This window comes from Lynx rufus, unplaced genomic scaffold (assembly GCF_022079265.1).
Source record: "Lynx rufus isolate CCGP_SWC_20201006 ecotype Redwood Valley unplaced genomic scaffold, mLynRuf1.p SCAF_2, whole genome shotgun sequence".
NCBI classification, from domain to species: Eukaryota; Metazoa; Chordata; class Mammalia; order Carnivora; family Felidae; genus Lynx; species Lynx rufus.
The window spans coordinates 125,057,079-125,118,026 of NW_025814834.1; the positions used below are offsets into that span (position 1 = coordinate 125,057,079).

The 60,948-nt window shown below is 41.9% G+C and overlaps 2 protein-coding genes across 9 annotated transcripts; both read right to left on the minus strand.

Annotated features, from left to right (window-relative positions):
- Positions 1 to 5,333: 5,333 nt before the first annotated feature.
- Positions 5,334 to 8,554, minus strand: OLFML3 (olfactomedin like 3). Of its 2 annotated transcripts, none has more exons than XM_047084852.1 (3): positions 7,668 to 8,554; positions 6,796 to 7,081; positions 5,334 to 6,471 (listed from the first exon to the last, which is right to left on the minus strand). In XM_047084852.1, exons 1-3 carry the CDS (start codon positions 7,779 to 7,781, stop codon positions 5,651 to 5,653), a joined length of 1,221 nt encoding a protein of 406 aa, XP_046940808.1. In that variant the 5' UTR covers positions 7,782 to 8,554; the 3' UTR covers positions 5,334 to 5,650. The 2 variants fall into 2 exon arrangements, with proteins under 2 accessions (XP_046940808.1, XP_046940809.1); XM_047084853.1 differs by having other exon boundaries at positions 7,281 to 7,761.
- A 3,734-nt stretch (positions 8,555 to 12,288) lies between these two features.
- HIPK1 (homeodomain interacting protein kinase 1) lies at positions 12,289 to 60,646 on the minus strand. Of its 7 annotated transcripts, none has more exons than XM_047084357.1 (16): positions 60,517 to 60,646; positions 49,440 to 50,517; positions 40,872 to 40,995; positions 32,345 to 32,464; positions 31,449 to 31,535; positions 30,574 to 30,758; positions 30,093 to 30,255; positions 28,945 to 29,170; positions 24,486 to 24,607; positions 23,436 to 23,570; positions 20,572 to 20,714; positions 19,991 to 20,173; positions 19,303 to 19,509; positions 17,515 to 17,756; positions 15,762 to 15,892; positions 12,289 to 14,667 (listed from the first exon to the last, which is right to left on the minus strand). In XM_047084357.1, exons 2-16 carry the CDS (start codon positions 50,513 to 50,515, stop codon positions 14,179 to 14,181), a joined length of 3,633 nt encoding a protein of 1,210 aa, XP_046940313.1. In that variant the 5' UTR covers positions 50,516 to 50,517; positions 60,517 to 60,646; the 3' UTR covers positions 12,289 to 14,178. The 7 variants fall into 7 exon arrangements, 6 of the variants coding, with proteins under 6 accessions (XP_046940313.1, XP_046940314.1, XP_046940312.1 ...); XM_047084358.1 differs by lacking the exon at positions 60,517 to 60,646 and adding an exon at positions 59,828 to 59,985; XR_006962818.1 differs by lacking the exon at positions 60,517 to 60,646 and adding an exon at positions 14,754 to 14,875 and having other exon boundaries at positions 14,577 to 14,667.
- Positions 60,647 to 60,948: the final 302 nt, after the last annotated feature.

Genomic DNA, 60,948 nt, shown 5'->3' on the forward strand with positions numbered 1-60,948 from the left:
CACGAGCACATTGCTCTCTGCAAAGACTCTCCTGCAATCATGACGACATTGCTAACAATAACAACACTTACCAAGCACCTACTATGTGCCAGGCATGGGGCGCACTGCTTTGCAAGACTCGTTTCATTTACTTCTCACAATAATCTGTGAAGTGGTACTATGACGCACATTCTAGGAGTGAAGAAACGGAGGCTCGCAGGGGTGAAGTAAGGGGCAAGCAGCAGGGGCCAGGCTGGGTAGTGGGGGGGGGGGGAGGGGGGAGGGGTGAGCAGCATAACCTACTCCAGAGCCCTCACCAGGAACCAGATGCTGAACAAGAAAGGTCTTCCCACTACCTTCTGTGGTTTTATTGCCTTCCTCCCCTGTGGCCACAGGGCTTAGATGCACTGGCCTAGTTTGAGACTTTCCCCTTAGATGCTGGAGCGAGAAATTGTCACTGTTGGAAGTCCTGTGTGATCTGCAGTTGAAGGAGACTGCCTTCAGTTTTTATCTGTAGCTTGTCTTTGTCCAACTGAATTGAAAGATGCTGCCGAGGACATTTACCGCTTGCTGGGGCTGTGCCCCTCCTGCGTGAGGTCCCGAGTTGGGAGACAAATAGGCCCAGAGCTCCGAGGGTTCACAGTCGGGTGGGGGAACCTGTACTAGTATTTTTCTGAGCCCCATCTATGAGCCGGGCTCTGTGTTACGTCCCGGGGACACAAAGACGAGCAAGATACAATACATCGTGATGCGGGCCGCAATGAGGATGTGCCCAGGTGAATCGGGGCCCAAAGGAGAGGCACCTGACCCTTTCGGGTGGGCGTGGAACAGGTTCCAAGAGCCTCCCCAAGGAAGTGGGGTTTCAGAGCTCTGTACTGACTGTCCACACTGCTAAAGAGTTTCCATGTATATAACCTCTCATCCTCGCAGCAACAATCCTATTGGGCAGATAATTTTATTTTATAGATGAGGTATTAAGTAACTTGCTGGAGGTATCACAGCAGTAAGTGGCAGAGCCTGATGCTGATCCCAGGAGCTCGGACTCCAAGCTCACCAGACTCTAAAGTTTGTGCTCTTTCTAACATGCAGTGTTGCCGCAGAGAACACTGGGCCAGCAGTGCTCCGCTGGAGACAGAAACAGCCCACCATGGACGAACACAGCAGGAAAGGGGCACTGCCCCGCCATCTGGAAGGTGATGTGGAGAAGGCATCACAGGCCCGCACAGGTTCTTTCATTGTTTTGGTGCGTCCTCTGGGTCATGGACGGGGAGGAACACCCTGGAGGGTCAAGGCCACCTGCCCAGCAGTCTAGACCAGATGAGTGTTTTCGGTGGTGAGGTAAGGTGAGGATGAGGCATCATCTTTGGGTTGTAAGAAATTGAAACCCACTCATACTAACTTGAGAAAAAGAAAGAAAAGAAAAACAAACACGTGGGGCACCTGGGCGGCTCAGTAGATTAAGCGTCCGACCTCGGCTCAGGTCATGATCTCACGGTTTGTGGGTTCGAGCCCCGCGTCAGGCTCTGTGCTGACAGCTCGGAGCCTGGAGCCTGCTTTGGATTCTGTGTCTCTAGCTCTCTCTGCCCCTCCCCTGCTCGTGCTCGGTCTGTCTCTCTGTCTCAAAAATAAATAAACATTAAAAAAAATTTTTTAGAAGAAAAACAAACAAGAAAGGGAGTGTTTCTTTAAAGAAGTCAGGCATTTCACAGAACCCAGGCTAGAAGTGCATTGTGAGCACAGGGGGGATGGAGTGGGGGCGGACATCACTCAGTGGCCGTCTCGCCCAGTCTCCACCCTGTTCATCTTTCCTCTCTGTAGTCTGGCTTTCGCTGCCTCTGGTAGGTAGCAGGGCCGAAGATGCTTCCAAACACCTGCTCAGATCTAACATCTCTGAGCTGCCATTCTAAGTCCCCAGGAGACAATGTGATTTGTTCCCCTGGGGCCACAAGGCTAAGGCCAGGGAGTGTGGGTGTCCATTCTCAGAGAAGGCAGAGTTTGGGTGGCTGGGCAGACCCCCAAAGGTCATGCTGGAGTGCTCTGGAGAGGTGTCCAGCTCTAGATATTGTCAGCACCCATGTTCTGGAGAGACGGTGCTGAGAGGTCTGCCCTTTAAAGTAATACATTGGCTTCGTATTTATAAGTCTTCTGTGGCGTTATTAAATCCATAAATAAAGATTTAATCTTTTAAGCTCTGCATCGTGAGGGCAGAAGTTAAAGGGCAGGCAGAGGAGAGCTCATCAGCGTTGGTTTGGTGGGGGTTAGGGGGGTAGCAAGGGAAGAGCGTCCAGGCTGCTGGGGCGGAGGAGGAGGGAGGAGAGGCGGCAGATGCTGATAGGGGCTAAGGGTGGAGGGACCCCCTGGCCTGCCCTCCGACAGAAAAGCTCTTGCACTGGAGACCACTGCCTGCAGAGGCAGCCAGAGACAGGCCGGACGGCGGGTCCTCAAGAGAGCCATCCTGAAAGCTGGGAGAACTATCAGGAGTGTCAGCAGCTCTCAAAATGAGCGGGTTTTGACCTGAGCCGGTAAAGAATGGGAGCACTGTTGGGGGAGGATCCCAGGAGCCTGAGGGAAGGAAGGGGCGTGTGCACAAGGAGCGGGACTGAGCCTGGGGAGGACGAGCCAAAGGGCTCTGCTTCCTGCTTAGCCCACAGCCCTGTCCCAGAGGAAGCCCCGACAGCTGAATCAACTGCTTCATCCTCACATCTCTGCGCTTCCCTCCCCGCCATCCAGGGCTCACGCAACGTTGGCTCATCCTTGATGAAAATGGCAAGACGATCACTTTGGTTTCTCCGGCAGGCAGACATGAAGACCAGCACCAGGGAGGAGAAGATACTGAGCACAGAGCGGAGAGCTTGGGAGTTAGGGCAGGAGACTGGGGGCCAGAGTAGGGGAAGGGGAGCCCTCTCCACCTGGCCTTGTGATGGGGGCAACGTCTAGACCACCCATCTGGGCTGACAGCTGTACCCGGAGGCCTGGGCCGCTAACCGTTGTAGGGCCAGGTGTAGGAGGCAAATGTGGAGCTACTCTCTGAGCTTTTAGTCCCTTCTCCCCCATTAGGACCTCTGCTTTCCACTGTCTTTGGTTCAACCCAAACCAGAGGTCACACCTGTCTCTGCCACGTGACGGGTTATGGAGGGTCCGACAAGGGGCGGTGAGGCTGGTGTCTGATGATAGGATTCAGCTACCGAGCCTCTCTCCTTGAGCAGCAGATAATTTAGTTTAATGAATCTGGACAGTTCACTGGATCTGCCCACACAGTTCCACTCACCTTCCAAAACGCTTCCAAAATAGCACTAGCTATTGTACAAGAGCCAAAAAAAAAAAAAAAGAAGGCAAAAAGTAATAAATGACAAGGCCCCGGAGATTTCTGCCCTTTCAGAAAAGTCTGAGTGAACTTTTCTAAAGAAAATTTAAGCCAAAAGAAAAAAAAAAAAAAAAAAAAAAAGAAAAGGCTGTTTTTGTCTTTCTCATTGAGGATTCAGGCCAAGAAAGATGCCCCCAAAGACAGGTGCCCACACGCGGGAGGCAGAAGGACCGGGATTTTAAACTCTGCTCCTCAGGCTGATGTCATTTACACGCCGTTCTCTCCTCAGGGTCCTCCAAAAGCCATTCCTGATGTCTGCTACTCCAGCAAGGTAACTCCACAGACTCGGCCCCAGCCCCTGGCAGCTTCCGATCACACTGATGCACGGTGTCACGCGGGCAAGGAGGCCACCCTCCCCAGGTGCGCCCGCACGCGCACACACACAGCGACAGTGCCACGCTGCCCCTCCGCTGGGCGGGGACCCCCCATCCCCAGGCCTCCAGTGAGAACTCCCCGTCTCCTCCACAGCCCCCCTGTGCACCGCATGCAGGAGCCAGATGTTCCGTGGGCAGCCCCCTCCGTGTGTGACAGGCGGTGATTACCGTTGCCAGCCCCACATTAGGAGAGAATTGAATGGGAGAGAGCCCCCCTCCCGCCCCGGGCTCCCCACAATAGCGCCTTTGTGAGGTGCTTCACTGCCTTTCTTTTCCTTCCTCACCAACCTACGTCAGGGGGCAGCTCTGCCCCAGGAGAGAAGAAAAGAAGACAAAAGGAGGATCACAGGGCCCTGGCTGATCCACCCTATCCTGGGCGTGGGGTGGGGGAGCGGGTGCACTTCAGGGGAAAGATGTGCTCCTTTCTCCTCCCCACAGCGAGGACTCCCAGAGCTTCCTGAGGCCTGCTCCCCCCCATAAAGGCAACAAGGTCTTGTCCATCACACGTACATGGCCTTGAGCGCTGAATGGGGGCATGAGGCTGGGTGGGGCCTGGCCCCGAGCTCAGCACATTCCTGGAGGCAGGAGTCCAAAACCCAGGGTTCTCCTCCTCTGCTCCCTCTCCCTTCCCCAGATGGCCTTCTATAATTCCAAGCCAGTGGCCAGGGCAGGAAAGGGTTAGGTGTCCAGGACTTCCTGGACAGACTCCAGCCAGGTTCCAGGACTGCAGCGGGTAGGTGGGGGTGACCAGAGGGCTGTGTTGGGAAACTGGGAAAACTAACATCTGGGGCATGGTCATCGCCCCTCCTCCTTGCCCAAACCGCAGACGCCGTGGCAGCAGGGAAATCAGAGCGGTTGGGAGCAAGCTGGGTTGTGTAACCGAGCCCTGGGGACGGCCCCAAGCTGGAGAGGGGAGTGGGGTCTGGGGCCAGGACAGAGTCCACCTCCAAAGTGAGACTAAAAGTTCCTTCTGGAAACACATTTCAGGGCTCTGGTCTTCGCCCTACACTCCAAGGCGACTAGAATCCATTTTCTAGTCCCAAACCTCTGAGAACTAGAAGAATTAGAAGCTCTGCCCGCCGGGCCTCAGTCTCTCGGCCAGGGGTGGGGCACCAAGAGTGGCTCTGGGCTCTGGGAGGGGCCACCGTGGATCAGAGGTGGGTGTGGAGAGAAGCCTCTCGCCCAGCCTCCTGAAGTGGCGGGATTCTGTGCTTCCCCAGGGGCCTCACAGTAAAATCTGTAACTGGAGAAGTCCCCTCTCCCTCAGCAAGGAAGCCCAGCCAAGTCCCTACTGTGGCTTAAGGAGTGGCAATGGGGTGGAGGAGGAAAATGGAGGGTCATGGGGAGAAACCTGATCTGAGGGCTACCCCCAAACAAACGCAGGCAGGGAGCAGTGGATGTGCCTTTTAATGCAAAATGTTGCAATACAAAACGACGTGGAGAAAGTCGTGTTCTCCAGGGCGCTAAGGGGAGAAGGGAGGCAGGGCAGAGTTGAAAAATCTCCTCCCAGAACTCTGCCCACTCCCCCAACCACCTTCCCCCCACCCCACCCCACCCCACCCCACCCCACCCCACCCCACCCCATGTGCCCGGACTCACACTGAGGCAAGAAATACTTTTTGGCTCATTTGCTGGGGTGGCCCCCATACAAGGGTCAGAGCTCTGGGTCTTTGTGGTCTCTGGTCCGAAATTCATTGACGTAAGGCAGGAGAGGAGCGAACGCTTAGGGTCTTCTCGCTTTTAGCTCTGAAAGGATTTCTCAAGATCTAAAGTCCCACAGGAAACGAAGGGGCTGTGAGAATCTGGCTTCCATTGGCTGCCAATATGGGCTCGGAACCACAACTTGCCCACATCTGGAGAATGAGAAGCAGGAAATGGTGTGGGGATATAAATGTGTGGAGGTGAGAGAGATTCAAACCCCAAAGCTAGGTCCTCAGACTTCTTCCTCTTTCTTTCTCATCTCCAGCTTATAGACAATCTGGTAGCCGTCGTCCCAGGCGTAGAGCTGGCGCTCCCGGGGGTTATAGCGGAGACTGGCGTGGGCACCGTATCGGCGGGGGAAATAAGGGAGTGCCGCCCTTTCAGGGGTCAGCGTGCCACTGGCATCAAAGGAGCACTGGATGCGGGCCCGGCTGGCAGGGCGGGTGTTATAGACAACGTATAGGGTCCCACAGATGACGAAGGCGGCCTCAGCATTCTCCCTGGGGCACGGGGTGTCCCACTGCTGCTCTGTGTCCAGTGTCTGTGGGTCCAACTTGGCCAGACACAAGTGCCTGTCATCTTCCCGAGTGGCATAGACAGCCCAGAGGCCCTCCTCGTCGGCTGCCAGGTCAATGTACGTGTCCGCTGTCAGCCCGTACGGGGGGATCAAACCCTCCGCCGGGAATACTGAGCTGTCCACCACCGTTCGGTTTGCCAGATGGAATTTGATGAGCTGCAAAGTGTTCTCCAACTCCCCTCCCCCTCCGGGTCCTCCGGGAGGCCTCCGGGCATAATAAAGAAAGCCACCATAGACCAGCTGCCCCGTGCCTACCCAGGGGAAGGGCACCCGGACCCGGGAAGCTTTCCGGGCGGCCATGGCAAGGGTGAAGTCCCGCAGCCTCGGGAAGACGAAGGCCGTGTCGTTCTGTGTCCCATCTAACACGTAGATCCTCTCTGTTGGCCCCATTGGATCCTTGGTCCACAGACCAGCAGGGCCACCGAACCGCTTCAGGATCTTCATTGATCTCACCTGAGAGATTGTGTAGCCACAGTCTGGAAGGAGAAAAGCACAGGGCAAGGAAATACAGGCAAGAGTTAGAGGCCCATTGTAGGAACACCCCGGGGTGGGGCCATCTGGAGGACAGTGGGCATTTGCCAGTGGATGCCTCCACTCTTACGGAGGACAGGAAAAAGGGAGCCACCGAGGCCTGGGTCCCCAGAAACTCTTGCAATGGACCTGTCATTGTAGAGATTTCCCTAAAGCAGATTCCAGAAGATAGAGCCGAAGCAGACTGGGGGACAAGGAGAGAAAAGGGGAAGCAGCAAGGAAACATACAGGTTCTGAGAGTGTTAGGGGCCTGCTTTTGGACCACTTACCTGTCAGCATATCGTACTTCTCGTTTCTTCTGCCCTTGCCTTTGATCCCAGGGCCTCCGGTCACTTTCTCATCAACCTCCACACAGGGTAGTGCTGGGTTCTGGGTCTCCAGATAGTCAACCTCCCGCTCTAGCCGGTCCACTCTCCCCGAGATGGTGTCAGCCTCAGTTCTGAGCGCCTCTCGCTCCTTCTCGGCCACCTCCAGCAGCGGCAGCATTTTGTTCTTGAAGTCCCTCAGCTCAGCAGCATGCCGGCTACTTTGGTCCTGGCACTGGGCCAGCCGTTCCTGCAGGGATGGAGGCCAGACGAGAGGCTGAGGGGTTACAACTCCCAGGCAGGGAGAGGCCCGACCAGGGAGAGAGGAACAGGAAAAGGCACAAACTCAGCCAGGCATAAACTCCCTTGCAACCCCCACAGAAAGGAAACCAGATGTTCAGAGATGCTAAATGTGCAAAACGCCCGGCTCAGATCACCTAGGCCCCTACCCCCGCTTCGTGTCCTCCAGCCCATGTTCTCTGTGAGCAGCGCCACTGAGTCATCTGAGCCTCTGGGGCGGCCTAAGTGCGTGAGGGCGGGAAGGGGTCTCTGCTCCACTGTGCAGTTCTCCCTCGGGAATCAACAGACTTCAACTTGGGAACACCAGAGACTTCAAACTATTTAAAAGACAGGGAGCTTGTCCACAGGGAATTGCTCTGTGGACATGGGGAAGGAGGAGGGCTTGCAATTGCAAGGATATTCTTATTAAAAGATAAGAGTTTTCTGTAGCTTCTTCCAGAGCCCCATCTTGTCATCCCCAGATCCGTAACACACGGGGTGACTCAACAGATGTGGCGTCCTTCCCGCCCGGCCCAGGAGAGAAAGGAGTCACTCACCTCTAAGGCGGCTAGTCGGCGTTCCATGTACTCCACAAGGTGGTGCTGCTGTCCTTGAAGGGGTCGCAGCCGTGACAAAAGGAACAAGATGAGGAGAGGCGTGCAGGGCCCCATGGCAGCCGGAGAAGGAGCGTGCAGTCCTGTGCCTGTTCCACTCAAGCCCGCCGGTCAGCTTCGGAGGCGGGGTGGGGGCGGTGCCTTCTCCCTTTCTGGATCTCGGATCTCTCTCACTACTCTGGAATGCTTTCACAGTCTCTTTACCTCCCCCACCCCCTCCTCTCAGCCTGGATTGATCAAACACAGATGGCCCTATGGTAAAGCAGCCAGAAGCCTTAACCACCTCCCGCCTAGGCTGTAGGCTCCCCAGGAGAGGGGAAGGAGATGAAACCCCAGGGCAGAGGCCTTGTGAGCAGTCACCCAGTAAAAGGAGCCAGCAGCGGGAGGCAGGGGTCCCAGAGTACACTCGGCAAACTCTGTTTCTGCTCCAGAATGCCTGCTTCCTTCCAGTGCTGGCTTCTTAAGAAACATCCTTCATTAATCTTTTCCTTGCCCAGCGATAATAGCATGGATTGTTTTCTGCCTTTTCAGTGGAAGCTGGGAGCAGGGGAGATGAGGTTGGGGGGAAGAGGTGGGGGGAAAAAGATCACAGTGGTCAAGTCTTGTCCACCTTCTTCTATAGCTCATTGGCGCCATCTTGTGATAAGCACCTGGTGTCATCACGGGATTCCTAGGGAAACCATGGCTTAGACCTCACCTCCTGTGGAAATTTTTCCACAAAGCAAGCCAAGCGGATTCAATTTACAGGGGTGTTCATAATTAAAACACAGATTAAGGGGTGCCTGGGTGGCTCAGTCAGTTAAACATCTGACTTTGGCTCAGGTCATGATCTCACAGTTCATGAGTTCAAGCCCCGCTGACAGCTGAGAGCCTGGAGTCTGCTTCAGATTCTCCCCAAATCCTCTGCTCCTCTCTCCCTCTCTCACTGCCCTTCCCCTGCTCGCGCTCTGTCTTTCAAAAATAAACATTAAAAAAAAATTTTTTTAACACAGATTAACCCACAGACTACCCACTTACTCAAGGGGTTATCCCAACTCTCTCATTTAGCTTAAGTAAAAGAATATCACTGAGACTTAAACAACAACAAAAAAACCCCAGATCATTGAGAAGTCAGCAAATTAATCCTTGATTATCTGGAAGTGAGATCGACAGCAGGGCCTTTCTTTTCTACCTGAATGTTTCCAGGTATATTCTCTTACCAAAACTGGGGAATGTTCAGTGAGTTCACACTCATTTTATGCTCATTTATTTAGGAAAAAAAATTTTTTTGAAAAATCTAGATGTTGCAGTCTAAATCAAAATAAATGTATTCTGACTTCCCTGCTAATGGGAGAGAACAGCCTATTGATCATTTCTCTTGGTTATGGTCCAAAACCCTAAATGTGTCTCATTTCTATCTCCCAACCATGACTACAGAACCCCACAATTAATTAATGGCCACTCTACGGTCGATGTGGCCTGAAACGCATGTGTCAAAACAAATCAAACGAGTACAGCATATATTCAGAGACCTGCAGTGATCAATCTAGACAAATCTAGACAAATCTTATTCACTTTGGCATCAAGGCAGATCTAATCAGAAGGGCTCCTCCTCCAAAAGGACTATGCTTCTAATAGTGCAGCTTGAAAGGAGGGAAAAATAGCATCTTCTTGTGGTGTTCTGACCTCCAGCAATGATACTTCAGATGTTTGGTGGAACGCGCTAGGAAACAAAGTTTAATTATCCCGTGTCAGAAGTTTCTGCCTCTTTCAAAGGGCCAGAACCAGAGGAGCTTAAGTTAGGGCCCTGGACACTCCATTTGTGAAAAGTGTTTCCTGCCAAGCCCTGATTCACCTCCGTCGTGGAGGTTTGTACGAAAGATGGATTTGCCTCTAACATGCCACTCATGTTCGGATGCAACGCATTTAGCCACTCCAAAGATGCCGTCTGTTCATCCCCTTTGCACCCCTCTAAACAGAAGTCAAAAACAGCCACATGAATCAGAAAATTTACCCATTTTATTGATGCATTGCAATTGCTCTACGTTTTACCATATTATGTAGAAAATACTGAAAATACAAGCTACTTTGTAAAACCAAAGACAAACATTGAATCCAAAGATAAACTATGTTTTACACAATGGACCCTTTTCCCGTAGTTAGTATTAAATTTTAAATATCTATTTCTTTTGTTAAAATGATTATTTTACATACTCCCTAAGTACATCTGCATTACAAACATAGCTCGATAATTCTCAGAAACTGTTTCTAGAGGCTTGTTGTAAAAGGAAGCGCACAACCAGAAAAGGGAGAAAGCAAAAAAAGTTTAAATCGCACACAATAACTAGCATATCAAATACATTTAATAAAGTTGGAATTCCATTGCAATATCAAGGATTCAAAGCAGAAATACTAACATTACATATAATGTACATATAATGTACTGCTACATGTAGTGAGATTATTTTTCAAGCTGAATCAAAACCACACATTATATAAAGTTTAGCAACAAACGACCATGTAGACATGCTGCACCATCCATCAGTTAAAACAAAAAACAAAAAACAAAAAAAACCCAAAAACCAAAAACCAAAATAAGGAAGCAGGCTTGGGCCATTCCTGTCACCGAGAGGCAATTTCATTTCCTATCCTAAAACAAACCAACCTAACCAGTGGGTTTTTGCATAATAATGCTGAATAAAACACACATTACTGTGCTTGCCTGGCTAAGGGCAGTCGAGCTGAGCCCCTCTAGTGGAGGACGATGGATGGCCAGAACTGTTTGAAATGGAGTTTTTATTCCTGGGGCTGGTATCTGAGCTGAGCACTGACAGCAGTATCCCCTCCTGGAAGCTATTAAAGCTCTGGAGTGATCAAGTGTCCCGATGAGCCCAGAGTGGCTGTACTTAGACCGTCCCCGCTTTCCCTCTCACCCTGAAGGGGAGAAGCTGGAAATACAAAGTTCAGAAAGGACTTAGAGCCTTATGCTGGTCTGAAGTTAGGCTGCTATAACCCAGGCGGGCTGCTCACCGAATTCACAGGGCTTCCCCCCGCCCTGTCAGGGCTGGCAATGTTAGTAAGCCCCAGGGACAGAATCTAAAGCCACATTGAGCACATATACATTCAGCAGACACAGATGGATATTTATCTTGGTAAATCTGAAATGCCAATTTGCAGACTAAGGCTGAAAATTTCTAAAATTATTAAAGCCACACACACAGCTAGTAAGGTGATTAAGATAACCCTACAAGTTCTTGGTATTTATTGTCTTTTCCCCATGAAGTTAATGAGACTCGTATCTTAACTGGTATCTACTTACTGGACAGGGGGGCAGGAGTGGAGTGTTTTGTGGTTTTTTTTTTTTTCCTGCATCTCATTTGTTACAAAAACAACAAATCTTATCCCTTGTAGAGGAAAGCTAAGGGACAAAACATGTTTCTACTAGAAACCAGATCTGCCTTTGAGCAAGAAAATCAATGTGTGCTTGGCAAAAAAGGAAACAGAGATCACACACGTTGACCAGAAAACCGTATAACGCTAAGTGACGGAAACTATACAAACTGCTTGGGTATCTTCACCAATACGGTGGCACAAACACAGCTCAACAGAATGACCAAAAGGAAAAAAGAAAAAAGAGAAAGTAGAAAACACCAACATGTTCCTGGTAGGCTGTACTGACTATGCCCCATCGTGGAAGCCCTTACTCTTCACAATGAAGAAACTCCAAATACCTTGGCAGCTCCTCGGTGCTCAGCCTGGTACAGAGCTTGCTGACCAGGCTCCATGAAATCTCCCATCTCCATCCTGCACCTCCTGACACCATCTCTACAAGGAACCAGTCCTAGACTTAGCCCTCCAGTACAAAATTTTCAATTCAGATGGAACACTTCTACATCTCAGAGTTAACCTTCTTCCCCCAAATCTTTTATGGGCAGGAAACATCCCCATCCCCAGGACCCTCCACTTGATCCAGATCCATGCAGGAGCTGAGAGTACAAGGACAATTTCACAGCCCCAAGAATGTACAAGTTGTTAAAAAGAAACCTCAACAGCCTGATGACTGAACAGGCTTTGGTTCCTTCTTAATATTCTTCACCGGCTCAGAAACCTTTCTGTGAGTTCCCGGTCACCAGCGGCATCACAAAACTCCTCCTCGTAGTATGGGGACATGGTAAGCAATACAACAGGCTCTTTGGTATAAACAGATCTGTTATAGGTTTTTTTCAACAAGCAAATATTTTACTAGGAATGTCAACTATTTGCAGGAAGGACTGCCACATGGGAAAAGGAAAAAAAAAATCTCATTCTAAAAGTGATTGCACATACTCTGAAAGAAAAGAAAAGAAAAGAAAAGAAAAGAAAAGAAAAGAAAAGGAAAAGAAAAGAAAAGAAAAGAAAAGAAAAGAAAAGAAAAGAAAAAGAAAAAAACCACGTATTTTTATATTGGCTTGACTCCTCTCACCTGCTTCCCAAATTCCCCCAGAAGCAAGGTGGCAATGCTCCGTGAGAGAGAGAACCACATGGGGAAAATGCTTCTGTGAGAACCCAGCTGAGATTCCAAACTGGAAAGGGGCAGAGGTGGTGGTAAAGGAGAAAAGCTGCTGTTTTTATTTTTCAATGTCGGCAGGAAAACGGACAACAATGCATTTACACGACACAGCTACTAATCCTGTTCTGATAAATCCCAGTGAACAGCTTAGGGTCCACAAGGGCTTGCTGGTCCATCCTAAGGCAAGCTCACTGTAAACTCTATGAACCACTACATTATCATATAAGGCACTACAATAAGGGAAGGAGGAGAAAGGGAAGAAGAGACACACACTGAACAACTCCTCACCAGACACACCTGTGCAAAACAATTCCAAGGGTCTCCTCTCCTTGCAGGCAATGCCCCTGCTCATTCAACACTACAGTAATATGCTCTAATATAATTGCAATTAGTTCACATACATTCCAACAAGTATCAGTTCATTTTGGTTTAAATACAATGGAGACATCAATTCCATCTCCGGGGTAACACTGGAGGATCAGATACACACTAAATACACAATTCAAGTGTAATCACTACACATTTGATTACAAATGACATTTTGGGTTAGCAGGAAAAATTGCTTGTTATATTTTTCTAATCAATATGTACATATTTAATTATGCAAAATATTAAAACACCACCATTACAAAACTTCTAAAATATTTTTAAATTCAGTAATAAATTTTTAAAATATTTTTTGCAATTCCTACATGCACTTATTGTATAAGTCTTAATAAGAGAGCATTCAATTTGCTGCTGGCATACAAAGGAAGCTACTTTAAAGTATAAAAGCTATACACAACGTTCTTATCTGGTTTCATATTCTTTAGCTTTCTCCCCAAATAAATCACATAGAACAGAAGGGAGAGATGAGGCAAAGAGAGAGAGGTGTATTATTGAAAATTCATGTTAATCTTGAGGCAAAGCTCACCGATGCCAACAACCTTTAGGCAAAGCTCATCAATACCAGTCTCGCATAATACAAAGAGATTTTGCATATAATAAGACAATCACCACCATACAATAATAACCACCGTAATGGCTTTTCCAATAATAACATTTAAGCTGAATCAGAGAGAGAAGGACTTTTAAAAAATAACTTAAGAAGAATGCATGGTACTTCATTTAAAAAGAACACCTAGTGCTTTCACGGTAGGTATGGATTCTCTCACACTAAAGTTACCAGCAAATGGTGAGCTGCCTTTTTAACACACTTTAAAATAAACACAGGAGCAACTGAGAGAATCCCAACAGTAACACAGAGAGCCGTATATAACCAGTTTTGCAAAAATAACAATTGCCCAGTACGTTTAATGTGACATGAAAACAAAACTGAAACGCCGTTAAGTCTAATGTCCCATAAAGAAAGGTAAAATTTTGAGGAGAAATGCCTGATAGTTAAATGCAGACTTGGGTGCACTGCTCTTAAAACAGGCAAGTGAGTCTTGGTTTTCAAACAAGTACAAAGTATCGATTTCTCTTTTCTCACTTGTTACCAGATTTCAAGTCCTTCTATCAGCATTTTTCCTCTGACCAGCAATTACAATAAAACAAAGTTAAATAAAGAGGGGCTTCACTCATTTTAAAAACATTTATAGAAATCAAGTCAGAGAGAAAATATTTTTCAAAGGGTAACTTCAGAATGATCTCTCTTCCTTGGTAACTGCAGAAGATGGGCATCTGAACTCTTCCAAATACCAAAAATGCTGTCACAAAAATAAAGAATTTAAAAATAGGGCAGACTTTGGGAGACTACAACAATGCAGTCAACACGAAGACAGGTTTCCCCAGAGAAAACCCTTCTGCTTCAGTGGGCCCCTGCAGAACAAGTTGCTGGCTAAGGAGTTTCAAGAGGGGGTAAGGGAGGAGCTCATCATAGCCTGTTACTAAACATTCTGGGCCAGGAACAGGCAGCCATGACACCTCCCTCCCTCTGCTCACCAACTACAAATAGGAATACTGGCTGATCTTGGTAGGACTCAGTGGGTATCCAGTGTAAATGGCTGAGCCTCGGGAAGACCCAATGTAGGACTGGGTGGCAAACTGGTGTTGGTACTGAGCAGGGGCCACACTGGCAGAAGTGAGAAGGCTGGGCCCAACACTGACGGGGACCTGATGCACCAGAGTGCTCGGGTGGGCGGTATAGGCTGCGGCATGCCTTGAGGAGCCCTGGGGGGAGAAGAGATGAGCAATGGAGCTGGTGGAGCCTAATGCAGCAGCAGAGGTGGGGGCAGCATACGTATACAGGTGAGGCTGGCTCGGCAGGTGAGCAGGGGCGGGGGCCAGGTGTGGATGCCCCGTCGAGTGTAGCGGGCTGCCGTGCTGGAAGGCGTAGGGGGCTTGGGAGAGCGGGGCCACAAACGCCTGCTGCCTGCGGGGCGCAGGGTTGCTGCTTCTCTCCTGCGAGGTTGGAGCTGACGATGACTGCTGGTTCTGGAAGGAGGAAGAAGGGAGTGAGGAACCTTGAGGTCATTCTGGTTCAGAGCACCAAAGGCCAAGTTGAGAGCTGAGGTTCTAACCTGTACTGCTCCTGGGCTGCCACAGCACAGAATCTCCCAGCCTGGCAATGCCGTCAGAAGTCAGCCTTCATCCCTCCACCTCTCAGCAGAACAGATCCTAACCCAGCCCAGATAGCAGCAGTCTGCTCTTAAGTGTGACAGAGGCAAGGGGTTGGGGGGGGGGGGGGAGGGATCGAGAGGTCACAGGGTTACCCACTCCTGCAAGTCAGTACCTGTTGACTCAACTCACCCTATTCTGGCGCCAGTGAATTTGAATTTTTCCTAACCTTTCTTTCTTGCCATTGTTTTCTTTTGTTCTCCTCTAAGTTCTTCATATCCCTCTTGGCTTGTGGAGCCTAAAACACATGCACTAACTCGAACTTACATTTGCACTTGCATGTGCTTTTCTCTCTCACACACACAACACATACTCACTCACAGTTACCCCCTCATATACACACTTTCTCACCACTGGTAGACATCATACAAGCACCGGAATTTTAGCTGAGGAAAGAGTGAATAGTGCCCTTCCCCGCTGCATCGGAGAATCGGATAGTAGGGGGCAGGGGGGGGCGGGGGGGGGGGGGGAGGAAGCAAATCCCAGACTCAAGCCAACACATAGGACTAGAACCAGTTTTTCACTGTCTCTTGCCTCAAGTAATCAGTGTGAGGCTCAGGTTATTTATGACCTGGGAGATAAAGGAAGAGAATTTGGTCTCAAAGCATGTGGTAGTACAGAACTAGGCATGGACTAAAGTATCTGAAGCTTTCTGAATGCTAGACATTTCTCTAAGCTTCCGGGATAGACTGGCAAAATCCAACAGAAATCCTGGAATGTACATCAACACACTTCTAGAGGGAATAGAGACACAGCACACGCAGGTATGACGCAGGCCACAGAACACCAAACTGACTGACACAAGAGGGGCTTCATCTGGGTTTATTCAGCAGTCCAGCCAGAAGCAGGGTTCTCCAGAGAGTAACAATAGGGAGGGCCCCAAACAGAAGGCAGCAGCCCCTAGCGCTTACCTGGCTAAGGTTGAGTGGCTGTGCCGCACTGGTCCCCCCGCGTTGAGCTCGATACCCTGTGGGAGTGATACAGCATCCAGATGACTGCCCGCTCACTGAGGCCACTGGCTTGGACTTACTGCTCAGGAGACCTAAAAACGGGTCAGACCTGACTTAGTTATGAGTAGACATCTGCTCGGCAGAGTTGAGTTAAACCTCAGATGGCATCACGTTAATCAGTTCAGGTTTGTACAAAGTTTGCAAGAGTTAAGGTTTCGTGTATATCTTATTTCCTCAATTACATTTACACCAGAGAAACAAAAACTATACAACCCATTTCTTTTCTGTCTTGCTACAAAGCTCCATAAAGGGTCTTCAAAAGGCTCACTTTCGTAAATATTATCTAATCTCCTGTAACGTGCAAGGCACTACTGGAAATACAAAAACCAGTAGGACATGGTCCCTACCCACAAGGGGCCTAGAGTCTTATGAAGGGGTTAAACAAGTATAGACATGACAATCGGAAGCTGAGTAAGATGCTGGTAATACTTAGGACATTTAGGTGTCAAAGGGGCTTTGAAACAAGGCTAGATCTTTTTGGGCACTCACTATCTTCAAATTCTAAGAAACTGCAGGGCAGTTAGCTTTAAGCAAGATCAAGGTCAACCTGTTGCTTCCTTCTGCAGTCCCACCAGGAACACTGGAGCATTTACTCAAGGATTTGTGGAGTCGCCTATATTCTTTGGACCCAACAGTGTAAAGAGCTCCTAACAATGTTGTTCAGTAGCCTGGCATCAGGAAGTTCTGCCTTGTCTACAATGGGACAGCTGCCTATTTCTGAACCCTGTTTGTGTCTCCGGCAGTAGCATAATTCACAGTAAGTCACCAACTCATGTAAGTGCAGCACAGATGGCTATACTGGCACCAAAAACTGAAGCTCCCCTCCTTTGGTGTAGAGAGCTGCCCCTGTCTAGAGCTGCCTAGACAAGAACTACACTTCCCGGGCCCCCTGGCCTCTAGGTGGGGCCATGTGATTAGTTTCCACTCTTTCCAGGGCTAAAGAGGTAAAGAAATGTGGGTCCCTCCTCCAAACTCTTTCTCCTTCTCATTGGAGGCTGAGGATTTCTGGGCTCTGATCCTTAACTCACCACAGGCCCATCCAGAAGGAGCACTAGCACTGGGAAGTCATGTGAGGAAGAAGCGAACTTCTATTATGTCCCCAAGGGAAACGTGGGGCTTGCTGTTACAACTAGGTTTACCTGATAACTGGACCAGAGAGGCTGAGCCCAGCACCTAACTGCAAAAAGGATGGTGGAAATTAGGTTGATAATAAAAACCACAAAAGTATCACTGCTATGACACTGGGTAAGAAAAGATCTAAGTACATATCATTTTCTTAAAAGATCTTTTGCAGTCATTTTTAATATTATCAGTTCCTAGTCACACTGGATTGTCAAATTCAAATTACCTGTGGCAAAAAAAAAAAAAAAAAAAAAAAATTGCCTGCTAATTCTTCTGGCCATACAATGGCTCTGGTCTGCCTTCTCCCACCAACAGTGAGTATATTTCTGGGACTACAAAATTCACTTTTATGTTAATCCAAACAAAATAAACACAGTATGATAAACTGATTGCCAAAAACAATTTCACACGACAAGCAACTGATTTCTGAATTAAGTAACTGGTCTCTACTATTGGCATAAGTAGGTCATAGCAACATATTAAGGGTACACACGTCAAAGGAGAATTCAACCGTAGCTGTGAAGATGCTCACCTGAGGCCTGGGTTGCTACTGTGCAGTCACCAAGCTGAGTTTTCAGAGGAGGCACAATGATGGTGCGGGTGCCAGCGCCATCCCCCACAACTCTGCCGGGCCCCTCCACAAGGGGTCCACTATTGCCCCGGAGAGCACTCAGGGTATCAGTGGAATACGGGCTGCTCAAGGAAGAGTCAGAGTCTGGAGAATCATTGACAGTGACATAACTGATGACATTAGACCTTGCCTTCAGGCCAGAGCTGAGGAGAAGAAAATACGTGAAAATTCAACCCATTTCTGGCAGTGTTTCTTTGATAATCTCCGGTCCTCCCATGATGACAATGATGATGACGACGACTATGACAGTAGAATAATTCTAGCAGCAGCAAACTTCTGAGTGCTTATCATGCATCAGGCACTACGCTTACACTCTACATACTGTCTCACCGAATCCTCACAACACTTCTATGAAGTTGGTACTATCACCCCCGTTTTTCAGATGAGGAACCTGAAGCACAGAGAGATTAAGACACTTGGCCAAGGTCACTCAGTGATGAGCGGTAGAGCCAGGATTCAGAGCTGGGACACAATGATGCCAGCACACGTCTCCTACACCTCTTCCATGGCCCCTTAGCCGTTTCCGCTCCTGACTGTCTCCACAGTATTCTTCAGGCACCACTCTCCCCCACAGCATCCTGCTAGGCTGTAAGTGGTACCTTAGTATGTCTAGTCAAACTTCTCACCACACTTTTTTTTTTAAGTACTTTCACAAACTGAACCCCACCTTCCTAATTTTCCTGATTTTTTTTCAGTAGGCTTGGCTCCAGTCAAAGCCATCCTGCTGGGTTATATAATTTTTGCCACTATAAGGCCACTTTTCCTCACTGGAAAGTTTAGTTTTCTTCCCCAGATCAGTTCAGAAACCGCTTTCAAAACTTCAGGTCCACTTGCCATTTGTAAATACCATGTGTAAACAGCTCTCTTGAAGTACTTCATTCTAAATTTGCTCTCTAATTTCATTTAAGCTTCATTTATATATAACTTTGTAAAGTCTCATAAGTTACTGCCATGTGTGAATCCTACTTCCTCAGGGAAACACAGGGTTATTCTCTCTTCTCTCCTCTAACACTAAAGGACCAATGAAGAAAGCAACATAGAACAATCAAAGCAGTTAACTATGCTAGCACTAAGAGAGAGGTGCATGTAACAGTTCTTGAACGTATCCACTCTCTCTTGGTTAACTGCCCAGTTAAGAACTTGGATTAAGGTGCTGACATAAGAGGAAATTATCTGGTACTTATATTCTTCAATTTTCAGACCATACGGCAGAAGGAGAAAAAGAAGGTAGCCCTACTCAAAGTTCCACCTCTTCCAAAGAGGCCTTTGCAGATTAAGAAATTACAAATAACTTCCTATCTACTGGTTTGTTTCACTGCTGTTTATATGCTTCTGCTATGGCATCTATTTTCAGACTCTAAAGGTCCTTAAAAGCAGGGGATCATGTCTATGGTATAATGTGCATTCCAAACCAGAGTAGCTGAATATGAAGCAACTTAATATCCACTTTCTAGCCAACATAACTGAAAGACTGACGCTCAGTCTTGGAACATGTCAACGACATGTCAGCCAACATGATGCTCAGTTATGGAAACTTGAGTGTTCTGACTCATGCGTCCAAGGCCATGCTTCCGAATACCTTTTTTCAGTCCTTCCTTTCAATAGCCCAAACACCTGCCGGGAGCCACGAGTCTAAGACTTAAGGGTAGGAGCCACTGAGCCAGGGAACCATTTACCTATCTTACTTACCTATTGGGCTTATACTTGTTGTCCTCTTCCTCATCAGTGTCACTGCGGATGGTGATGACACTCACAGGAGGGCTGGGAGTATCTGGAATGATGATTGGCTGATGCTGATCTGAGACAGGGACTAGAGAGTTATAAGAAGATGTGGTACGGAGGGGACTGCTCCCAACCAGAGAATAGACTTGAGAAGGCAGAACATCCAGAGAGGACCTGTGGAAAAAGGTCACAAGAAAGACCGCTCAGTTCTTGACCCCCAAAACTATCCATCTTTCCCTAGAACTCTTTCCAGCTTGCTTTTTGATTCCTTTTTTACCTGATCATTAAGCCAATACACTTAACTACAGAAGTTCCAATAACAAACTAACCGCTCTAGTCAGGATTTCCAGGGACAACAACCCTAAAATACAACACACATTTTGGGTATGCCCATGGTTAAATCTCATCCTGTAGAGTGGCCAGAAAAACAGACACATTGGCCTAAAGAAGGCCTGGGTTCAGAGGGGCAGCAGAGAGAGGCTCTGCATATCCAGGACACACCTGATACGCGTGTCCAAGCAGAAAGGTTAGCTCCGGCACAGATGGCAGCTACCTGCTGCTTCACACCACAAGCATCTGTACCACAGCGCTTTAAATGCTGGCAGCATCTCTCTCGTACTGGCGATTTTGACCACCAGCTCTCACACAGACTTACTTAGAAGAGACTGGAGCAGACTGCTTATTCTTCTTTGAAGGGAGGGAACCGGATTGCTGTTGTCTGACAACATGGGCAACACCAACATTCAGGGGCTGAGCAGTGGCCAGCGTCACATGGTTCGTCAGCAAGGACGGCTGCTGCATGATAGTGCTGTACTGGCTGCCATGAGAGTGGGCATTCCTGTATCAACAGAAGCACACACAGAAGACTGAATGCCTAAAACACTGGGACATGAGGACCAAACAGGCATTAAAAGCAATTAAAACAACCAAACAGCGCTGCATTTTATTTTTAAAATTGGGCACCTGGACTACAAGGCTCTAAGTTTTCACCATATGGTTTCTTATTGCGTAAGTCTTTAAATCTGAAGTAAACGATTCCTGATCTCGGAACCTACTGTCTTCCTGTATTCAAAGTTTTCTCATTACCCCATCTCCGAGACTGATAAGGTTCTTTTCTTAAAGAATCTGAAACAGAGATACATCTCTCTTTTATCTTCGTCCCAGTCATCATCAAGCACTCCTACCCTAAGGGAACTACGCTTGCAAATATCCCAGAGAGGAACACAGGATACTTGCCTCCAGTCTGTGAGCTGCTGGCCACTGCCCATGGCCTCTGGAATCACTGCTGTGGGCTGGACAGAGTTGTGCAGAGCTACCCCAGGCAACTGTTGCCAAGTTGAAGGCAGGAGAATTTGTTGGGTTCCTCCAGGCCAAGCCTGCTGCAAGGAAACACACACAAAAAGATCCAGACTTGACTCATTCTTGGCTTTTTCTTTTGTTTTTTAGATGAAAGAAAAATTCATATCTTTAAAGAAGTTGCTTGTAGATTGTTAACTTGCAGAGATCAAAAAAGAAAAGTCAGAGGGGCTCAAGGTTACAAGTCTTGTGAAAAGGGAAACAGAACATGTTGCTTTCTCTCAGCCACCTCTATAACATGACCACCAGGGTATTAAAGAAAAGAGGATCCCTGTGGTTAAGAGTTCCTATTATACTATAGAGCAAAGGAGTCCGAAAGTTCAGAGGTAAGCTCTGGTTAAACGATGGAGTAGCATTTTTGCAACGATTCTAACAATATCCCTAGAAAGAGTTAAGACAGCTCCCTTGAGATTAAAAATAAGAATTTAAAATTTTACGTGCCAATCAGTTAAGACATGAGGTCAATTCAACCCATAAAACAGAGGGGAAAATTGTGCCTTTTTAAAAGGGTAGAACTTGGAAAATGGAGCCAGATGTGGATGACCAAAGGCCAAAATCCTTTGGCCAACAAGCTTATGCCAGCAAAAGAAGGCTAACTTCATCATATACGGCCACGTGATAAATTAAATAAGGCAGCAATTAAAATATTTATGAAATAGATGCAGAGAGCACCATATTTTGTTCTTAATAGTTACCTAAAATATACTGTTTAAGGTATCATCTGCAGAAACATACTTCAACATAAAAACTAATCACTATAAGAAAATACATCATTTCTAGTTTTTAACAAGCACTTGCCATAGACAGCAACAAATATGTTTTCTGAACTTCTTACAGAAATTCTGGCATTTTCTGAAAAAAAGGGGAACAGATTTGAAAGTTTCCTTTTTAAACTCAAATTCTACAGTACAATCACCTACAATGCTTGGGTACATATGGTTCTTTTCTTGAATTTCAAACTGCAAGGCCATCAACACACTGTTTTAAAAATATTTCTGCAAGTAACAGATCCACTTGTTACAAATACCGGTTCCAAACAAGAAGCCTTCAAAGCAGAGAAACTGCAAACACGTCTGCTATCATAAGCAGAATTTAAAACAAAATAAAACATAACAAAAAATAAGAGAAGTATGTTAAGTCACACCATGCGTCTTTCCATAAGCCAACACCTGCACAAGACAAAGCATGTAGTTTAATACAGAGCAAGAAATAACATTCCAACGTGAGGCAGAAATCTGGCGTTCCAAGCGACGAACTGTTTTGACAGAGGAAGAACAAAAATATGCAAAGCTTAGCAAATGACTAGTGCAAACTTAAGAGAAGCAGCAAAGGAGAAGTATCAACTGACATTCTCAAAACTATAGGTGAGCAAGTTAAAACCAGTGGCTTGGATCAATCAAGCTGGAAATATATCTAACTTCCCTGCACTCAGGTTTTATGCTTATGCTATAATTCATGTGGAAGTGGACAAAGACTTTTAAACTAAAAACCAAACAAACTCCAACAACCAAAGTGTGTCTCCGGAAGTGTTTACACTCACACGAATCCTTGAGAAACAACAAAAGAAATGTAAAGCCACTTTGAAAGATGTAGATATCAGTATTCAATAGTATCAATAAGGTTTTCAAAAGCTTTCCTACTTTTCAATTTCAAATAATGAAATGCCGGATGTCCAATAAACAATTCTAACTCCCCCAAATAAACCAAAACACATCCAAAGATCACTCTAAAGGTTACAAATCCTGAAATACACCTCAAAGTCCTACTTGTTTTTCCTATCTCTAGGCCCCATACTACTACATTTGCTGCTGTATTTAATAACTTTTCCCCAGGACTTTTAGTAACAAAGGTCTTGTATTTGCATAAAGTTTTTCAGCCATATTTTTGCCTTTGTATAAGGCAAGACCTATTTGTAAGATAATTAATTTCTCCATAAACTCCTAAAAAAGAGCTCACCTTTAATCTCAACCAACAAATGAAATATCTAAAAAGATTCTAAAGGGGATATCTTTACATGGAAAATATAAGCTGCCACACAGATCACAAGTGGCAAAAAGAGTTATCTTCATATGTTCGTTATTAGGAAAGTTAACATCAACTGGTAAAGCAATACATTAAGAGCATCTTAAACATTTCTACGTGCACAAAAGTTTTAGAAGCTTAAAATAGCAAATAAAGAAGGAAGCTAACTTGCCAAGGAGTTCAAATTTTGGCCATCCGGATACCTGTAGCCGAGCCAAACTAAAAGCCATTTCCTTCATTCTCAGGGATCAGAGGGTAAAAGGGCAGAAAACAGATAAGTCTTGAAGCTCTTCTGAGGCTACACCAAGAGCTTTTATCACACTAGGCTGGCAAAGAAGAATAAAGGGACCTGGCCCCTTACAGAGCCACACTGAGTATCAGAGTCAAACAGTGCTTCAGGAAATGTTGGGGAGGAAAACAATGAGACATTAAAGATGTAGCAAGAACACAGCCACAAGATGGCACATGCTTCCATGCCCTCTGCAAAGACTAAGTTAAAAAAATTTTTGTTTGAAAAATGAGAAAAACCAGAAGAAAACAGAACAAAAACAAACAGGAAAAAAAAAAGAAAAGAAAAGAAAAGAAAAGAAAAGAAAAGAAAAGAAAAGAAAAGAAAAGAAAAGAAAGAAAGAAAGAAAGAAAGAAAGAAAGAAAGAAAGAAAGAAAGAAAGAAAGAAACCAAAGAAACTCCGTTAGTAACACAATCAAGTGAGGGGAATTACCAGTACAGCGGCAGTCTGTTCAACCAGCGCCGGCCGGCCGGCTGCGCAGCTCAGAGTAAAGGGCACCGCGTACTGCGGTGTGATGGTGGCTACTTGAGGGTGAAGAGTTGCTACCATTAGTGGTGTACAGCTTCCCTGAAACGTAGATTAGGCAGGTGAGTGAAACAAACACGGAGGCAGGTCATCTGGATTCAGAAGGGTTTCTCACTCCCCCCAAGATATTACCAACAAGTAGGAATTTCGTATCACCTAAAATGCACGTACAAACACAGCCTTCCCCTTCAGCTCTGCACAGCATCAGCCCAGTGGGTCAAATGTCAGTGGCCTAAAGCAATAAAGTACGGGAATCCTTCTTGGGCCAGATTCAGAGGATCAGTTAAAACTCCGTCAACAAAGGCACCTATTAAGAATTCCCCTTCTTCCTCCTTACAAAATAAGGGTTTTGGACCTCCAGATTTCCTGTGTGTCATGGGCCACAAACATTTACACATAGAAAATTGAAAATGTGGTATCTGTTGCTTATATGAATATTTCATGATTCTCTTGCCTGTCTTAGTTGCATGTTCCATGGCACATAGAAAGTGTTAATAAGGCTTTCTACAGCCTAGTTAAACACACAGAATGAAGGAATTGCAATACTCAAAGAGGCATCCTGAGATGATCCAGCCTCTCCGCCATGATGTAATTCTGAAAGAGTGAGCGAAGGGGACACTAAAGGGAACCAAAGGGGAACGCTTCGCATTTAGAATCAAGATGTTGCTATGTATGTACAAAAAATTAACTTCATCCCACAAAATCTGAGGCAATTCACTCAGAACATGATTTCTCAAGGTCTGGGTATTTATCCACATAAATTTAAGGAAGACACCAGTAGAGCTACAATAGTGTTAGGTATGAGTCATCATTCTATTAGAGGTTTCACTTGAAGTCCACTGAATCATGACCAAGAAAGATCTTACAGTCAAAGCAAATACCATCTTCCAGGACAAAATATCTGATTCTCAGTAGTGCTTCAGCAACATCGAGTATCCAAGCTGCTACGGCTTTTACCTGCGTAAGAACTCCCGACTGTATCTGTAGTGGCTGAGCAGCTGGCGCCTGGGGTACAATCGGCACCGCGTTATCCATCCTCACAGGGAACCCAGAATGCTTTGTTGTTGCTTGTAGTCCAGCTGTAGAAAACACCACCACAGTTAAACTGCTTTGCTGGGTCTGCGGTGTTGTTTGTTTAGGGGCTTTTGTTTGTTTTTAGCTTTTCTGTTCAAATAATCCATCACCCAGGTTAGCTGTACACACTTAAGACAAAGGAGTTTCATAGAAGTCTAGGGAGTTAAGAAAAGGGAGACTGGTTTGGCTCCCTTCAGGTTAAATTAATGGGAAAATGTTTGATACAAGAACGGATGGTTTAAGGGAACTCTAAAATTATTTTTTACCCTACAACACTTATAATACTCATCCTATTCCCATTAATAGCATAGGCAAAAGCAAACAAAAAACCTATACTTAAGTTGCATTCACCTTTTAATTCATTGGGGGAGGGAAAAAACTTGGATTTTTTAAATGTAATTTATTAAAAGCAACGACTTGAATATAATTTTAACTTTTGCTTAATTATGACTCTTAGTTAAGAAAAAATACGAAAAGCTCAAAAATTTATCACCTGAGTTATGAGTTACCCTTTGAAGATGTTTTACCTTACTCCTCAGAAAATATAACCCAGTTAACAAGTTACTTACACATTTTATCTTTAACTGGTATGCGGACTGAAGCAATTATAACCCAGGATAAAAAATATTAAAAAGGAGTCATTTTGGTTTACAGAAACACTTTTTTCTACTTATTTTAGAAATCTACTTTTGCTATTGACAGCTTTTTAGTAAGGCTCTTCTGCAACTAACTATGCAGAGGTAAGAAAATTAAGAACTTTTTGCTGCCTTTAAAACAGTGACCATATCTATCTTTTTATTCATTATGCTCTGAGCACAAATGCTGAATAAATCCTTCCTACAAATCAGAATTTCTCATTCAGAAGCAAAGATATTTCTCCTTCTTGTCAAGCGTTGAGAAGAGACACTTCAACTTCCTTTTAAACCTGCCCTACGGGGCGCCTGGGTGGCGCAGTCGGTTAAGCGCTGGACTTCAGCCAGGTCACGATCTCGTGGTCCGTGAGTTCGAGCCCCGCGTCGGGCTCTGGGCTGATGGCTCAGAGCCTGGAGCCTGTTTCCGATTCTGTGTCTCCCTCTCTCTCTGCCCCTCCCCCGTTCATGCTCTGTCTCTGTCCCAAAAATAAATAAACGTTGAAAAAAAAAAAAAAAAAAAACCTGCCCTTTCTGCCTGGGTGGCTCAGTCGGTTAAGTGTCTGACTCCAGCTCTGGTTATGATCTCACAGTTTGTGAGTTCCAGCCCCATGCAGTGTCGGGCTCTGTGCTGACAGCTCAGAGCCTGGAGCCTGCTTCGGAATCCGTGTCTCCCTCTCTCTCTGTTCTTCCCAGCTCATGCTCTGTCTCTCTCTCCTTCAAAAATAAATACAAATTTAAAAAAAAAGCTTTTTAAACCTGCCCTACCAAAACCCTCAATGTGGAGAATTTAAGTTTCTATTACCCACTAATGGAAGTTTCTCTAATTCACTAATTCCTGCATTTTTGTTAAGTGGGGACACAAACATTTTATTTTAATTAGAGATCTTCTTCAGTGACATTTTCTAACCCATCACTAATTTCTCTCAACATTGTTATGGAGATGCCAAATAAGCATAACTCCTAAACTCTAACACTGTAGGTTTTCAGCAAGTCTTCTAATTTTCTATTTCAGTGACTTACTAGTATTTTAGAAGATCTCATTCTGGAAAACACAATCCAGGAATACACAAAGTAAGAGAGACAAGTCAAATCAGAATTAAAACACTCTTAACAATAACTTTTTTTAAAAAGTGCTTCTTACATAAAAATAAAAGGTAACAAATCCAGATACCCACATAAAAAAATCTGCCAGCTATTCTTCATAAGGCTATGCTATCTAATAGGAAAGCTAAGCAACATCAAAATTCTTGTCTAAATTCCCACAACACTACAAGACAACATTATTGTCATAGACCTCCTACAACTGGGCAGGAACAAAGGAGGTAAAATTTAGGAAGAAATGTTCATGATAGAAGTTCACCTAGGAGTCCCAGAATAATGAAGTAAAAGGGGACAAAATTACAGAATAATAGTTACCACTGAGCAAAACGTAGATCTATTTTGGGCAATCAGAATAGTACAGAAAGTAATATTTATAGTACTGACCTACAAATGTAACTAAATAAGTAACAGATTGCTATTGTAATTTAGGCTAAACCACAGCAGTTAAGCTAGTTTAAAACTAGCTTCTTCAGGAAACTACAAGTGGAAACAACCAATTACTAAAAGTAACACTTTTGGAAGGTTCTCCCTGAACCCTGAACTAAGAAATGATTAAAGTTTTGATTTGTTTTGTTTTGTTTTGTTTTTGATGAATACAACTTGTTAAATAAAAAGCCATGGAAAGTATGGGAGGAAGAATAAAACTGTCTAATTGATGAGGGTCTATTTTTCTCTAAGTATAGCATCTTAGAGCAGATGGTAAAAGAAAAGGAGGCAACCTGGAATATAGGACTGCTGGGCAGAATCCAGCATACGGCTGTGGGTGCAAATCAACTGACAACTCTTAACAGCAGAGTTTAAATACTGAGAGGTGGTACAGAATACTTCAAAATGCATAAGCTACCCCACCACCTGGGTTCAAACCCCAGGTGCATAACCCCACCGCATGGGTTCAAATTGCAATTCCACCACTAACTAGTTATTAAGTCTTTAGGCAGATGAGAGAATCATGCTCAATTTGCTCATGTATAATCGGACATAATGACACTGGGTCACTTCCTAGGGTTGTTTGTGAGGGTGAATTAAATACATGTAGAAGCAGTCAGAACATTATGTGGCATGTAGTAGTATGTATCAACTATCATCATCCTCATTACCTTAATTTAAAAACCCTTTGATTTGGAAATTTTACAATTTGCTCTACCTAGCTCCTCAGATTATTTAGACTTCCTAAGGAGAAAAAAATTTCCAAAGCTTATACTTACCTAATTACATCAAAAGTAGTTATACCACTTCTCCCCTCCATACCCAGTTTATATTTCATTTTGTTAAAGGAACTAAGAAGTTCTGCCTCATGTCATAAATATCATCTGAGAAGCAGCAGAAAACTTCAAAGTCCCACATCTGAAAACTGTTCCCATGAGATTCACTTTGGAAAAGATGAGGGGGAGGAATGTGGCTAGTTTGCTAAATTCAGTAGAAGAATCACTCAACATATGACAACCCAAAGTATAGAATTTACTACTATGCAGCATACACAGAAAATAATTTGGTAAGTTAGGCTAAATTTGCATTTACGGGTTTTGAATCTGCTCCTCCGCTCTCCCTGTGGTTTCTCCCTGGTTTACATCGCTATCGCTCTCCTGTCCTCCCGGTAATCTCTCAGTCTCCCCTATCCCCTCTTTTCCTTCTGCTTGTTCCGACTCTGTCAGAAACCAAACAAACAAGAGAGTCACAGTCAATAAGGAACTGAAGTAAAAAGATAAAAATGCTTTTATGTAAAGTGCTATAAGAAGCCTGAATCCTGGTTTATTTCCACAGGGTATAAACCTGACTTTCTGACTTTCTGTTGGGAAAATCAAGTGTGTCGTCAGAAAATATCCCTAAAATAATGTGCCCTTGTAAATGGGTCAGCAGATCAATAAACACATTTCCCATATTTCAGGAAAAAAGGAACTGGACAGACTGAATTACAGAACAATGAAAAAAATGAGGAAGGATAGGAATGTGAAAATTTAAATCTTATTGCAACACATGGGGTCAGAGCCTCCCTCTTCAGCTATTCTGTTCCTCTGTTGGTAGGAGTTTGCAGGAACAGTATGATTCATAAGCTGAAGCAGATAATCTTAATGCATTCCCCACACAAGTACTTCAACTTGTAGAATTTTTCAGTTCAGTAAATGATGCTCTTTATTTCTGAACGTAACTCACAAGGTTTCCACATTCTTAAACATAATTTTTACATTTTAGAATAAAATTATATTTTACTTGGAAGGCTAATTTTATTTAATAATGGAATGATATAGGAAACAAGATTCAACAGAACTTCTGTTTACAACAAATTTCTTCACGCTTAATATTTCCTGCATATTGAGAGATACATGCTTATACAAGATATAGGACACTGGTAGAAGGTCTGAATGGGCAAGAAATTGATATCAGGGCAGTTCAAATAAGAAAATGTTAACTGAACTCCCATGATGTGTCAGACAGTACCAAAGTCAGATAAATAATCAATGTAAAAAGGGTAAATACACTTTGTTAATTTCAGTTATCTTCACAGTCAGAGTTTAAACCTGTCAGAAATCAAAACTAAACAACTAGATATCCAATAAGGAACTGTCTACAGCAAGATCTGTGGGTTTGATATAACAGTTTCCCCCACTTACTTTGAAAAGCAGGTGGACATACTATAAATGTTTGTTGGAACGGATCTGTCTGAGTGCAAATTTGGGTGGTTCCAGGCTGCAAGGAAACACCCTGCTGGGCAACTCCAGGAACTGGCGCTGCAGATGATGGGTACAAAGCCGACTGGTAGTTTAGCAGTGAGACATCCGAGTTAGCCAGAGAAAGAGTAGCAGCTGCTGCAGTAGAACTGGAAGCTAGAACACTGGCCTGAAAACAAAAGGATTACAGTTGTATACTGGTATAAAATGGAAATAACAATATTTTTACATGTGCAGAATCTGCCCAGAAAAACTTAAAACAAAGTTTTAAATGTAATATTAACTGTCTTTGAAATAACTCTCTGCTCAAGAAAATTTCCCAATCTCTAAATTTAAGGCATATTGTAAGGCTGAAGAAGAAAACAAAGATTAAAAAAATGGTCCTGTACCAACTGAGGTTGTATAAACCCTTATCTCTTCTTTCTGTGCAAAAAGTTGCTGGATGTGAGATACCACCAAATCTCATTTTAAAAGTAGATCTAGCTAAGAAATTAGGAAGCTTACACCTTCAATAACAAACAAATGTAAGTATCACCGTTTGGCAAACGAATGCAAAACCACTCTTGAAGTTAATTATTGGAAACACCAAACTGAACTCCTAGAAACAGTGAGTAGATTGGTGATTGCTAGGAACAGGGTAGCAGGTGGGAGAGAAAATGGGTGAAAGGTCAAAGGGTACAAAACTTGTAATTACAAGATGAATAAGTTCTGAGGATCTGATGTACAGCATCAAAAAATTATTGGAAACACCCTTCAATACATGTAACGAGACATATAAAACCTTTCCAACAGAAAGAGTGTCATCTGGCTAAAGTCAGTACAACTAACAGCAGTAAGTAGTACAATAGCTAGGGTCCATTTATGGGACAACCTGAGACTATGAGGGCCTGGATTAGGCCTGTGTATCTAATTTTTGGCAATGTATGACTGGTAGGTATTATCAGTCTACCCTGTCTTCCATCACTTTTGCCAAGTAGAAATTCGTAAGAAGCAACAAGATCACCAAAGCAAAGATTGGTTTATCTCAACCTGTACTGTTACTAGTTTCTACCCTTCTTAGGTTTGAGTTTCCAAAATCATTTATTAAGTACCTGATTGTGCACTGTGTTAAGCTGGTTGCTGAAGCTCATGGTTAGATTTGTGCTTGTATTTGGGGCAACGTGTGTAGTGAAGGGACTCTTGATCTGACTCACTGTATCATACATGTGAACCCTCCGCTTGCAGATCTCCATGTTCTGAAAACAAGACTTAACACTGAAAAAGAGATTAAAGATTCAGTAAAATGAATGCTGAGATTTAAACAGATAACAACCAATTCAAGATGAATGTGAATCAACATTTTTACCCAAGTATATTTAGATAAAATGAATCAAGAGTTTTTATAACCATAAAGAGAAAAAAACCATACATCTTATTTTTAATCTCATGATTTTTCAATGAGAAAGGAAAGCATCAGTGAGCCAAACATGCAAGTACCAGGAGTACCACTCACATGTGACCACTCCATTTAAGCTGTAAGATGGTAACTCAACACAGAACCACATCATGCCAAGTACCCCAGACCATACTCACTGATTGCTATGTGGAAAATCCAGAAGGTGAGTCATTGTCACAAACTGATGGTTAAGAGTTTTCAGAGGAGTAATCCTCTTATCTGCATCAATTGTTAGCATTTTTTTTAGCAGATCAATGTATTCTCTTCGATCCGCCTTCTCTGCCAACATGTCTGTTCCCTCTAGGTCTGTGGACATATTCACCTTCGAAGGAAAATTTAGAAACATTATACTTCATCACTTAATCTTGAATGCTGACACTAAACATCTGCATGACAGATTAGATAGACACATACAGATCTAGGAGAAAAACCTGAGGAAATCCTTTTTATTATAGTATAATCATTTTCACAAGTGGAAGCTCTTCTTATGCAGTCTAATTAAAATCTTCAATTTGGTAGCGTTTGAGTTTGTTGGTAGAATAAAGCTGAATGAAGTCTTGTCATTCAAAATTTGGACAAGTTAACAAAAGCGATTATTATTAAATAAATAAGTTTCTATTGTTGAAAAAATTAAATAACACAGTAAGTATAAAGTGTTTAAACAGAATTTGGAACATAATAAGCACTCAACAAATGTTAGCTCTTATGTAAGTATGTATTTAACAGAGAAAATAGGAAAGAAACCTTCAGAAACAGTATTTCAAAATACTGACAGGCAACAAGACCAGTTAAAGCAAAAGCAAAGGAGAAATAATTTTAAAAGTGTTCTTGGTTAAAATTCAATGTTCTTTTAATACATGGCAGAATATTAATGAACTTTTTTCTCTAAAAAATGAAAACATACTAGAAGATAAAAGATTGAATCTATCTTTAATACAATTAATCAACAGAAGTGTGTCTCTGATTAAAGAGATACATAAATGTCTGGCTTCCTGAAATTTTCTATACTCACCTGAGCCATGTCATCTAAACAATTAAAAATGTACTTTCGAGCTTCTTTTGATTTGATTCCAGTCTCCAATTCATGTTCTTCCGGTGTCTATAAAATAGATTTTTTTAAATTCCATCCATATACTACTCTCACATTTTGTTCTAAATTAAAACCAGAATACAAAGAGACAAGTATCTATCGTCACCCTTCCAACCAGAGATGGCAAACATGGAAGTAATTTACAACCAGAAAATCTTCTTGTGGACAGATGGCACCTGGATACCTGACTACCCCTTCAACAGTGCTAAATTAAATGTGGAAACAATGACGTAGCACCGCTCCTGAGGGGTGTCATAGAAGAAGCCACATTATCATTTTTCCCTTAAAGCTACGTTCAAATGAAATTATTTCAAATGCTAACTATTTAACAGGCTCAGAGGGAGACTCACAGGGTTATGCAAATTACTCAAGAGATCTCTCAAGTTAAAGGAATAGGGTCAGAAGTAAAAAACAGGTATTTGGATCAAGAAAATATGTAAGGCCTTAATGTGGGGAGTTAGAAAATTATGTTTTCTCACATCCGTTGAGAATTCTCTAAAAAACAGTCATTGCTAAGTTACTCTAGTTCTTCCTGTGACTCAATAGGAAGCACTATTCTCTATACTCCCTTCTCAGCTGCTGGTTCACATTTGCAAAATAACCTTAGACAAGTGAACAGGCATTCAGTTTATTTTTTAACTAAGGATCGGATCAAATGTGTACAGTGAAATAATTTTTTCCAAGTACTTCCTCCTGTAAACACACATTCCCATCACGACCACCACCACCCCATTTCCCTCCTCCACCCCAAGAATTTAATAACTAAAAAGTTGGGAGTAAGGAGTACAGGAATGAGTAGTATAGTAGAGGAGACAGACCTTCAGCCTCCACAGCGGATACCCCAAATTTGGATCTCTGTTGAAAAACCTGGTTGTTTTTGTCCCAGCACTGAGAAGATATTCAGCGGGCAGGCCTTGTGTTTGTGAAATGTAACGAATCTGAAACATCAAAATCATTAAAACATTGATTTAGAGTGGAAAGGGGAAATATTAAAAACTTTTACACAAAGACATTACTGCTATAGCCAAGTCAATACAAATGAAATTCATCTGTAAATACATAAATATGCTAACCCACTCACAGGTTAATTCCCAAATATTTATTCAGTTATTGCCACGTTACTATATGTCACTTACCAGGAAAATTCCATTTTGAAAATTTTGTTTGTAACCATTTTTGCTTTTTTTTTTTAAGTTTACTTATTTATTTTGAGAGAGACAGCACGAGTGGGGGAGGGGCAGAGAGTGAGGGAGAGAGAATCCCAAGCAGGCTCTGTGCTGCCAGCGCAGAGCCCGACGCAGGGCTCGAACCCACAAAACTGTGAGATCATGACCTGAGCCAAAACCAAGAGTCAGATGCTTAACTGAGCCACCCAGGTGCCCCACCATTTTTGCTTTCTTGTTGACTTCTGATACAAAGTTCAGAAAACATCAGGAGATTTCTAGGACAGAAGAGAATAATTTTCAACAAACTATTCAATGGATCACCCACCAGGAGTTTTTTTTTGTTTTCTTTGTTGATACATTATCAAATTTAAAAGATTTGGAAAACATTTTTTTTTTTTAACGTTTATTTATTTTTGAGACAGAGACAGAGCATGAACGGGGGAGGGGCAGAGAGAGAGGGAGACACAGAACCAGAAGCAGGCTCCAGGCTCTGAGCCATCAGCCAAGAGCCCAACGCGGGGCTCGAACTCATGGACTGCGAGATCATGACCTGAGCCGAAGTCGGACACCCAACCAACTGAGCCACCCAGGCGCCCCGAAAACATTTTTATAAATGTCTTTCTTGGCTACTCTAGCTCCTGTCAATTGTCCCTATTCTAAACTGCCATAGAACTTCTCTCTCACACCATAAACTTAGATACTTCATTTAGCTTCTCTATCCCTACATCACTAGAGGGCAGGCACTGTGATCACTCAATCAACATTTACTGAACACCTACTATGAACAAGGCTGGCAGTTCTCAAAGTCTTGTCTGGAGACCCCTGAGGGTCCCTAAGATCCTTTCAGGGAGTCCATGAAGCAAAAACTATTTTTAAAATAATACTAAGAAGTTATCTGCCTTTCATTCCCTTCTTAAGGGTATAGAGATTTCTAGAAGGATGTGTCATTGCTCCAATGGTTAATGAAACGTGCTTGTATATACTTATGTTTTTAAAATTTTCCAGTTTTATTGTTCATATTTGTTTGCTTGCACAATTGTCATGACTCAAGAAAGCAACAGAAGAGATGATTTGCTTTTCTCTTCACTACTGAGAGTGTTATAACAGGCAATTTTTTTTTTTTTTACCACCTCTTCCATATTTGAATGGCTATACTTAAGATGAAATTAGAAACGTGTAAGCAAGGAAATAAATCTTACTTCCCACCACTCCTTCTAAAAATCTTCAGTTTTAATTTCTACTGTACTATATACTAGTAGATATAAACTACACAGAGCTCTTGGAGATCCTCGCCAATTTTTTAACAGTGTAAAGCACAGGTCAGCAAACTATGGCCTATACAGTTCAGAACAGAAGGTACTGATTGAGAACAGTAAGTACTTATTGAGCCAGGCATTGGTGATTTTAAAAACAGACACGGTTCCTGCTCTCATAGACCTTGCAGTCAAGTGAGGGAGACAGACACCGAATATTCAAACTTCCAGTTTGAATTGGCATTCTGAAAAAAAGAAATAGACTTCTATAAAAATACATCACAAAGGAACCTGAGTTAGATGGAGGACTGGTGAGGAAAAGCTCCTTGAGAAAGTAACACTTGAGCTAATAAATGAGTAGACACTGACTAGATGAAATGAATGGGTGGCACAGAAATTCCAGACTATGAGAACAGTATGTACATGGGCCTGTGCTAGAAAAAAGCATATTCTTAACCAGTACTGAAATGGTGCCGCTGGTGCTAGAGCACGAAAAGCAAGGAGAAATGGTGTAAGACCAATCTAGAGAAGGAGAGATAAAGGGGAAAGACAACCCATGTAGGGGTTCAGAGGCCACATGAAGGGTTCAGCCCTTTATTCTAAAAGTATAAAAACCCACTGAAGAGCAGGGAGGTAGCATGATCAAATGTGTTTTGTAAAAATCACTTTGTAAAAAAACTGGAGAGAGGTCAGAATAAAGGGAGATTGTCTAGTAACCCAGGCAAGTTAACAAGACAGCCTAGAGTAGGGTAGTAGCAATGGGAGGAGGGATCTCAACCATATTATATAATTATATATTCATTTATATATTATACATTTATGTATTTATTATATACATAAAAGCATTAAAAATATTTTTAATGTTTATTTACTTTTGAAAGACAGACAGAGCATGAGAGAGTAAGGGGCAGAGAGAGAGGCACACACAGAATCCAAAGCAGGCCCCAGGCTCTGAGCTGTTAGCAGAGCCCAACGCTGGCCTCGAACTCATGGATTGCAAGATCATGACCTGAGCCAAAGTTGGACGCTTAACTGACTGAGTCACCCAGATGCCCCTAAAAGTATTATATAATTGTTTACTTAATGTCTCTCATCATCAAATTATAGCTTCCATGAGGACAAGGACAATGTTTTATGCAGCACTGTATCCCCAGTGTCCAAAGTAGGTAATCCATAAATACATGATGAAAATCAACAAATTATACATTTAAACACAAAATATGCCAAATCCTAATAGTGTTACCTCTGAAGGGTGGAACTACTAGAGATTGAAAGTTTTATCTCCTGGCCTACCGCATCTTTTCTAATTTTTCTATAGTAATGCACTTAAACACTAAAAATATTTTAAAATATTAATATTACAGGGGAGGCTGGGTGGCTCAGTCGGTTAAGCATCTGACCTCGGCTCAGGTCATAATCTCATGGTCTGTGGGTTCGAGCCTGGCATCAGGCTTTGTGCTGACAGCTCAGAACCTGAGGCCTGTTTCGGATTCTGTGTCTCCCTCTCTCTCTGCCCCTCCCCTGCTCACACTCTGTCTCTCTCTCTCTCTCAAAAATAAATAAACATTAAAAAAAATTTTTTAATGTTAGTATTACAGAATTAAATTAAGTGAAAGTAGAATGGGAAGCTATCATCCAGATATTACTTTTCATATAGCTTATAATACAGCAAAAACAAGTTTTACATTTATACAAACAAAAAGTATTACTGTCATTTGTTATTTTATTTTATTTTTATTTATTTATTTTTAATTTAATTTTTTTTGAATTTACATCCAAATTAGTTAGCACATAGTGCAACAATGATTTCAGGAGTAGATTCCTTAGTGCCCCTTACCCATTTAGCCCATCCCCCCTCCCACACCCCCTCCAGTAACCCTCAGTTTGTTCTCCATATTTATGAGTCTCTTATGCTTTGTCCCCCTCCCTGTTTTTATATTATTTTTGTTTCCCTTCCCTTATGTTCATCTGTTTTGTCTCTTAAAGTCCTCACATGAGTGAAGTCATGATTTGTGTCTCTCTCTGACTGGCTAATTTCACTTAGCACAGTGAATTACCCTCCAGTTCCATCCACATAGCTGCAAATGGCAAGATTTCATTCTTTTTGATTGCCAAGTAATACTCCATTGTGTATGTATGTATGTATATATATATATATATATATGTATGTATATATATATATATGTATGTATGTATATATATATATGTATGTATGTATGTATATATATATATGTATATATATACCACATCTTCTTTATCCATCGATGGACATTTGGGCTCTTTTCATACTTTGGCTATTGTCAATAGTGCTGCTATAAACAATGGGGTGCATATGTCCCTTCAAAACAGCACACCTGTATCCCTTGGACAAATACCCATTAGTGCAATTGCTGGGTTGTAGGGTAGTTCTATTTTTAGTTTTTTGAGGCACCTCCATACTAGAGTGGCTGCACCAGCTTGCATTCCCATGTCATTTGTTATCTTAAACAATTAAAATGTTTCCAACAAATTTGAAGCTATTAACTAATTAATATTTAAAGACTCACAAACATTTGCTATATAATCTCAGCTCTAGTATTTATGAAAAATCCACAGTGGATATCATACTTACAGTGAAAGACTACTTTCCCCCTAAAACTTAGAACAAGGCAAGGATGTCAGCTCTTACACTTCTATTCAACACTGTATTAGTGGTTCATTGCAAAGGAATTAGGCAAGAAAAGAAAAAAGGAATCCAGATTGGAAAGGAAGATGTAAAACTACTTTTATTTGTAGTTGGCATGATCTATAGTTACAAAATTGTAAGGAATCCATCAAAACTATTAGAACTAGAGTTCTATCAGAAAACTACTAGAGAGGTGCCTGGCTGACTCAGTCAGTAGAGCATACAGTTCTTGATCTTGGGGTCGTGAGTTCAAGCCACATGTTGGGTATAGAGATTACTTAATAAAAATAATAATAAATAACCTTTAAAAAGAAAAAAAAGAAAGAAAATTACTAGTAATAGAGTTCAACAAAGTTGCAGAATACAAGATCAATTACAAAACTCATTGTATTTCTACACGTTAGAAATAATCTGAAAATAAAATTAAGAAAATAATTCCATTCACCACAGCCAACAAAACAACAACAAAAAAACCCAGAATACTTAGAAATAAAAGAAATGTAGGGGTGCCTGGGTGGCTTAGCTGGTTAAGTGTCCAACTCTTGATTTTGGCTCAGGAAATGATCTCACGGTTTGTGGGATCAAGCCCCGAGTCAGGCTCTGTGTGCTGACAACAAAGAGCCTGCCTGGGATTCTCTCTCTCTCCCTCTCTCTTTCTCTGTCCCTCCCCTGCTCACTCAGATGTGTGCGCACTTTCTCTCTCTCAAAATAAATCAACATAAAAAAAAAAACAAATGTAAAACCTATATTCTGAAGATTACAAAAAGCTGCCAAAGAAAACCTAAAAAAAATCTGGTCACATTTATGGATCAGAAGACAGTATTGTTAAGATGCTGATACTTTCCAGAAATTCAATGCACTCACTACTAAAACAAAAACAAAAAAAAAACAAGAAAAAATAAAAAACAAGAAAAAAACCCAATGACTTTTTTTGTAGGAAAAAAAATTCTAAAATTCATATGGAATCACAAGGGACCCCAAATAGCCAAAACAATCTTAAAAAAGAACAAAGTTAGAGGCTTCACACTCCCTGGTTTCAAAACCGACTACAAAGCTATAGTAACCAAAACAACGCAGTACCAGCATAAAGACAGATATAAGATACAGATCAATGGAACAGAATTGACAGTCCAGAAATAAATCATTGTATTTATGGTCAATTGAGTTTTGATATGGATGCTAAGACCTAGCTAAGATCTTAGCTTTCTCTGCTAAGATCTAGCAGAGAAAGAATAGTCTTGTAGCAAATGGTGCTGGAAAAACTGAATATCCACATGCAAAATACTGAAAGTGAACCCTTGCTTTATTCTATGTTGAAAAATCAATTTAAAATGGCTCAAACATCTAAATGCAAGAGACAAAACTATACCTCTCAGAAGAAAACACAGGAGAAATCTCATGACTTTGGATTTAGTAATAATTTCTTGGATATGATACCACAAGTACAAGTAACAAAAGGAAGAACAAACTGGTCTTCATCAAAATTAAAAACTTTTGTGCAAACAATGCTATCAACTTAGTGAAAAGGCAACTCCAAGGAACGAGAGAAAAGTTTTGCAAATTATATATCTAATTAGGGATCAATACCCAGAATATATAAAAACTCCTACAACTCAACAACAATAAACAGCCCAATTCAAAAACGGGCAATGGACTTAAGTAAACTTCTCTAGAGGAGATAAACCAGGTATCCCCTGGGGCGCACTTGAGTGAGGGAAGGGCAAAGAGAGAAGAGAGAGAATCAATCCCCAGTGGGCTCTGTGCGGTCACTTCACATCCATAAGGATGGCTGCTATCTTTAAAAAAAAAAGAAAAGAAAAGAAAAGAAAAAAGTAAAATAACCAGTGTTAGCAAGGATGTAGAGAAATTGAAACCCCTGTGTATTGCTGGTAGGAATGCAAAATGATATGACTGCTGTGGAAAACAGTTTGTTTAATCATAAAATTTCCAGATAACCCAGTAATTCACTTCTCGCTATATACCCCCCAAAAACTGAAAATAGGACTTAAACATCTGTATGCCAGTGTTCATAGCACCATTATTCACAATGGCCAAAAGATGATAACTCAATATCCATCAAAACATAAATGGATAAACAAAATGTGATGAACATATATACAACGGAACATTATTCAGCCATAAAAAGTAACGGCATTCTGATACACACTACAGCACGGATGAAAACATGTTAATAAAGAAGTCCATCACAAAAAAACTACACATTGTGTGTAATAAATATGATAAATTACAATAGGCAAGTCTATAGAGACAGAAAGTAGATTAGTGGTGGCCAGGGGCAGGAGAGGGTACAGGTTAGGGGAGAATGGGCATTGACTGCTAATTAGGTGCAGGGTTTCATTACAGAGGGATGAAAATGTTCTAAAACTGGTTATGGGGATGGTTCACAACCCTGTGAACATACTAAAAATCACTGAGTTGTACACTTTAAATCACTGACTTACATGGTATACAAAGTCTATCTCAATAAAGTTGTTTTAAAGAAACTTGGCTGGAAGAACAGAGATCCTGCCACAGAAATCTTTTTGTATAACCAGAGATGCATCAGGATAACCTATCCCCAATCCTGCTCTAAAACAGCAGTATCCCATTTATTCAACATGGGAAAAATGACTTCCTCCTACCACCCACAGTTTCACATCTATGCACACTGGGCAAAAATCCTCAAAACTACCAGTTCATCTCTTTATTTTAAAAAGCCTCAGGCGTACCTTAGCTTTTAAATCTAATTTTAGTTGGTTCTACTTCCTAGGAAAATTTACAGTACCAATCTGTTTACTAAAGTTGAAGGCTGGCCTAGGGATGGCACTTTCATGACTGTGATTGCTCAGAGTAAGATTTCTTAACTAGGGATCCATGAATCTCCTAAATTTGTACTCAAAATACCATATGCAAATTTTTCTGAGAAGACTCACATCCCTAACTTCATCGGATTCTCAAAAAGGAGAATCAATAGTTTAGTTCAACCAACTGTGTTTTTGCCTCACTTCATCTCCTTCACACTTTTTTATTGTAAAATAAGAAAGCTGGCTTCTTTCTCACAAGGTACAAGAGAGATTAAATTTCAAAGTTCAATATAACTAGTTACGTATCACATGAGTAATTCATTTTTTATATTTCAATCAAAGACGTGCCCAAAGAGTCAAATTTTTGGAAGGTGAATCTAAAATGGATCAAGGAATCAAAATTCTAGGTTGAATAGGGAAAAACACTGTTTTGTTCTTTTTTCCTTTTAATAATTCCAGATAACCATTTATTTCTTTAAAAACAATAAACAAGGGCGCCTGGATGGCTCAGTCAGTTAAGCACCAGACTTCGGCTCAGGTCGTGATCTCGCGGTTCATGGGTTCAGGCCCTGCGTCAGGCTCTGTGCTGACAGCTCAGAGCCTGGAGCCTGCTTCAGATCCTGTGTCTCCCTCTCTCTCTGCCCCTCCCCTGCTCGCACTCGGTTTCTCTCTCCTTTTCTCAAAAATAAATAAACATTAAAAAAAATTTAAAAACAAAAAATTAAAAAACCTCATGTACTTACTATGTGCCAGACACAGTACCAGAAGCTGAGGATATACTAGTGGGATGAAACAGTCTATGCCCTCAAAGAGCTTACAGCATAGTGGTTAGAACCATTTTTATTAAAAGAACAAGAAATAAGAATTTACAATTTATTTCCCTTCATTTCCCCTTAGGACCAGCTCCTTGGGAAATTGCAGCATATTTTCTAAAGTTCCTTTGTTTTGAGATACAGACCATTTATTCCAATACTTTTCAACTCCTATGATTTCCCTCCTAAATCGTATTTTACAGAGACCCAGTATATATCACAGCTTCCGGGGCCCAATGTGTTTCAATTTGTAGAGAGTACTTCAGCATATGGCATGTATAAAAGGAAGTAACAGCTCTGAGTGAGCCAAAGGTCACTCTTAAAATTCCTATTCCTCATCCTTCTTTACTTTCATATCTTAAAAACTCACAAGACACATTTATTAACCAAAGTCAGTCTCTCTAATAAATCATCACAGATCTGGAAAGGTACCAAAGTAATATGAAATAAGAACCTTTCTTAACTGTTGAATTGCGAATGTAACATCAGACTAAAAAGCAGGTAGAGAAAATTGTATCCTTAAAAAATCCTTTCTAATTAGACTATTCTTTCCATATCTAAAAACTTCACTAGTAAGTACTTCTCTTCCTCTAAAATCTATTTCATTAGTAAATACTTGCTTTCTATTCAAGTATACACTCTTACCTGATCATATTCTGAAGCACCAGGATAAAGAGGCCATCCCAGGAACAGCTCAGCTATCACACAGCCCAATGACCACATATCAATAGCTTCACAAAACGGTAATCCAAGAATAATTTCAGGGGCTCTAGCAAAAACAAAAATAGCAAATTAAAAAATAAACATTATCTGGGGAAATTATGTTGACTAAGTCCCGTTTTAGTATCAGCTAAAGGTACATTGATTTAAAGAAACTGAAAACTATCTTTGATATAAAATCCATCATTTGAAACCTCTGGGGCCAGCTGTGTTTTGGAATTCACATTTTTTTTTTTTTAATTTCAGAAAGGTACTATCATGCATAAACTACATATTGCATAATAATCCCAATGGAGTTTAGGGAAGCACCCTCAAATCAAACACATTAATACTTCTGTACCGAAGTCAATGAATAGTCATACCATGTTGGTGAATAAAGACCTTAAGTAGCCTTATGTTGTTTCTTTTTTTTTTTAATTTTTTTTAATGTTTTATTTATTTTTGAGACAGAGACAGAGCATGAGCAGGGGACGGGCAGAGAGAGCAAGACACAGAATCGGAAGCAGGGTCCAGGCTCTGAGCTGTCAGCACAGAGTCCGACACGGGACTCGAACTCACAAACTGCGAGGATCATGACCCGAGCCAAAGTCGGATGCTTAACCGACTGAGCCACCCAGGCGCCCCGGCCTTACATTGTTTCAAGTCAGATTTTGCCAATACACCAAACTTAGAAAAAGTTTTTTAATTTTGAGAGCTTTCTGGATTTTGAAATCACAGATTTCAGATAAGGGATCCCAGATAAGGGATCCCAGATTTATTCTTTTTACTCTTAGCACCTTTTTAATTACGGAAAAATCAATTAAATGACCTGATCAATAAATACCCCTTGGTTACAGAAATGCCTTCTACAGAAATATAGTGGTTGGCAGCACTATAGAATGAATATTCATTTCCATTAATGCTCCAAGTGAAAAACCTAACGCTAGGGAACCTTAAAGAGAAAACGAAGATAATACCATAAGCCTAGAGCTTTATATGTATGAATACATTCAAGGTAAAATTATTATCCCCATTTATAGAGGAAACTGAGGCAAAAAAAAATTTGCCCAAAATCACAGTTAATAAGTGGCAGAGCTAGAATGTGAACCGTGGCTATCTGGCCCCAGAACTGAGTATATTGTACTGTCTCTAAATAAGTAAGAGTTAAGTACATACCCACCTATATAACTCAATTTGGCTTGATGGTATACATGGCATTTTCCAACCACGACTAAAATTATGAGATAAATGGGTTTTTAAGGGGAGGGTGATGATAATATGTATCACTAATATCAATAATAATTATAGATGACACTTATATAGTGCTTACTCTGTGCCATTAAATGTTCTAACAAGCCCTTCATAAATGTGGTCACTTATTCCTTTACAAAAATCCTATGGAAGTAGGTATTACTAATGTTAAGTCATCAATTCTAAGATGAATGCTTGTTTCACTTTTTTTTTTTAATTTATTTGAGAGAGAGACAATGAGCACACAAGCAACCATGAGTGGGGGAGGGGCAGAAAGAGAAGAGAGAGAGAATCCCAAGCAGCATCCGCATTGTCTGCGTGGAGCACGGGAGCCCGATGCAGGGCTTGAACTCACAAACCATAAGATCATTATGACCTGAGCCGAAATCAAGAGTCGGACGCTTCACCAACTGAGCCACCCAGGCATCCCTGTTTTTTTCATATTTTAACATCCCTGAAATCAAGAAGATTCTTGCAAATGATGATGTATTTTAGTTCACTGGCAGTGCTTTTACTTTCTTATTGGGACCTAAATAATGTTTCTTTTTCTAATCAATGGTGTATCAGATTCTATGTAATAAAGTATCATTTCCATTTTACAGATGAAGAAACTAGGCATTGAGAAGATAAGTAACTCACCGAAGGCCACATAATTACAAAATGATGGAGGCCAGGCAGTCTGGATGTAAGGTTTGAGCTCTTAAACATTTTATCATCATCTCCAAATAATTTCCTTTCCTTCTTACAAGTCACAGAATTGGAATGTGTAAGGGAATACCAGCTCCAGACCCCTCAGCAGATCTCTCCATCTAACAGGCTATGAACCCTCATGGGATGTATAGGTTTCCCCAACTTCACTTTTAAGTAATATGTGCTTATTGTTGCTCTGGAGCAGGGAGGATTGAGCAGGCAGAGTATAAAGATATTTCCTAAAATAAGAATATCCTCCCCAAGTACTTTTCTAAGTAAGTAGCCCTTAGAAAATAAGGTAAAGTAGAGGACTCCATAGGGTCTAGAGGCTTTCCTGACCCTTGTACAGAAACAGCAGAAGGATGATCCGAGCCTGCTGAGACTTCCACTATTTGACAGCTATGGATAGAACGACTACTATCACCTGTTTTTATGCTATTTGAGGTGAACTGTGGTTCTGCGAACCAAAGAAACAACCTTCAAAGGGGATACTCTTTGCAGGTGGCTAGAGCCACATATTACTGACAGAGTTTCAGAGTTTAATTAAACCCCAACCAGTATAGCATGTTTTTAAGATGGCACAAATTTAACAGCATTAATAAACTAGAGAGTAAGACTATCCAGAAACATAAAAGCTTTTCTAAAATTGAAAAGGGACAAAATTTTTACTTTCAGTGAGCAGAATCGTTAATTTCCAAGTTCATGACAGTGCCAAAAATAGCTGGCAGGGAAAGTGCAAATGGCTTTGTGCCAAAATAAAAACTGGGCTTAGAACATTCCTAAGCATCAACTGAAGAGCAGCAGATTGATTCTGCCATTCTCACTATAACAGGAAGACATTTTAAAATCCAAAGGTAGGTCACAGGGAGGGGCAGGCTACCCAATAACTTACTTCATTAAAAAAGTAGCAATAATATGTGGTAATTGTTAGGCTTCCAAAGCTTAAAGTTTCAGAGAAATTAAGAAAAATACTAATTCCAGCCCCCAAGCCCCATTAGACAAAAAAAAAAAAAAAAAAAAAAACCCTAAAGACTGGCTGGAATCAGTTTTTCCATTTGGTCTCACTCTGCTTCTGGAGTAACAAAAGCAGCTAAGGATTTTTACCAAAAACTCACTAAAAGAGTAATTCTACCCCATCTACCATACAAAAAGATGAGTACCAAAAGAAAAAAAAAGCAAAAAAATAAAATAAGGCTGCTCAGTCTACTGAGAGCTTTTCACTACCATTAGAAACTAGAAATGCTGGCTGACCTAAACTCTAAGAAGCAAAAAGATTGAAATTATTTTCTTTTACTGAACAGAACAGCATCATTTAAAGCAGGTACTTCTCTAAAGACTGAATGTTTTAAATTCTGAATTCAGATTATAATTCTTGGTACTATCTTCACTACTGTATCATCTTTCCCCTTGGCCTCCATTATTTTTCAATCCCTCAGTAAGAACTCTAGACAGTAAAATTCTGGTTCTACTTTACCTGTATAATGATACTGAGATAATTACTTCTCTAGGTCCCTTTCTAGCTCTGACATTCTAACAACTGATCAGTAAAAAACATTACCTATAGAGGGGCGCCCGGGTGGCTCAGTCGGTTAAGCGTCCAACTCTTGGTTTCGTCTCAGGTCATGATCTCACGGTTTCACGAGTTTGAGCCCGAGTCAGGCTCTGCAGTGACAGTGCTGTGAAGCCTGCTTGGGATTCTTTCTCTCTCTCTCTCCCTCTCTCTCTACCCCTCCCCCTTTCACGCTGTCTCTCTCGTTCTCAAATTAAATAAATAAACTTAAAAAAATTTTTTTTAGGGGTGCCTGGCTCAGTCGGTTAAATGTCCGACTTTGGCTCAGGTCATGATCTCTCTGTTCGTGAGTCCAAACCCTGTGTTGGGCTCTATGCTAACAGCTCAGAGCCTGGAGCCTGCTTTGGATTCTGTGTCTCTCTCTCTGTCTTTCCCCCGCTGTACTATCTCTCTCTGTCTCTCAAAATTGAATAAATGTTAACAAAAATTTTTTTTAATTTTTAAGATTATCTATAGAAGCACAGGGAAGAGAGGGAAAAATCCAAACTGACAATATTCACTTTTATAGGAAAATGGCATTAATTGTACTTTAGACATGGTGAGTGTCTTTTCTTTGAAAATACATCCCATCCTTAAAAAACAAATACTAAACAGGCTCTGATTACTGTAACCAGGTTGTAGAAATAGCAATCCCTGTCTTTTGATTTCTCAACTTCAAACTTCTTTAAACTAAAAAATTCCTCCAAAGTTATAAAGCGTTATTTTACTAGAACCCAGAGCAAGCTGTGGGTAGGATCACTTAACAGCAGAAATTATTCTCTGCTCATTTTCATGAACACTCTTTGTTTCTTCCTGCCCATCTCAGAGGCATCAAACTTACTTATCAGATCAGATATGTTACATAAAGTCTTAACTTCCTGCATCTGTGGCTTAGTGAAACTGTAGTATGTTTATTTGTCTAGGATAAACTGAAAATATGCTTTCCTTCTCTAGACTTTGTCCTTCCATATATAACAAATACAGCGATCTCAACTTTCAATAAAGGCCAGTTTTCCATTTTTCAGAATGGAAAAGCACTGAGCTTGTAGGCATGGCAAACCTTTGTGCCTGAAACTCAAGCCCCAAAGACAGCAACTTTTCTTGAAATTAGTCTACATTTACCTTTAAAGTGCCCAGGAAATAAAGAATATTATTTCCACTGCCTAAGGCATTTAGCCATGCCCACTGCTAACAGAGACAGGATGGTGGCAAAAGTTTGTCAACTGATAATATTTTGGCATGTTATCAGCAAGATGAAGCAATGTAAACTAAAAAGGAGGGGAAGGGGAAGGCTGGCTTTGGAGCCAGGATGCTTCAATGGCCAAAGGGATTTCACAGAGGTTTTCTGAAAGATAACAGGGTGAGGACGTAATAGCCTCTAAAAGCAACATGAAGAATACCACTGTGGATAAAATTAATGATAAAGAAGGAATGCCTGAGCTGCTATTCCATTGGCTTTGGGTTCATTATCAAGTATTGCTGCGATAAAACAGAAGAGTCCCACTGCTAAATCCTAAATGCAGTCAAGCCCTGGATATTGGACTTCAGTATGCACACTAATTACTCAGTAATACACAGAAAGAACTCCTGTTTTTAAGGGGTAAACTTAGCTCCATTTAAAATTACTCCTATACTCAGCAATTAAATGCAATGGATTTGCAGGATGATTTGTTGAAGAGTAATCACCAGTGGACTTAAAAATTTGAAAATCCTATTTGTTTCCAAAAACAAAACAACCAAATTATTCAAATCACAACTTGAATTTAAAAGGACAGGGAAAGGGGCAAAGACAGCAACCTAACACTGAAAATTATTCAAACGAATTACTTATTGGAGAAAGCTAAGCAGCCAGAACTATGTACCCCTCAAATCTTTGCCCCTCAAGAGAAAATGCCATCAAAATTATTTCACAAAATAATTCTTATTTCTATCACTCTTCTTCTATCTTAAAATTGCTTTCATTACAAGCCAAGGCAAGTAGTTAAAGAACACCTGCAGGCCTGATTAGAGAAGAAGAGATCAAGAAGCAAGAGCCCATCAGCCCCCACCCCACAGCGGTGCCCTCCCTCCTAATTCCCCAAGGCTCCCAACAAGATGCAGAACTGAGCTTGTAAGTGGACCTGTAGAGTGTTTCTGCAAATACACACGAGTGGGTAGTGGTGGGATTACTCAAAGGAGCAAACTAAAAGAAAAAGTAATCAGAACCTACATCTTCCAACTAGTGAATCAGTAAATGGAGGAGAGATTCTCAAAATTAGCCCAACTGCCTAGAGCAATATGAAACCAGAAACCAATGCTCTAGGAATTTCTTTACTCCATCTCTCTCAAGTAAGAAATACCATAGTTTTACAAAGTTATAAAAGGAAAAGATAAAAATAGAGAAGAGTGGATTCGAAGATGTAATGTGAAAATGTCATTACTACCCAAAGTGATTTACAGATTCGGTGCAACCCTTCAAAAACCAATGAGGTTTTTTGTAGAAATAGAAAAATTCATCCTAAAATTTATATGGAAATCTCAAGGGACCCCAAATAGCCAAAACAATATTAAAAGAGAATAAAGCTGGAGATCTTACACTCCTGATTTTAAAAGTTACTACAAAGCTACAAGTAATCAAAATGATGTGCTACTGGCATAAAGACAGACATACAGACCAATGGACAAAAGAGCCCAGAAATAAACCCTTGTGTTTGCGGTCAACGAATTTTGACAAGTGTCAAGATCTTTCACTGGACAAAGAATAGTCTTTTGAGCAAATGGTGCTAGGAAAACTGAATATCCACATGCAAAAGAATGAAACTGGACCCTTACCCTACACCGTATACAAAAATTAACTTAAAATAGATCAAAGAACAAAATATAAGAGCTATCTATGTCTATATTATATTCTTATAAAAGCTAAAAACTATAGAACGCTCAGAAGAAAGCAAAAGGGAAAAAACTTTAGGACACTGGTTTGACAATGATTTCTTAGCTATAATACCAAAAGCATGAGAAACAAACAAAAAAAACACACAAACTGGACTTCATCAAAGTTTAAAACTTTTGTGCAAACACTATCAACAAAGTGAAAAGGCAACCCCACGGAATGAGAGAATATATATGCACATCATCTATCTGCAGAGGGATTAATACCCAGAATATATAAAGAACTCTTACAACTCAACAAAAAAACCCAATTCAAAAATGGACAAAGGACTTGAACAGACATCTCTCCAGAGAAGATACACAGATGTCCAATAAGTAAATGAAAAGATGCTCAAGATCACTAATCTTTAGGGAAATGCAAATCAAATACCATTTCACACACATAAGGATGGCTATTATCCCTCCCATCCCCAGAAAACAAAAACAAGTGTTGATGAGGAGGTGGAGAGATTGGAATCCTCATGCATTGCTATTGGGAATGTAAAATAGTGTAGCTGTAGAACAGTTTGGTGATTCCTCAAAAATTAAACAGAATTATCATATGATCCAGCAGTTCTACTTCTAGCTATATACCCAAAAGAATTGAAAACAGGGTCTTAAACACTTGAGAGCTAATGTTCACTGCAGCATTATTCACAATAGCCAAAAATGTGGAAACCCGAGGGAATGGATAAACAAAATGTAGTACATTCATGCACTGGAATATTATTCAGTCATGAAAAGGAATGGAATTCCGATACATGCTACAGTCTGGATTAACTTTGAAAACATTATGCTAAGTGAAATAAGCCAGAAACAAAGGGACAAATATTGCATGATTCCACTTACATGCAGTACCTAGAAGAGGCAAATTCACAGAGACAGAAAGTCAGATAGAGCTTACCAGGGGGAAGGGGGAAGGTGGAGTTATTGCTTAATGGTTACAGAATTTCTGTTTTGGGTGACGAAAAAAATTTAGAAATAGTGGTGATGGTTACACAACATTGTGAATGTACTTAATGACACTGAATGGTACACTTAAAAATGGTTAAAATGGTAGACTTCATGTTAGGCAGATTTTACACCATTAGAAAAAAAAAATATGCAGATGGCATATTTTCTGAGCCCCTGTATGGTTAAAACACCCTTCTATTACTTTCATACATAATATAAACTTCTAAGTTCAGACTTTCTATTTACTCAAAATTTCATATAGGCATTTGACATGTTGGACATATCTCCTGATAAACATGTTTTGTGGATTACCTATGTTTTGTTTATTGTTTCACTTCTTGACTGGGTGAGTGGAAAATCTGTATTTAATGAATGATCACTAAAATTATCAGATTACTTAAAATTAATAACTAGTCAAATAAATGAGGTACTGAGAAATAAAAGCTCACTTCAAAAGACTTCCCCCTTTCCTTTCAGTAATTCTCCTTGGTTAACAGCACAAACAACATTGTATATACCACCCTTTAAGTACTGTCCCAATAATTACTATATATTAAAAAGGTAGCTTTGTTAGAAGTACCAATCTGGAAATATAAATCACTGAAGTATAAGGCACTTGGGTCAAGGACATTCTAGGATAACCAAATAAGCTCATAACCAAAAAAGTTCAAACTATTACAGAGGATGTTAAAACAGGAAGAGCCCTTGGTAATCAACAAACTCAATTCTCTAAATTACACAAGATAGGAAATGTATAAGAATGAAAAAACCTGGAATTATTCCCAAGGCATCCTACCTGCCAAGATAGGAATGTGGAAAAAGTAGCAGCATATGCCCAAATTCATTACAAATAAGTGAACATCTTTATATTTTTAAAGACTCTTTAGAATGGGAAAATTGGGTATAATGGCACTTACTAAAAAAGAACCAGATGCTAGTATTCATTCAACTAGAAACAACCTTCAGAATCAAACTGAATTTTTCCAGTGTTAAATAAAATAATGTTACATATAGGAATGCCACACAGGGGTATGAAGTAAAACATAGTATTCTATCTTGGACCCTGTAAATAAATTCATTGTTATATGTAGCCCTATGTAACACCTTTAAGTATAAAGACAGATCTCTAGTCTAAGATACGCTTTTTAGCATTTGCCACTTGCCTGTAGTAACGTGACTGTAAGTAGGTTGAGCACACAGCTTTGGAAACGTGACTAGCAGAACCAAAGTCAATGACCTTCACTCGGTAGGGTTGGCGCACTGGATCGACCAGCATTATGTTTTCAGGCTTAAGGTCAGCGTGAATCAGACCAAGGCTCTTGAGCTTCATCAGGGCTGTGGCCACCTGCTGTAAGATTGGTCTGATGTACTTGAGTGGCAGTGGGCTAAACTTGTTCTGCTTTAGAAAATCATACAAGTTCTGCTCCAGCATCTCAAACACAAGGCAGGTGTGATTCTTATGCTGAAAGCACTCGTAAGAACGAACAAAATTATACTCATCGGCATTTTCACTGCTTAGGCGGGAAAGGATGCTCACTTCAATCTGTCCTTGTCTGGCATAGGAGGGGTGGTTCTTCAAGATTTTAATAGCCACAATTTCCTTAGTGCTCCGCTTCCAGCACTTAGCCACCTGTCCAAATGTTCCCCGGCCTAGGAACTCCAACACTTCGTAGCTATTGGTCATAGAGCAAAGGATCTCATGCTGGACCAGCTGGTAATCCCCTTCTCCGCTGGAACTGCTACTCTTTGTGGTCACAGTGGTGGTCGTGGCAGCAGCACCCACCACAGTCCTGTTTTGCAGCATGAGAGGGGGATGTTCTTCTATGATTTGCACGCTACCGTTGCTGTCAACTTCCTCACTTTTTCTTTTCAATCCACATTTTTGATATGGCTCAAGCAAAGAAACGTTGTTTCTGTGAGTCAGGGTCTGGCTGCTTTGGAAGGTTGCCGTAGCAGCACCGGCCGAGCTATCAGCAGCGGTCACGACGATACGCTCCGCTGCAGGAGCCGGGAGGAGAAGGCCCTGGTCGTAAGCAGGGATGTTGAAATTTGCTACCTGGTGAGAGGAGCTGGCTTGCCCTTGTGTGGCTGGGAGGGTTTTGCTGTGGGTATAATATTTGTCGTTGCTGCTCTGTCCAGAAACATCCCAGCCAGAGGGCTCTATTTTCAGTTTCTTCGCACTGCAGAAGGCACTCGACGACACTGATGGGGGGGAAAACACCTGCAGCTGTGATGCCATACCTACATCGAGAGACAGGAAGAATTAGATCCTCAATTTTATACAACTCCTCAATTAATAGATAAGAAAACTTTTAGTTTAGAAAAACCACAAGTAAAATATAACTATCTGGCTAAGATTTTATCTCACACATTTTCTAAAACATGTTTCCTAGCACAGAAAGTTCAACCTTCTGGTCTAAATACACAACCGTAAGCACTCTTTGAGACTCAGCAATAGTAGGTCATATTGTTAAAAGAGCATGAACATCTATGATGGTTTATAAAATAATAAGCATGATAATAATAACAACAGCTTAGATGACTGATCCCTTACTATGTGTCAAGTAGTAGTCTAAACACTTCACATGCATTACTTATTTAATTCTCACCCTATGGAGAATATACTAACACTATTTCCACTTTACAGATGAGGAAACTAAGACACAGAGTGTTTAAAGTAACTTGCCCAAAACAGCACAACCATTAAGTGGCAGCACAGGTATTCAAACCCAGACTCTACGGCCCCAGAGCTCACTCCACAGCTGTCTTCACTCCTGCCCTGATTAGCTTTCTATTTTTTTTTTAATGTTTATTTATTTATTCTTGAGAGAGAGAACGTGCGTGCATAAGCAGGGGAGGGGCAGAGAGAAAGAAGGAGACACAGAATCTGAAGCAGGCTCCAGGCTCCGAGCACTGAGCACAGAGCCCAACACAGGACTCAAACCCACAAACCCATGAGATCATGACCTGAGCTGAAGTCGGACACTTAACCAACTGAGCCACCCAGGCACCCCCTGATTACCTTTTTGATCAATTCTTTAAATTTAGACATAGATGGCATGCTTATAAAATTTACAGATGAACCAAATTTGGGCAGGATACTCAATATATTGCTAAGGAACAGGTCCAAAAAGATCACAATAGGGTAGAAACCACAACACAAATCTAGCAGATGTAATTTAATACAAATACAGAATCCTACTTAGGTCCAAAAAATATGACTACCACAAAGCACAAGGATAAGAAATACAAGGCTTAGCGGGAGCATACGTATACGAAAAACACTTTCAGTTGGTAAGAGAAATATTATGTGATAATGTTCCCCTCCCCTCAAAAGCTATTTCAATCTTCAGCTACATTCATAGAAATAGTGTCCAGAATGTGCTGGACAAAGTGAATGCTATCTACTCTGCTCAGGTCATACACTATTTTAATAGTGTTTAGCTCTGCCCACTACAATATAAGAGGACCACTGATAAAATGATCAGAAAAAAGTAATCAAATGATGTGAAACCTATAGAGAGGATCTCCTGAAGAACCACAGGAAGTAATTCTCACAAAAAATATGGAGAAAGGGGGTGAGAAAAGCCCAGCTTTTTGTCCCTGAACATCTCAAGCTTAAATATCTCAAGCTCAATAAACCCCAAGACTCCCAAAGCTAAAACTTTTAGAATAAAGTCCAAACCACTGACATAGCATATAACCATTTCGTATTTATCTTCTCTCTTCTCGACCATGTAACACTCAGATGTTTTCAGGCTCTACATTAGTCCTCCCTCTCTTGTCCACACTTCCCCCGTTTTCAGTAACTACTTCCCAGGGTTAGTCATCTGCAAAAGATTCTCCAATCTTTATTTCTAACTCAGACTTCTCTCTCCTGAACTTCAAATTCTTATTTCCAAATAACAATCCCATACTGCAATTTGGGTATCTTGAATATACCTCAAATTTAACATGTACAAAATTAAATTTATGAGCCTCAACCCCACCCCCAGTCTTCTGTCTCTATTATGAGACACCACCATATATACAACATCTCAAGCCAAAAATCAGAGAGGAAATGAGTCTCAGTTTCCTCATCTGTAAATTGGTGATAGCAATACGTACTTCATGGGGTTACTCTGAGAATTAAATTATTTAATACATATGAAGTTCTTAGTGTCTGAAATTCATTCTTCTCCCTTTATTACTTCATCTTTAATCTATAACCAAATCCTACCGATTCTACCACCTAAGTATATTTCAGATCAGCCATTTTTTTCTACCCCTATTGGGACCTTTCTAGTTCAAACAGCCAGGAGCCTCCAAACTAATCCTGAATGCACTCTGGGGATCTTTGTTTTTAAATTATGCAAATCAGATGACTGCTCTCTCTTTCTTAACCACCTTCCTCCTCCTGCCTCCAAAGTTTTCCATTGCTTTGTGGATAAAATCCAAAATCCTCAATCTGCCTTAACAAGCTCTACAAAAATCTGGTTTCTGTGTTCCAAAATCTCCCATTCCGGCCATGCTGCCCTCCTTCCAGTTCTTGGAAGGCCCTCTGATACGTTGAAGATTTTCTTCTGGGAAAACCATTCATTCTCTCTCACACACACATACACCACCATCCTTCCCACCATGCACACCCATAGCATCCTGCTCCTCCCTTACAACTTGAAATTATTTATTTAATGTTACTTACATTCCCAGCTACAGGATAGTTGCATGATAGGTGCCATATCTGTCTTGATGTTTGCTTACATCACCAGAAACTACCAGACTCTGGCAATATACAGACAGGCAGTATTCATTGGATGATTCTGACCCTTACCTACCAACCTCCAATCTACGCCCTACCACTCATTAAACTGCAAGATTTTCAAATGCTTGGTTTTATTTTTCAAATATCCCTCTCTTTTATCTGTGCAGTCTCTGAGATACAGGGGAAGTTTCCACTCCGAAACACATAGTATAATTTTACCAGTCATAAGAGAATAAACACACACAAGAAAGGAAGGAAGCGTGACAAAGGATGTTACAGACATAAAAAAGCAATGTGTACATTTCTTTGTGACTGAATGTAACTAAAAACCATCTGCACTGGACTAGACAGCTGGAATGAAGAACAAATCCTCAGCCTTCAATTTCTAAAATGTGATCTGGATTTACCTTAAACAAGAGTTTCCATAATTTACGTGAACCTTGAAGACAAAAAAGTGTAAATTAAAAGTTAAAGTCAGTGCAATTTAACTCCACAGCTAGGAATTCATAAGTCATCTTGTTCTGCCTATATCACTGACACAATACCAAATTATAATAGAAGAAAAATGTTAAACAAAGTAAGACCTTTACAAAATTTACCTATTAAAATTTATGCAAGAATAGTTATCATAAAACTGAGCCAATTTTTGAACAATGAAAGGAAGCAAATTTTTGAAATTTGTTTTCCACTGTGTATCTGTTGAGCTACTAATTTTAATAATCTATGAAGAAACAGGAGCACAGGAGTGCCTGGGTGGCTCAGTCGGTTAAGCGTCCACCTGCAGCTCAGGTCATGATCTCACAGTTTTTGAGTTCGAACCCTGTGTCGGGCTCTATGCTGAGAGCTCAGAGCCTGGAGCCTGCTCAAATTCTGGGTCTCCCTCTCTCTCTGCCCCTCCCCCACTCATGCCGTCTCTGTCTCTCAAAAATAAATGTTAAAAAAATTAAAAAAAAAAAAACAGGAGCACAAATTTTATATACCTAAAAATATTTAATGAAAGAATTTGAATACAAAATTTGTAGTTTGTAGCTATGTCTAAGAATATGGAAGCCTAAAGTAATAATACTGAATAGAATTCATGAAGTTTAATGCCAAATTTTTGAAAGTACATTAATAACGAAATATTTTTGGGGCGCCTGGGTGGCGCAGTCGGTTAAGCGTCCGACTTCAGCCAGGTCACGATCTCGTGGTCCGTGAGTTCGAGCCCCGCGTCGGGCTCTGGGCTGATGGCTCAGAGCCTGGAGCCTGTTTCCGATTCTGTGTCTCCCTCTCTCTCTGCCCCTCCCCCGTTCATGCTCTGTCTCTCTCTGTCCCAAAAATAAATAAACGTTGAAAAAAAAATAAAAAAAAAAAAAAACGAAATATTTTTTAAAATATTACATTTACCAGAGTAATGTTATGGACAACTTTCACCCAATACACAAAATAACAGATACTGGTGGTTTCAAATCTTCACATTGAGCACTGCAAAAAGCACAAGTTCTAGGAAATTTTTCTGAAAGTTTAAGTATATAAATAAATGAATATAAGTCTTATTCAGTAAGACAAATTTCTATGTCTACCCACAGGGAAAGAACAATCCAGAATTTCACTGGCCTTCCCCACAGCATGTGTGTATGGTAATTAATATCATGCCAGTGTGGCTGAGACTCATCCTGACCTCAACAAGCACTAGGTGAGGAGAAGATACAAAATCAAAATTGCCTAGAAAAATCAACACTCTTATTTATATAATTCAGCTACAAGCAGCCATTTTTAGACATAAGATAAAGATACTATGTTCCATAAAATTTGCCTTTGCAAAGTGGGGAAGCAATTTTCTTCCTAGGGTGAGACCTCCCAAAGGAAGATATGGAACAGGATTAACATCTGTGGAAAACTTACTATGTATCAGACTCTGCTAAGTTACAAATATTCTCAATTCACATGAGAACAGCTGCCAATAGAAGTTATTTCTGACTTCTTGAAAATGTTCTACCTCTTGACTCTAATAATAAACTAGTCTTTTCATTTCATACCTGACTTTTCAAGTATTTAACCATCTGAATATAATGACAAATTAGGCCACGGCATTAATCTGGGAACTAGAACTAATAAGCAAAAAGCTATTGATGCTTGTATTAATTGCTAAACAGAATTGAGTCTTGCTAGAACCCAAGGCTTTCAAAAGCAATAAAATTAACAGCCTCCCCATTCACTCCCTGACATGGTCCCATCTATTTAGCAACATTTATTATGGGCAGCACAGGTAGGTACCCTTACTGTAAAGAATTCAAATATTATAACTATGAATGGAACAGTTGGTTATGACAACCAAGATAATCATTTGTCAGAGTTCTGTCTTTACCCTTCAGGTAACTTCCATCTTCCACACCAAAAATAAATTCCTACTGCTTTCACTTAGTATCATCTTTGCTTCTTTGATACAATTTAACAATTGGTGACCTAAAATAACCTAAAATCAATACTGTATGTTGACTGCCTGCCTCTGAGGCACTTGTCCTCGGCTGACATGTACACAGATGTACATATTCTCGAGCACGCTGATAGGTAAAGAATATTCATATCATTCAAGTAGGTAAGTGAGAAAACACAAGCTGTAAAAGTAAAGCAAGCAGGTTTGGGAAGAAAACTCCTTCACCGCAATATCCTCTCTCTCTCCACTCTACCCATTTCTCTCCACCCCTGCTGACAATCCTGGACTAAGCCTAACTTGCCTCCCCCAAATGGTACTCTCAAGCCTCCTTTTTAAGCTCCTTTCTCCCAATTCATTCTTTACAACTGAAGTTTTAAAAAGCGCCAATCCGTCCCCTGCTTAAAACCTTACGATAAAGTCCAAAATCTCTAAATTTCCAGCAGTGCTAAATTTCTCCCATCCTAGTTCCTTCACACGTAACGTTCCCTCTCTGAACTTTGTTTTTGCCTGTTAGCCTTCTCTTTTTCTAACTTCTGCTTATCCTTTTAGTCTCTCTGCTTAAGCCTCACTTCTTTCAGTGTGGTACAGAATGTTGGTTTGGATCAAAATCTACTCTCTCATTCACCCCAGGCACATGGCTGTGTTTACCAGTCCCTCTCACCAACAGAAAGTGATGTGTGGGTGAGCTCTTGGTGTTCCTTTCCATTTCCAGCAGCAAGAACCTGTGGAGACCCAGGTTCCACCATGAGACCACGTCCAAGCGAGGCAGAGCAGTAAGATGTAAAGAACTGTCTCTGGATGATCAGAGCAGAGCCGCCTGCCCACCACGAATGCTCAGTTCAACCCGGAACATTTACTTCAGGCTGTTGCATGAGAGAAGAACTATTTTCCTAGGTTATGTACATTTTAGTCAGCCTTACGCTGACAAATACACTCAGGAAAGCCTTGCCCAGACCACTTCATACTAGCTTACGTTTCCTGGTAAAGGCTCTCACAGCATTCTCTACCACTTCTTACCACTCACCACACTTGTACTTACTTATTTCATTTATTCACTTAACAAACATGTATTGAGTACCTAATATGTCTGCCTGGCACTTTTCTAGACACTAGGGATAACAAGTGGTGTTCCGGATGGACAAGTTCCCTTATCTCTTGGAATTTACTTTCTGCTGGGAAGACAAATACACACACACACACCCAAGAAAATAGTAGCTAGTGATAATGCTATGACGAAAACACAGTAATGTGATAGAGACAGTGGGAAGGGGAGACATACTCTAGATTTGGTGGTCAGGGAAGGCCTTGTAAGGTGGTAGTACTTACACTAAGACCTAATTGACAAGAAGGAGCCACTCCAGTGAAAGAGAACAGTTGGTGCCAAGACACATTCTTGGCCTATTTGAAGAAGAGATCCAGTATGGATGGAATAGAAGAGGGAAGAAAATAATAGAAGCAGGGCCCAAAGAGGCAGACAAGGGCCAGATCACATATTAACTTATGAGGTCACCCTAAATTTCATTCTAAGTATGACTATTTATTTCAAAGTTGACATCCAAACTTCAAGTTTCATGAGGACAATTCTCAGTAGCACAGAAGGTTTTTCTTTCTTTCTCTCTCTCTCTCTCTCTTTCTTTCTTTCACCAGAATCTATCACAATGGTTAGCATATAGTATGTGTCAAATGTTTGCTAGGATGAATGACTAGAAAGAGATCACATACTTCTCCATATGTAAACATAAGGGGATCTCAGGTGTCATTCTAAATTAGAGCAATGTTCAAGTGACAGAAATTATAGTCCCTTGCCTACAAGAGAATATATAGATTAGTTTTCTAAGTGTAGTGATACAAAAGGAAAAAATAAGCTTGAAACCCTAAGGACACCATTTGAATGGACGTTCCCCACCCCTTTCCTGTAGCACTTTCCTTCAGAAGGAACCAACAAGCCAGCTCCCCAACTAGTATGCAAAGAGAGGGTGTGGAATAAGTGGTGTTAGCTGATGAAAGACTAACTCTACAATTCTATGTAATTTACAGCCATATAATCAATATTTTGTAATATCTTGGTAAACTGGCTGATGGGTACTTTCCTTCTAAGCAGGACATCTTCTCCTAAATTTCAACAGCTCTGTTATTTATTTGAAATGATGAATCTATAGCAACAGAACCAAAGAAAAGTCAGTCTTTTTTGTGTTTGTAAAAAAGTACCAATCTTGATCTTGATGTATGACAGGACAGTCTACAAGTCCCATAAAGTTTAGAATGAAGAAAGCTATACCTCGAAGAGTCTCAAGCACAAGGAAAATGTCAAATTAACAGCGTAGATGAATATGGAACATAAACGCTGGGATGACCCTGTTTAGATCCGTCAGCAAAGGCTTAAGGAAAACAGGACTTAAATAAGGTAACAACAGTTTGGCAGATGGAAGGTAGAACAAGTTCTTTCAGATGAGATAACTTTTACCAGCATGCCAGGGAATGTGGAAAAATGAAAAACTGTTTGAGAAGCAGAAGACACTAGCAAAAAGTACAGAGTCTGACAGCTAAAATGGACCTTACAAGATTCTTTCCAAAACCCCCTAATTCCAAGATGAGAAAAAGGAGACCCAAGAAAGGCAGACAAGTTTTACACAGAGCTAATGAGTAGCAATGCTGGCAAAGAATTCAGGTCTTCTGATTCTTTTCCACTAAACACTGGGAAAGCACTGTACCAGGTGCCCTTAAAGATTCCAAAAGAAATACACACATTTCCCTATCTTCAAAGAGCTTAGAATATTGCTCAGATGATATAACCAAAAAGAGAGAGAGAGAGAGAGAGAGAGAGAGAAATATAAAAACAGGATGTAAGTTTTTTTAAAGAGCCAAATTATGCTCTACAAAAATACTTAAGTCATGTTAGGGAGCTGGGAAATTAGGAACAAAAAAGGAAACAAAAAGCAAATCAGTGACTGTTGAGGTAGTGCTTGAAGGAAAAATGATTTTGATCACTTGTGTTCAGATTGGCATGAAATGTAAGGGAAGAGACTAGGGAGAAATTAATAACTGTAACTTTAAAAAAAAACTAAAAAAATATGGATTGCTTTATGCAGTCTTGAAAATGAAAATAAAAGGACAGATCAGGAAGTTCATGTTTGCAAAATTAGTTCAAATTACAAAAGGACCGGTTACAATATATAACCAACAAGTTGCACAAGTTCCAAGTGTAAGAAGTTTACAGGGCAGGTCTGGCTCCCTGATTTCTCCCAACACAACCAGTGACTAAGCTGTGCTTATGAAAACAAAACCACAGAATGAAGAAATTCGATTTTCCAGAGAACTGTGAATTTTGAGATTATCTTCTTTTTCTTTTAGGAGGGAGTTCTGGTTTGGTTTTCAATCTCGAGTTACCAATCAACTTACTCTACAGTCCATAAACCTATAATATCCAAAAACAGTATAAACTATTTATGAGAATCACAGCAAAAGTCCTACTTACCAACTAGAACCAGTAGACACATTTACAAGATCTCAATCACCATTTTACTCATCAGATGCTTTACTGGCTTGGCTGCCTTCAGTCCCAACCACAAGTGACTTTACCAGAATATCTTTCAAGCAAGGAGCAGTATCTTAAAGCGAAGGATACCAGTATTGTAACACAGAACCCAGAACCCATTACGTGGGGAGGTCCAAAATCACCAGCTAAATAACAATTATTAAGTAATAGGACTTGTTAGATTTTTTAATGTTTTACAGAAAGCGTTAGACCTACATAAATAAAAACTGGTAATGATCTGAATTCTCTACAATCTCTAAATCACACACACACACACACACACACACACACACACACACACACACCAGACCAGGAATCTAAAATAGCTTTACACAAACAAGAACAAAATTGTAGGTTTCGCTGAGGGCATCAGCCACTTAATTTAACCCCACTTCATCAAGAGCAGGAAGCCAGGCTGCTGTTTTCATCAGTTACTAAGGAACAAATAAGATAAAGGATAGAGCGGGCAGAAGAATTTTTACAGTTGAAATGAATACTTTGATGCAATCACTGAGAATTCCCAAAGTGTCACTAAGGAAAAGCACCTCGGGCGGCCTCAAAACGAGTCCATCGACAACTGAGGTCGAGGCTTAAGCGGAGGAAAGACAATTGGAGCTTGGGATTGTTTTTTCCCCTTCTCGAGCCCCTCCCCCCTTCCCCCACCTAAACAGGAAAGAAAACGCGCCCAGCATAAACACAGGCCAAGGCTCACGACTTGTCACCACAACAAACTGGAGGTTGGACCAGCGCTCCTGGAGACCGAGCCCCAAGTCTTGGTTGCTAAACACAAAAAGGGCCTCTTTCCCACAGACCTATGAAAGTGCGGGCCTTACCCAAGAGTTTTTGGTTGTTTCCTCACCTTCTCTCTCTCTCTCTTTCTTTTTTTTAACGAAAGCTTTGGGAAAGCGGCGACAGCAAAAGTTTCCCTCTGAGCCAGACCTCTAGATCCGCCTTGCACAGACACACATTAGGTGGGCTGGTCCCACGTAGTCTCCACCATCATTACAAATTACAAACCTAACGATTAAAGAACAGAAGCGGAGAGGACAGAAAAAGCTTCCACACCCACCCCACCACTGCCGTCCTTTCCAGGCACCGCTTTCTGGTCGCAAAGAGCACAAATAACCCAAAACCATGGTGATAAGCAGAGCTGTGAAATGCACACGCACAAGTCACACGCTGGGAACCTGCCACGACGGCCGGGGGGTGGGGGGGGGGGAGAGAACCGGCCGGGTGAGGAGGCGCAAGGCGGCCCCCTGTCATCTAAGGACAACAACACGCCCCGAAGAGAAGTGGCAGCAGGCTGGGGGAGTTGCCCCGAAAACAAACCCGGAGCCTTCGCGCTTTCCCGAGGACGCAAGCCCCTCCGCGGCCGCGAACGACCGGGCCGCAGGACTGGGCGCCGGGTCCCGGGTGGGGGCGCGCCCAGGGAGGCGCCCCCCGCAGGCCGGGCGCCCCGAAGAGCCCCGCGGCCCGGCCGGCCCCGCCTCGGGGAGCGGATGGGAGCTCGCTTCCCGCCGAAGCCCCTTCCCGCCCGGCCCGACTCACCGCCGGTGGGTCTGGTTCTCAGCCGCGAGCTGGGGCTGCCGTGAGGAGGCGGCGGAGGAGACGAGATCCGGGGCCCCGCCGCCGGGTCATCATACCCCCCGCGCGAGCCGGCCCGGGCCCCGGCCCCCGCCCCCCGGAGCCGTCCCCGCGCCTGTCCCGCGGGGGGCGCCCCCTCAGCCTCCCGCCCGCTCCGCCGCCCGGCCCCTGGCCGCCGCCGCCGCCGCCGCCTCAGCCCCGCGCGCTCCCGCCTGGGCCTCCTGCTGCCGTCCGGGGCCACCGCCGGGCCCCTGGCTCCGCAGCCGCCGTTGTCGCCAGACCCGACGAGTCGAGCGCCGAGCGACCGCCCCCCCCCCCCTCCGGCGGCCCCGCCCCGCGGGAACCATTCACCGGCCCCGCGCCATGACACCTACTGAGGCGGAAGTGCCGAGGAGC

What these genes read in the sequence shown, in the direction of transcription:
- HIPK1 (XM_047084357.1), bottom strand. Translation starts at nt 50,515, where the DNA reads ATGGCATCACAGCTGCAGGTGTTTTCCCCCCCATCAGTGTCGTCGAGT. An exon ending in TCTGCTCCAGTCTCTTCTAA is followed by an intron (nt 19,510 to 19,990) that starts GTAAGTCTGTGT and finishes CTTTTTCCACAG; the next exon opens with GTCCTCTCTGGATGTTCTGC. An exon ending in AGCCACTCAACCTTAGCCAG is followed by an intron (nt 14,668 to 15,761) that starts GTAAGCGCTAGG and finishes TCCTCCTTCCAG; the next exon opens with AACCAGCAGTCATCGTCAGC.
- OLFML3 (XM_047084852.1), bottom strand. Translation starts at nt 7,781, where the DNA reads ATGGGGCCCTGCACGCCTCTCCTCATCTTGTTCCTTTTGTCACGGCTG. An exon ending in GCCGACTAGCCGCCTTAGAG is followed by an intron (nt 7,082 to 7,667) that starts GTGAGTGACTCC and finishes CCATCCCTGCAG; the next exon opens with GAACGGCTGGCCCAGTGCCA. An exon ending in GAAGTACGATATGCTGACAG is followed by an intron (nt 6,472 to 6,795) that starts GTAAGTGGTCCA and finishes TTCTCCTTCCAG; the next exon opens with ACTGTGGCTACACAATCTCT.